Here is a 64,393-nt window from a genome sequence, read left to right on the forward strand (position 1 = left end):
CCTTGTGAGTTTAAAAACCTGATTGCTTGAGGAATAAAGCTGTTGCAGAGTCTTGTAGTGGTGGCACGGATGCTCCGGTACCTTCTGCCAGACGGCAGCAGTGAAAAAAGTCAGTGTGAGAGATGGACGGGGTCGTCCACAATGTTAGTGGCTTTCTGAATACAACGTGTGGTGTAAATGATCATGATGGAGGGGGGAGACCCCGATGATCTTCTCAGCTGTCCTCACTATACGCTGTAGGGTATTGCGGTCTGAGGCAGTGCAATTCCCAAACCAGGCGGTGATGCAGCAGCTCAGCATGCTCTCCTCAGTCCCCCTGTAGAACATGGTGAGGATGGGGGGGGGTGAGCCTTCTTCAGTCTCCACAGGAAGAAAAGGCGCTGCTGGGCTCTCTTGGCTATGGAGTTGGTGTTGAGGGACCAGGTGAGGTTATCTGTGATGTGGACACCCTAATGATTTCCACAGCAAAGCCAGTGATGTTCAGAGGGGGTGGTTACCTAGCACTCTTCAGAAGTCAACAACCATCTCCTCAGTTTTGTCTACATTCAGAGACAGGTACATTCTGAACATCTCCCAGTCAGTGTGCTAAAAACAGTCCTGAAGAGAAGAGATAGCTCCTGGCGGCCAGGTTTTCACTTGCACATCTGATGAGAGGTCTGTATGCTGGAATGAGCATCACACAGATGAGGTCTGAGTAGCCGTGGTTGGGGGGGTTGGGGGGGTGGGTCTCTGCCCTGTACGCACCAGGTATGAATGTGTAAACAAGATCCAGCTCGTTAGCCCCACGGGTTGCAAATTTCCTATACTGATGAAATTTGGGGAGTAGTGACTTCAGATTGGCTTGGTTGAAATCACCGACAACAATAAACAGTCAGTAGATCTGGAGATCGCTGATAGTGCTGTACAGATGGTTCAGTGCAGCGTTAGCATTAGCACTGGGAGCTATATACACCGCTATTATATACAGCTCCAAACACTTTGGCTTTCTCTTCCTCCACCACCCGCTTGACTTTGCTTCCTGGGATCTGAGTTTTTATCATCTAAATCTGTGTCAGTAAAACTTTTTTTTTCTTTTTTTTAGTTTTTTAGACTAGTTCTTTGGTGAGCAGAGCTGGCAGCCTGCCAGCTAGGTTAATACTAACCAGATGCTCTCTTCTAGTGAGCAGCACTGTTTAAAATGGTTTAAATTGGTGTTAGATTGAAACATTGATTTTTTTTTTGCAATTTTTACCCGATTTTCTCCTCGATTTAGTCGTTTCCAATTCCATAGGCTTCCTCCGAAACCTGTGAAAGACAGCCACCGCATCTTTTCAAACTGCTGCTCATGCAAAGTCACGGGACAGCCAATCGTGCTTGGAGGAAAGTGACAACTGCCAGATCTGGTACGTCAGCTAACAGACGCCTGCACTGATTAGCATCGCGTTGAGTGATGGGAGGAGAAGGAAGGCCATCCTACCCACCCGGAGAGAGCAAGGCCAATTGTGCTCCCTTGGACTGCCCTCAAATTCCTGCTCTAAAATGCAGGGGTGTGGCTAAAATAAGGTTGCACCAATGGAATAAAACTGCAAGTTTAAATATTCCTTGTAAATGTCTAAGGTCTGAATACTTATTTGTTCTTTTGAATACAACCCCAATTCCAGTGAAGTTGGGACGTTGTGTAAAACATGAATAAAAACAGAATACGATGATTTGCAAATCCTTTTCAACCTATATTCAATTGAATACACTACAAAGACAAGATATTTAATGTTCAAACAGATAAACTTTATTGTTTTTTGCAAATATTCACTCATTTTGAATTTGATGCCTGCAACACGTTTCAAAGAAGTTGGGACAGGAGCAACAAAAGACTGGGAAAGCTGAGGAATGCTCAATAAACACCTGTTCGGAACATTCCACAGGTGAATAGGTTAATTGGAAACAGGTGAGTGTCATGATTGGGTATAAAGGGAGCATCCCTGAAAGGCTTGTTCACAAGCAAGGATGGGGCGAGGTTTACCACTCTGTGAACAACTGCGTGAGCAAATAGTCCAACAGTTTAAGAACAACATTTCTCAACATGCAATTGCAAGGAATTTAGGGATTTCATCATCTACAGTCCATAATATCATCAAAAGATTCAGAGAATCTGGAGAAATCTCTGCAACTAAGCGGCAAGGCAGAAAACCAACATTGAATGCTCGTGACCTTCGATCCCTCAGGCGGCACTGCATTAAAAACCCACATCATTCTGTAACGGATATTCCCACATGGGCTCAGGTACACTTCAGAAAACCACTGTCAGTGAACTCAGTTCGTCACTCCATCTACAAGAGCCAGTTAAAACTCTGCCATGCAAAGTGAAAGCCAGATATCAACAACACCCAGAAACGCCGCCGGCTTCTCTGGGCCCGAGCTCATCTGAGATGGACTGACGCAAAGTGGAAAAGTGTCCTGTGGTCTGACGAGTCCACAATTCAAATTGTTTTTGGAAATCATGGACGTCGTGTCCTCCGGGCCAAAGAGGAAAAGGACTGTCTGGATTGTTATCAGCTCAAAGTTCAAAAGCCAGCATCTCTGATGGTCTGGGGGTGTGTTAGTGCCCATGGCAGGGGTAACTTGCACATCTGTGAAGGCCCCATTAATGCTGAAAGGTACATACAGGTTTTGGAGCAACATCTGCTGCCATCCAAGCAGCGTCTTTTTCAGGGACGTCCTGCTTATTTCAGCAAGACAACACCAAGCCACATTCTGCATGTCTTACAACAGCGTGGCTTCGTAGTAAAAGAGTGCGGGTACTAGACTGGCCTGCCTGCAGTCCAGACCGTCTCCCATTGAAAATGTGTGGCGCATTATGAAGCGCAAAATTCGACAACAGAGAACCCGGACTGCTGAGCAACTGAAGCTGTACATCAAGCAAGAATGGGAAAGAATTCCAGCTACAAAGCTTCAACAATCAGTGTCCTCAGTTCCCAAAAGCTTATTGAGTGTTGTTAAAAGGAAAGGTGATGTAACACAGTGGTAAACATGCCCCTGTCCCAACTTCTTTGGAATGTGTTACAGGCATCAAATTCAAAATGAGTGAATATTTGCAAAAAACAATAAGGTTTATCCGTTTGAACATTAAATATCTTGTCTTTGTAGTGTATTCAATTGAATATAGGTTGAAAAGGATTTGCAAATCATCGTATTCTGTTTTTATTCATGTTTTACACAACGTCCCAACTTCACTGGAATTGGGGTTGTAGATCTTCTACTGTGGGACTAGAGCTTGAGCTAATTTGACAGAATGATCTATGGAGCTATTTATGGAATACATACTATCAGACTACATGATTACTCATTTTTAAAAAGGAATGTCTGTGGTCTATTGTTTCAGTTCATCATGGTTTCAGTTCTTAAAGCTGAAAAAAATTCAAGCGGCTGCCTTCCAAACATAGAGTTTGGTCATTCAGTGTTCAATGAGTCTAACAAAGCACATTAAATTCATCTTTTCCATCATATTTCCCACATGACATACAGTTTAAGACTGAATAAAAAGAAAATGAAAGATCCTGGCAGACATTTCAAGGTACTACCACACTTTTCTGAGAATGGGTTTTCAGCACCCTGTGCATGCAGACCAAACAGGTTGACGCTCAATCACTCCCTACACTCCCCCACACCAACCGTGCACTGCAGAAATAGTAAATTTGTCAGTGTGGGTGTGTTTGCTGTGAAATGATGCACCACAAAAGAGGAAACAACAAGTGTTCTCACGACTCAGAGTCCACCATGTCACCATGTGGTTTTGCGATTCTGAAGAAGCTGCTGATGCAACCTCTAAAAGACAGACAAGTTCTGGGAAAGTAGATTCTCTCACAGCTCCTGTGAGCTGCATGGACATTAGAGTTATACTCAGTGTGTTATACAGGGCTAGTGTAGTGCTGGGTGTGGAGCGGTCAGTGTGCTGTGGACTCCATGTTGTTTTACTAGTGAGGATGTTCCTGACTTTCTGTCTTCTCTTCATTGGGCTTCATGTCTCTGACGGTGGGTGTGACATTCTTTTAATGTTCGTAGCATTGTATGTGTGTCTTTCTATCATAATATTTATGTGTCAAACAAATTTTGTGTTAGATTTCCTGTAATATAATCCTGCTGTGTATACAAGCAATCAAGTTAAAGACATTTACTTACAGGGTACTCAAGTGATTCAGGTCAGTTTAAGGACATATACACCTCTCTCTCTCTCTCTCTCTCTCTCTCTCTCTCTCTCTCTCTCTCAATCTCTCTATCTCTCTCTCTCTCCCTCTCTCCCTCTCTCTCTCTTTATCTCTCTCTCTCTCTCTCTCTCTCTCTTTATCTCTCTCTCTCTCTCTCTCTCTCTCTCTCTCTCTCTCTCTCTCTACCAATTAATATTTGCAGCATTGAAAAAACAGCATATATGAATGAAAATATAAAGTACCCAAATATTGTTATACATATCATACTTCTTTAACATACCTACACATTTCTCCTACTGTTTCTGACCAAATACATTTAGAATTCTTTCTCAAGACACTCAGAACGAACATGCTTTAGGAACACTTTCAAACACTTTCAGTGCAACTTGAGTGTAGAAAACTAGTATGGCTCTTAGTTGCTACACAGCAGGAAGCACATAGATACAGAGAATACTCACCTAGCAGGAGAATCAGTGAACAGGATTAAGGCTAGGAAGGGACCTAGGGCCGTCAGAGTGTATGGTCTGGCTCATATATTTCTGTAGCAACTGTCTGTTTTGGTACAACATATGCTCCCATCCAGACAGTGTCTCTTTCAGGGAAGGCCTTGCATATTTCAGCAAGACAATGATAAACCACATACTGCATCCATCACAACAACATAGCTTCACAGAAGAAGAGTCCAGGTGCTGAACGGGCGGCCTGGAGTCCAATTGTTTTTCCAATAGTAAACATTTGGCACATAAGGAAGCAAAAAAAAAATCTGACAAGGAGACCCAGGACTGAGTCCTACATCAGACAAGAATGGAACAATATTCCTCCCCCAAAACTCCAGCAATTGCTCTCCTCACTTCCCAGACATTTACAGGCTGTTGTTAAAAGAAGAAGTGATGCTACACAGTAGTAGAGATGGCTCTGTCCCAACTTTTTTGAGATGTGTTGCTGCCGTCAAGATGGAAATGAGTTAATGTTTTTCATGAAATGGTAAAATGTCTCATTTTTAATATCTGATATGTGTTCTATGTTCAATTGTTCAATATATATATATATATATATATATACACACACACACACACACACACACACACACACACACACACACACACACACACACACACACACACACACACACGCCACTTTATTAGGTACACTTGCTAGTAAAAGGTTGGACCTCCTTTTGCCTTCAGAACGGCCTTAATTCTTCATGGCAGACTTTCAACAAGGTGTTGGAAACGTTCTTCAGAGATGTTGGTTGGTTATTTGAGTTCCTGTTGCCTTTCTATCATCTGGAACCAGTCTGCCCATTCTCCTCTGACCTCTCACATCAACAAGGCATTTTCGTCCACACAACTGACCGCTCACTGGATATTTCCTCTTTTTCGGACCGTTCTCTGTAAACCCTAGAGATGGTTGTGCGTGAAAATCCCAGCAGATCAGCAGTTTCTGAAATACTCAGACCAGCCCGTCTGGCACCAACAACCACACCACGTTCAAAGTCCCTTAAATCCCCTTTCTTCCCCGTTCTGATGCTCGGTCTGCACTTCAGCAAGTTGTGTTGACATTTACATTTACATGTACAGCATTTAGCAGACGCTCTTATCCAGAGCGACTTACAAGAAGTGCTTTGTCAATCTAGAGAAAGTATCTTTGCTAGTTACCAACAGTTTAGAGAAAAAGACAGTCCTGAGCTCAGATACTGCTAGAAACAAATATGTCACGGCAGACACCAAGAGAAAAAGAAACAGAGTTGAACGCAGAACTCCTCTACATGCCTAAAGGCATTAAGTTGCAGCCGTGTGCTTGGCTGATTTGTTCAAGCAGTTGAACAGGTGTACCTAATATAGTGGCCAGTGAGTGTATATATACCCCATGCATGTAGTCATGCATGTATTCACTAATCCATCCAAATCACTTAATTCAGGTGTTCCAATCACTTCCATGCTGACAGTTGTGTAAAACCAAGCGCCTAAGCCTGCAGACTGCTTCTACAGACATTAGTGAAAGAATGGGTCGCTCTCAGGAGCTCAGTGAATTCCAGCGTGGTGCCGTGATCGGACGCCACCTGTGCAACAAGTCCAGTCGTGAAATTTCCTCGCTACTAAATTCCACAGTCAACTGTCATCCAAGCCTTACATCACCAAGCACCATGGAAAGCGTCGAATGCAGTGGTGTAACGTGCCACCACTGGACTCTAGAGCAGTGGAGCCGTGTTCTCTGGAGTGATGAATCATGCTTCTCCATCTGGCAATCCAATGGATGATTCTAGGTTTGGTGGTTGCCAGGAGAACAGTACTTGTCTGACTGCATTGTGCCAAGTGTAAAGTTTGGTGGAGGGGGGATTATTGTGTGGAATTGTTTTTCAGGAACTGGGTTTGGACCCTTAGTTTCAGTGAAAGGAACTTTTAATGCTTCAGCTCCAAGAGATTTTGGACAATTTTATGCTCCCAACTTTGTGGGAAGAGTCCGGGAACGACCCCTTTCTGTTCCAACATGACTGCACACCATAAAGACATGGATGAGTGAGTTTGATATGGAAGTACTTGAGTGGCCTGCACAGAGTACTGACCTCAACCCGGTAGAACACCTTTGGGATGCATTAGAGCGCAGACTGTGAGCCAGGCCTTCTCATCCAATATCAGTGTCTAACCTCTGTGATGGGGAGTGAGGAGGCGGACGCATATGCAGAGATAAGCGAGATTTATTAAGGGCAAATCCAAAATCAGGGTCGAGACTGTCCAGGATCATAGAGCCAACACGGATTGAACGGGGGGCAGACATGACCGACAAACAATAAGCAATAAGCGGGTTCAAACAACACACAGTAACTAGAACAACCAACACAGCAGATAACACCAACACATCAAACAAAGAGCTGCAAAAACAAAGGGCAAACACAGGGCTTAAATATGACACTGGAAAGATGAGGGACAGGTGAAAACAATCAGGGGTGGAGTCACAAAACAAGGGACATGAACCAAAACAAACGCACATGGAAGACCAAAACACAACACGAGCACATGGACAGGACTGGGAGGGGCCAATCGTGACAACCTCACAAATATGCTTCTGGAAGAACGGTCAAAAATTCCAATGAACACACTCCTGATCCTTGTGGAAAGCCTTCCCAGAAGAGTTGAAGCTGTTATAGCTGCAAAGTGTGGGCTGACATCATATTAAACCCTATGGATTAAGAATGGGATTGCACTCATATTTCATATGCATGTGAAGGCAGACGAGCAAGTACTTTTGGAAATATAATGTGTTATATATATATGACACACACAAACCAATTTCCAAAAAAGTTTGGATGTAAAATTATATACCATTATACCATTTACATACCATTGTGCTGAATTTGTGGGTGATGAGGGTGATCTTGAGGGTGATGGTGAAGATCTGGATGATGTTTGAAATTTCTGTTACACCTTAAATACTGCAGCAGTTACACATGTGCCTGTGCATGCATCGAAATGTAACTGCTGCATGCAAAGAGTAATCTGGACAACTTGTTTGGGGCTGAGATCAAAATATTCAGGACTGGCCATTTAAAAGGTTCATTTATTTTAAACTTTAACTGGAAACTGGCTCTTGCCTTGGACAGCAGTGACAATACCACAACATTAAAATCATGTGTGAGCTAATCTTTCTTTCTGATTATTAAAGTTATAGTGAGAGCTTATTATTATTTCTGCCCTGTCATCAGTTTGCTCAACATAGAGAGTGAAGAGGAGGGGTTATGAAACAAGGCACTGAGGGGGTCGTTTACATTTGCATAATCATAAATGTTCACAGGTCTTCACATTATCACATTATCACAATCACATAATCACATTATCAGTTTTGAGGTTTTTGGACACTTCTTAGCATTTTTTGTGGTTTCTTAGGAATTCATTATAGCAGAAAACTATGTCAATGGAGGTTTTTTATGACTCATTTCATGACTTTATGAGAGCTTTGAGCTTCATTACTTTATTTCCTGAATTCATTTATTTAAATAAAAGTTCTCTCTAATATGAGACAATGAGACTGTGAACTTTATCTTACTGATGTGTGTTTCTACAGGCTGCATTCTGGTAAACAGGAGTGAATCATTACGTATTACAGCATACACAGGAGGATCTGTCCTGCTGCCCTGCTACTGCACTGACCTACACACCAAACCTCAGACAGGATTCACCTGGAAATACAACACAAAGGGAGATGAATGGGAAAAGATATCCAGTGAGAGTGGTCAGTACAGAGACAGAGTTCAGCTGGTTAATGGTCAGTCTCAAGGAAATCTCTCTCTACTCATATCACACCTGACTGAAGAGGATGGAGGACAGTACCAGTGTTATGTTCAAGCGGTTGGAAATGTCTACATTACTCTCACTGTTAAAGGTAAGTAGCATATTTGGATGTTTTCATTGTGAAAGTAAATCTCATTAACACCTGTAAAGATGTAGAGAATCAGCTCTATGAGGGTTTCTTAGCTGTACATTAGAAATGCTCTGAGCTCATTAGTGTGTGATGGGCTTCAGTGAAGCCCTGCTGAGAGAGCTCTGTAGTGAAGGTGTGTAGAGTAGGTGTGTGTGGACACCTGTTTTACTTTTGTTTTACTTTTTCTCCTGGTTGTGTTTCATGCCAAAGAAGGTACATGTAGAATTCTTTGTTTTTGGTTGTTTATTTATGCAAATATTATTGTTTTCCATATTACACCATAACATACCAAAAATAGCACACATATTTTGATTAGCTGTTTTTGTTGTTATGTGCTTAGGCTTATCTTTTTGATGTATTTCTGCAGGCTGCACTCTGATAAACCTAAAATCACAGACTATCACAGCTCATATAGGAGGGTCAGTACTGCTGCCCTGCTCCTGCCCTGACCTACAGACCACACCTAAGGGATTCACCTGGGAGAAACGTAATGTATTCAAAAGCAGATGGGAAGTGATATCCAGTGAGAGTGGTCAGTACAGAGACAGAGTTCAGCTGTTTAATGGTCACTCTCCAGGAAACCTCTCTCTACTCATATCACACCTGACTGAAGAGGATGGAGGAGAGTACAGGTGTGGTGTTAAACAGAGTGAACACATATATGTCAGAATCAATTTCGAAGGTAAAACACTGTTTTGATCTGTATCCATTCACTCAATTCAACGTCTCCACTCTTTAGCTTTGATTGTCGATGATGACACGGCATTTAGTTCTTAACACAACCTTCACACAATACATGCTGAAAATTATATCTTTTTAAAATTAAAAGTAAGCGATAATTTTACGTCTACAGCTGTTTACAAAACCTGTTTATCAAATCTTCTCTCTGTACAGAGGACCCAAGTAAATCTACTGCAGTGGTCAATGTACAGACCAGACCAACCACTTCAATCCCTGCTAGTTCAAGTTCCTCTCAAACCCCTGAAGGTAAACACATCACAGTGACTCTTGAAAGTAAGATATCGACAGCTGCTTTTTTGAATGGTCAGTTTAATGGTCAGAACTTACAGCACTGCACACAGAGGAACAGTAGAAATCTGCCTAGCTTTTATGTCTGAATTTAATATATATTAATGCTGTATTTAAACATACATTGTTTGGGATCTTTATTTATTTTCCCAGTTTAACCTGAACTAACTGTGTGCAGGTTTGTATGATACATATTTCAAATATCTCTACAGCTCTGTTCACATTTTGTAGTGATGCTGCATTTTGTAATGAACATGTAATGACATTTTAGATAATTCATCATAATGCATAGTAATTTATATTAAATGTTACTAAAGCGATACTCTTGCTGCAATGAAAATTGTTACAATTGCCACATTTTGTACTGCAAAAAGCTGAATATGTATCACGATTGGCCCCTCCCAGTCCTCCACGTGCTTGTGTTTACCTTTGGGTCTTGTCCATGCGCTTTCTTGTTTTGATTCTTCCCTGTTCTGCCCCCTTGTTTCTAGACTCCACCCTTGATCGTTTTCACCTGTGTCCTGTAAACCCTCTTGTTAACCAGCTGTGTATGGTATCCTGTATTTAAGCCCTGTGTTTTCCCCTTTTAGGTTACTGGTCTTTACATCGTGTTGTATGGTGTCATATCTTCTGGCTTCCGTTAAATTTCTTAGTCTCTGTTTTTGTGTTTAGTCTGTGTTCCTTTACATTATGTCTGTCTCTCCAGTTCTCAGTGTTGGCTCTTTGAGCCTGGACTGTCTAGACCCTGATTATGGATTTGCCCCTAACAAATCTTGCTTCTCTCAGCGTATGCATCCGCCTCATCTTCGCTCCCGGCGTTACAATATGTTATTGTGGCAAATTTATCCTGGGGAAAAAAAGCTCGTTGTCTTTACTTCACAAATGCCTCTATGTGTATAAAATATATGAAATCAATTTGATTCTTTCCTACAGTGAGTGAACGCAAAGAAAAACATTGTGTTGGTCCTACATATTTCATTAAGTGAAACTTGTGTACAGTCTTGAATCAAATAAAGTCAGTACATGTTTCTTCAGTCTACTATAGTAACCTTCTTCAAATCATCATCACAACAGACAGAACAAAACTTTAATGACATAATTCAGCTTAGACCAACATTTCAGGCTTAATTAAGCCTTTTTTTACATCCTGCATGCTGGGTGTTGTGATGAGAGAACAATGATGAACGAAGACATGAATATGATATACATTTTTTATAAAAGTGATGAGGCTTAGAAATATTATGTTGCACTACACAGTATAATGTAATGGGAAGAATGTTTCTGTGTATGGACAGTGAGCTACATGCTTCAATAATGACCATAAAACCCTACTTTCTCTATAGAAGACCCAATTAAAACTACTAAAACTACTGTAGAGGTCAGTAGACTAACCAGTCCAAGCATTCTAGGAACAGCATTCACTCCAGTGACCAATGGTAAACACAGCAGTATCACACATGCAGCAAACAGTTAATACGGCTGTGGTGTATTTTAATTGAGAGCCTATAACATGTTCTCCAGACTGTAAGCAAGCAAGCAAGCAAAATTTATTTATATAGCGCTTTTTACAACAGGTGTTGTCACAAAGCAGCTTTACAGAACAATCAGTATTACAGAGAGAAGAGAAAAGAAGAAAGAAAATCCGGGTCCGAGCCCCCATGAGCACGCCAGCGGCGACGGTGGCAAGGAAAAACTCCCTAAAAGAGGAAGAAACCTTGAGAGGAACCAAGACTCAGAAGGGGAACCCACCCTCCTTTATTAGTTATTAAACATTATTAGTATGAAGTATTATAGTAAAGTGGGGAAAGAAAAGATCTGAGGGTGAGGACTGAACAGCGCTGTACAGCAAGAAGCTCAGTGGTGGTCAAACCGGTCCAGAAGGCTGGTGAGCAGCAGCACCAATCAAGGCAATAGAGGCAACAGCATCTGACACACAGGATGGGCAGCTGATCAGCTCGGCAGAGAAAGGACAGGAAAAAAACAGAGTTAGTACTGTAAAGAGTGGCTGACCACAGATTACAGTAAAACAGAGCAGCAAAGACTCCAGCAGGTCTAGACCTGACAGGGAAGACTAGTCACCAAATGCTTGACTGTACAAATAAGTTTTTAGCCTTAAAGATTGACTGTAACCCTTCTCCCTTCAGCCCCTCCACAGTCTCTGCCCTTCGTCCCCTTCGCCTTGGTGACTGTGATCTTTCTCCACATTATAGTAGCTGTGGTTTATCACACCAAGAGGAACAAAGGTACAAACTATATAATCAAGCTGTATTAATTATACACATTTTCTTTGTGTGATTTTACATTTTTCTTGGAAATATTTGTAACAGATCCTGCCAGAGTTCCTTACAGCACTGCTGATGGAGATGGAGTGGTCAGTCTGGAGTAGTACAGTTCTGCAACATTGGCCTGATTCTGCACTTTTCATCATCTTAAATGTTTATTTAGCACCATTTTTAAAGAGACTAGCATTATAAAATGTTTATGAATGGGTTAAAACTTGTTTAGCACTGGATGTCCATAAAATCATAAACAACTTATAATCATAAACAACTTAACATCTATTACACTTATATAAAAATGGCAAGAGTGGCCTGTTGCTCACCAAATAGTGAGCACACATTCATCTATACTGTTAAAGCTCAAACCTTATTTGTTATCCATCAGTCCGAATTAAACCTCTCAGCTTTGTATATTAATATCCGTAAAACATTGCAGTTCACAGTGTTATGGTTTCCCATTTATTCATGTGTTATAACTGCTTTTCTTGAATTGATCTTTAATATGAAGCCCTGTCAGTCGCAAGCTAAGTGGTCATTTACTTTCACTCATGCTGCAGGATATATTGTGTTCTACAATATGACAAAGTGAGTTTAGAGTGTACCTTGTAGCCCTGCCTAGTGCTAATTAACATATATTTGCATGTTGGTCAGTTAGAAAAAGAAATACAAAACTGGAAATGAAAAGTTCATCTCCAGCAGGTGGCGCTGATGTTCGTTTTCATTTTCCTTTTCAGTCTGACAGTTAAAGTGCGTCAGCACTGAAAACGGAATCAGAGACGGTCGCTTTGCTGTTGATTTATTCATTTTGCATTTTAATTTTAATTTTGTCAGACTTGCAGCCGATCGCTTTGAAAACGAAATAAGAAAGTAAACTTTGCGTTTTGATTTTAGTTTTGACACGTGTTCTGTGTTTCATCAAGAAAAGCCAAAGCCAAAGTGAAGTTTGTGTTTTCTTTTGTCTGTTAGTTTTTCATTTTAGATTTGGTCGTGAAAAACTGGAGTAACGACTAAAATGAAATTAAAAATAGGCGTTTTCAATTTATATTTATTTTTGTCACAAACGGCTCGTGCTCATGTGAAGGCATTTCATTTTATTTTCAATTTTGGCAGGATATTTGTGCAGATGTTGTGTAGAGTTTCGATGATTCGCACATCATTGACTGTTAAAAAAAAAAAAACTAGAAAAATAAAAATGATTTACCTTTGGTCAAATGTAAGTGATATTACTTTGTCTATTTACCAACAATAATCAGTTTTTGGTACACGAAGCTGAACTGGAGTGTCTTTCAGATTTAGATTGATAAACATATTTTGCTCAAGTAAATGATCATTTTACTTTGCATTTTTCAAAGTACTGAGTTTATTAAAACTAGCATTGTACCTCCCATGTAATTCTGTACTGAGGGCATTCTATAGTCCTATGCTCCTTCTATTAGACCAATCCCATTGTAATGTAACCTTGATTTGTGTTTTTACCATTTCATTGTGCCATTTCATTCATTTTTTAGATGAATTTGTGATTATGTAAAATTGCTTACTGTGCAATAAACACAAATAATTTCAACTGCACTACTAGGTGGTTTCTGCTTTGTGCAGATGAGTGTTTATGTCCCTTTCCCTCTCGCTTTCCTCAGTCATACTCAAACACATTGGATCTTAAAAGCATTGGTAATTCTGGTAATTCACAACCTGCACTCATATTCCTTTGCTGGAGAGCGTTTAAAGGCTAAATAAATAAATAAATAAATATATAAACGTAATGAAACTATTGGAATGACATCACTGTGTCCCTCCGAGGATCTGGAATGTCCCAGAGCTGCTGGTCGCTGTCCAAGGTGTTGAAAACCCTTCCTACATGCAAGATCAGGACTAGACTAAAGAAGGCTGATACTTGAGCTTTCAGAGTTCACAAGACTAGAGAGAGAAAATGAGCAGCTCCTTTATCCATTCAGCAACACACACTGCTGTAGAGAAATGTTGCACCACAGAGGACGAAACAGCAAGCATTTTCACAACTACGAAGGAACTGTGTCACTGAGTGTGGTTCAGAGTGTCACGAAGCTGCAGTGTATCAGGCACAGCGGTACAGTGGTGATACTGAGTACACTCTCTGGCCACTTTATTAGAAACCCTTCCCTTTAATTGCCATCATGCTGGAGAAGAAACTGTGGTCCATATCTTTATGCAGGATTTGTTTTCTAAGGGCTCCCAAATGATGCAACTGTCCAAGTGTTGGCCCTGTAGTAGCTTATCATCAGGAGATTCAATCCCTGGCGATGATACAGTCGAGGGCTGGGAGTCCAAAAGATGCCCCCCTCACCCAGACGGATACATGACGGTTAGGATTTGGAAGAGACGCCTCCCAAAAGAAGGTGTTCTATAAATGTTGATTTTGTATAATTTTAGCCTATTATTATCTTGGTTAAAACCTTGGATTTAAATGGATCATAATATACACCCTAATGTCTGAATTCAGTAGAAATGGTCCATATATGGAACACAGACTATATCAGGCTACTGGATTACTCTTTTTGAAAAGGAAGTCTCATCATGCTTTCAGTTCACAAAGCTTAAAAAAAGTCCAAACACAGAGTTTGGTTATTCAGTGTTCAATGAGTCATTAAAATTCCATATTAAACTCATCATACTTGCAACATGCTGTACAATTTAAGACCGAACAGAAGGGAAATGAAAGATCCAGGCAGACATTTCAAAGTACGCCCCCAACCCCCCCCCCCCCCCCCCCACACACACACACACACACACACAGAGGACCGTGGTCAGTGTGTGTGCTATGAAAAGCTGCACCACAAAAGAGGAAACGATAAGTCTTCTCACGGCTCAGAGACCAGCATGTCTTTGTGTGTGGTTTTGACGAGCTCCACCCAAACAGACAGGCTGAGCTGCACGGACATTAGTGTGGGTTAGACTCCAGTGAAGAGCTGCTGAGAAAGCTGTGGACTCAGTGTGGTATACAGGGCTAGTGTAGTGCTGGGTGTGGAGCGGTCAGTGTTCTGTGAACTCAGTGTGGTATACAGGGCTAGTGTAGTGCTGGATGTGGAGCGGTCAGTGTGCTGTGTACTCAGTGTGGTATACAGGGCTAGTGTAGTGCTGGGTGTGGAGCGGTCAGTGTGCTGTGTACTCAGTGTGGTATACAGGGCTAGTGTAGTGCTGGGTGAGGAGCGGTCAGTGTGCTGTGTACTCAGTGTGGTATACAGGGCTAGTGTAGTGCTGGGTGTGGAGCGGTCAGTGTGCTGTGTACTCAGTGTGGTATACAGGGCTAGTGTAGTGCTGGGTGTGGAGCGGTCAGTGTGCTGTGTACTCAGTGTGGTATACAGGGCTAGTGTAGTGCTGCGTGTGGAGCGGTCAGTGTGCTGTGAGCTCAGTGTTTTACTAGTGAGGATGTTGCTGACTTTCTATCTTCTCTTCTTTGGGCTTCATGTCTCTGAAGGTGAGTGTGGAATTTTCTCTTAATGTCCATAACATTGTGTATGTGTCTTTCTATTATAATATTTATGTGTCAAATATAAGTTAGTTAAAGACACTTACTGTGTACTTAAGTGATTCAGGTCAGTTTAAGAACAGATATGCCTCTGCCTCTCTCTCTCTCTCTCTCTCTCTCTCTCTACTACCATGAACTTACTCAATATTTGGGCTTATTTTCAGCATTTAAAAATCATTGCATACATGAATGCATTTAATATTTTTCCTCAAGACACTCAAAATTTCACACTAAAACTTTCAGTATTCATCAGCCAACTCATCACAGCAGGCAGAAAAGAATGAACATGCCTTTGTATTACTTTTAAACACATTCAGTGCAAATTTAATGTGTGTGGGGTCACTAGGGTGTACGGGGCAGGGGGGCTCCTGCCTTGGACAGCAGTGACAAAACCACAGCATTAAAACTCATCTGTGCACTAATCTTTCTTTCTGAATATTGAAGTTATGGTTAAGGAGCTTAACAGCATAATCATAAATGTTCACAGGTCAATCACATTCTTACTGAGTGTTGAGGTTTATGGATGCAGTTTAGCATGACAGCAGGTGATTTTCTATTTTATGATTCAATTGACTTTAAGAAAGCTTTGAGCTTCATTACTTTATTTCCTGAATATATTTATTCAAAAAAGTATTATCTCTGATATGAGACAGACAGTGAGAACTTTATCTTACTGATGTGTGTTTCTACAGGCTGCCTTCTGGTAAACAGCAGTAAAACATTACGTATTACAGCAGACACAGGAGGATCTGTCCTGCTGCCCTGCTACTGCGCTGACCTACACACCAAACTTCAGACAGGACTCACCTGGAAATACAAAACAAAGGGAGATGAATGGGAAGTGATATCCAGTGAGAGTGGTCAGTACAGAGACAGAGTTCAGCTGGTTAATGGTCAGTCTCCAGGAAATCTCTCTCTACTCATATCACACCTGACTGAAGAGGATGGAGGAGTGTACCAGTGTTATGTTCTAGGGGTTGGACACGTCTACCTTACTCTCACTGTTAAAGGTAAGTAGCATATTTGGATGTTTTCTTTGTGAAAGTAAATCTCATTAAAACCTATAAAGATGCAGAGAATCAGCTCTATGAGGTTTTCCTAGCTGTACCTTAGAAATGCTCTGAGCTGAAAGTGAGACATTTTACCATGTCATGAAAAGTATTAACACATTTCCAATAAATTGTTGGAAAATAAGTGGTACTAAAAAAAACAGCTGGAGGAGGAGTTTGCAACTAATGCACATGACTGGATATAAAAAGAGCATTTTAGAGAGGCAGAGTCTCTCAGAATTGAAGATAGTCAGAGGTTCACCAATGAGTGAAAAACTGTCTAATAATTTTGGAACAATTTCAGAAAAATGTTCAACATAAAAGTTTGAAGACTTTGGATATCCTACTATCGACAATACATAATATCATCAACAGATTCAGAGAGTCTGGAGAAATACCTGTACGCAAGAGACAAGGCCGATGGTCAATATTGGATAGTTGTAATCTTCAGGCCCTCAGGCAGCACTGCATTGAAAACAGGCATGATTCTGTACTGGAAATCACTGCATGGGCTCAGGAACACTTCCAGAAGTCATTGCTTGTGAACACAACGCCATGGAATCAACAAATCCAAGTTAAAGCTGTATCAGGCAAAGAAGAAGCCATATGTCAACAAAATTCAGAAACACTGCAAACTTCTGTGGGCCAAAGCTCATTCAAAATGGACTGAGGCAAAATGGACAACTGTTTTTTGGTCAAATGGATCAAAATTTGAAAAATCTTTTTGGAAACCATGGATGCTGTGTCCTGCAGACTCAAGAGGAGAGGGACCATCCAGCTTGTTATCAACGCACAGTTAAAAAGCCTGCATCTCTGATGGTATAAGGTAACCTATGGCGTGGGCAGCTTACACATCTGGAAAGGGCCTTATTAATGCTGAACATACTGTACAGAGGTTTTAGAACAACATATGCTCCCATCCAGACAGTGTCTCTTTCAGGGAAGGCCTTGCATATTTCAGCAAGACAATGATAAACCACATACTGCATCCATCACAACAACATAGCTTCACAGAAGAAGAGTCCAGGTGCTGAACGGGCGGCCTGGAGTCCAATTGTTTTTCCAATAGTAAACATTTGGCACAAAAGGAAGCAAAAAAAAATCTGACAAGGAGACCCAGGACTGAGTCCTACATCAGACAAGAATGGAACAATATTCCTCCCCCAAAACTCCAGCAATTGCTCTCCTCACTTCCCAGACATTTACAGGCTGTTGTTAAAAGAAGAAGTGATGCTACACAGTAGTAGAGATGGCTCTGTCCCAACTTCTTTGAGATGTGTTGTTGCCGTCAAGATGGAAATGAGCTAATGTTTTTCATGAAATGGTAAAATGTCTCATTTTTAATATCTGATATGTGTTCTATGTTCTATTGTGAATAAAATATGGGTCTATGAAATTTGCACATCATTGTATTCTGTGTTAATTTATATTTATTTATATTTATATATTTTATTCACAATGCAACATAGAATACATGTCAGATGTTGAAAGTGAGTTAATTTATATTTATATATTATATTTATATTTATATTATACACAATATCCAAACTTTTTTGGAAGTAGGTTTGTGTGTGTTTATATACTATAGACATACATATATACAAAAATGTATGTTTGTGTATATATATATATATACACACACACACACACACACACACACACACACACACACACACACACACACACACACACTCACTGGCCACTTTATTAGGTACACCTTGCTAGTAAAAGGTTGGACCCCCTTTTGCCTTCAGAACTGCTTTAATTCTTCATGGCAGACTTTCAACAAGGTGTAGGAAACGTTCCTCAGAGATTTTGGTTGGTTATTTGAGTTCCTGTTGCCTTTCTATCATCTGGAACCAGTCTGCCCATTCTCCTCTGACCTCTCACATCAACAAGGCATTTTCATCCACACAACTGACCGCACACTGGATATTTCCTCTTTTTTGGACCGTTCTCTGTAAACACTAGAGATGGTTTGTGTGAAAATCCCAGTAGATCAGCAGTTTCTGAAATACTCAGACCAGCCCGTCTGGCACCAACAACCACACCAAGCTACTTAAATCCCCTTTCTTCCCCATTCTGATGCTCGGTCTGCACTTCAGCAAGTTGTCTTGACCACCTCTACATGCCTAAAGGCATTAAGTTGCGGCCATGTGATTTGTTCAAGCAGTTGAACAGGTGTACCTAATATAGTGGCCAGTGAGTGTATATATACCCCATGCATGTAGTCATGCATGTATTCACTAATCCATCCAAATCACTTAATCCAGATGTTCCAGTCACTTCCATGGCCACAGGTGTATAAAACCAAGCGCCTAAGCCTGCAGACTGCTTCTACAGACATTAGTGAAAGAATGGGTCGCTCTCAGTAGCTCAGTGAATTCCAGCGTGGTACCGTGATCGGACGCCACCTGTGCAACAAGTCCAGTCGTGAAATTTCGCTACTAAATATTCCACAGTCAACTGTCATCTAAGCCTTACATCACCAAGCACCATGGAAAGCGTCGAATGCAGTGGTGTAACGTGCCACCACTGGACTCTAGAGCAGTGGAGCCGTGTTCTCTGGAGTGATGAATCATGCTTCTCCGTCTGGCAATCTCATGGATGATTCTAGGTTTGGTGGTTGCCAGGAGAACAGTACTTGTCTGACTGCATTGTGCCAAGTGTAAAGTTTGGTGGAGGGGGGATTATTGTGTGGAATTGTTTTTCAGGAACTGGGTTTGGACCCTTAGTTTCAGTGAAAGGAACTTTTAATGCTTCAGCTCCAAGAGATTTTGGACAATTTTATGCTCCCAACTTTGTAGGAAGAGTCCGGGAATGACCCCTTTCTGTTCCAACATGACTGCGTACCAGTGCACAAAGTAAGGTCCATAAAGACACGGATGAGCGATTTTGATATGGAAGTACTTGACTGGCCTGCACAGAGTCCTGACCTCAACCTGCATAGTCTTTCTGATTATTAAAGTTATAGTGAGAGCTTATTATTATTTCTGCTCTGTCTCATCAGTTTACTCAACATAGAGAGTGAAGAGGAGGGGTTATGAAACAAAGCACTGAGGGGGTCGTTTACATTTGCATAGTCATAAATGTTCACAGGTCTTCACATTATCACATTATCACATAATCACATAATCACATTATCAGTTTTGAGGTTTTTGGACACTTCTTAGCATTTTTTGTGGTTTCTTAGGAATTCATTATAGCAGAAAACTATGTCAATGGAGGTTTTTTATGACTCATTTCATGAATTTATGAGAGCTTTGAGCTTCATTACTTTATTTCCTGAATACATTTATTTAAAAAAAGGTTCTCTCTAATATGAGACAAAGACAGTGTGAACTTTATCTTACTGACGTGTGTTTCTGCAGGCTGCCTTCTGGTAAACAGGAGTGAATCATTACGTATTACAGCCTACACAGGAGGATCTGTCCTGCTGCCCTGCTACTGCACTGACCTACACACCAAACCTCAGACATTCACCTGGAAATACAAAACAAAGGGAGATGAATGGGAAGAGATATCCAGTGGGAGTGGTCAGTACAGAGACAGAGTTCAGCTGGTTAATGGTCACTCTCCAGGAAATCTCTCTCTACTCATATCACACCTGACTGAAGAGGATAGAGGACTGTACCAGTGTTATGTTCTAGGGGTTGGACACGTCTACATTACTCTCACTGTTAAAGGTAAGTAGCATATTTGGATGTTTTCTTTGTGAAAGTAAATCTCATTAACACCTCTAAAGATGCAGAGAATCAGGTCTATGAGGTTTTGTTAGCTGTACATTAGAAATGCTCTGAGCTCATTAGTGTGTGATGGGCTTCAGTGAAGCCCTGCTGAGAGAGCTCTGTAGTGAAGGTGTGTAGAGTAGACATATGTGGACACCTGTTTTACTTTTGTATATAATATGCATTTTTTATAAAAGTGATGAGGCTTAGAAATATTATGTTGCACTACACAGTATAATGTAATGGGAAGAATGTTTCTGTGTATGGACAGTGAGCTACATGCTTCAATAATGACCATAAAACCCTTCTTTCTCTATAGAAGACCCAACTAAAGCTACTGTAGAGGTCAGTAGACTAACCAGTCCGAGCATTCTAGGGACAGCATTCACTCCAGTGACCAATGGTAAACACAGCAGTATCACACATGCAGCAAACAGTTAATACGGCTGTGGTGTATTTTAATTGAGAGCCTATAACATGTTCTCCAGACTGTAACCCTTCTCGTTTCAGTCCCTCCACAGTCTCTGCCCTTCGTCCCCTTCGCCTTGGTGACTGTGATCTTTCTCCACATTATAGTAGCTGTGGTTTATCACACCAAGAGGAACAAAGGTACAAACTATATAATCAAGCTGTATTAATTATACAAATTTTCTTTGTGTGATTTTACATTTTTCTTGGAAATATTTGTAACAGATCCTGCCAGAGTTCCTTACAGCACTGCTGATGGAGATGGAGTGGTCAGTCTGGAGTAGTACAGTTCTGCAACATTGGCCTGATTCTGCACTTTTCATCATCTTAAATGTTTATTTAGCACCATTTTTAAAGAGACTAGCTTTATAAAATGTTTATGAATGGGTTAAAACTTGTTTAGCACTGGATGTCCATAAAATCATAAACAACTTATAATCATAAACAACTTAACATCTATTAAACTTATATAAAAATGGCAAGAGTGGCCTGTTGCTCACCAAATAGTGAGCACACATTCATCAATACTGTTAAAGCTCAAACCTTATTTGTTATCCATCAGTCCGAATTAAACCTCTCAGCTTTGTATATTAATATCCGTAAAACATTGCAGTTCACAGTGTTATGGTTTCCCATTTATTCATGTGTTATAACTGCTTTTCTTGAATTGATCTTTAATATGAAGCCCTGTCAGTCGCAAGCTAAGTGGTCATTTACTTTCACTCATGCTGCAGGATATATTGTGTTCTACAATATGACAAAGTGAGTTTAGAGTGTACCTTGTAGCCCTGCCTAGTGCTAATTAACATATATTTGCATGTTGGTCAGTTAGAAAAAGAAATACAAAACTGGAAATGAAAAGTTCATCTCCAGCAGGTGGCGCTGATGTTCGTTTTCATTTTCCTTTTCAGTCTGACAGTTAAAGTGCGTCAGCACTGAAAACGGAATCAGAGACGGTCGCTTTGCTGTTGATTTATTCATTTTGCATTTTAATTTTAATTTTGTCAGACTTGCAGCCGATCACTTTGAAAACGAAATAAGAAAGTAAACTTTGCGTTTTGATTTTAGTTTTGACACGTGTTCTGTGTTTCATCAAGAAAAGCCAAAGCCAAAGTGAAGTTTGTGTTTTCTTTTGTCTGTTAGTTTTTCATTTTAGATTTGGTCGTGAAAAACTGGAGTAACGACTAAAATGAAATTAAAAATAGGCGTTTTCAATTTATATTTATTTTTGTCACAAACGGCTCGTGCTCATGTGAAGGCATTTCATTTTATTTTCAATTTTGGCAGGATATTTGTGCAGATGTTGTGTAGAGTTTCGATGATTCGCACATCATTGACTGTTAAAAAAAAAAAAACTAGAAAAATAAAAATGATTTACCTTTGGTCAAATGTAAGTGATATTACTTTGTCTATTTACCAACAATAATCAGTTTTTGGTACACGAAGCTGAACTGGAGTGTCTTTCAGATTTAGATTGATAAACATATTTTGCTCAAGTAAATGATCATTTTACTTTGCATTTTTCAAAGTACTGAGTTTATTAAAACTAGCATTGTACCTCCCATGTAATTCTGTACTGAGGGCATTCTATAGTCCTATGCTCCTTCTATTAGACCAATCCCATTGTAATGTAACCTTGATTTGTGTTTTTACCATTTCATTGTGCCATTTCATTCATTTTTTAGATGAATTTGTGATTATGTAAAATTGCTTACTGTGCAATAAACACAAATAATTTCAACTGCACTTCTAGGTGGTTTCTGCTTTGTGCAGATGAGTGTTTATGTCCCTTTCCCTCTCGCTTTCCTCAGTCATACTCAAACACATTGGATCTTAAAAGCATTGGTAATTCTGGTAATTCACAACCTGCACTCATATTCCTTTGCTGGAGAGCGTTTAAAGGCTAAATAAATAAATAAATAAATATATAAACGTAATGAAACTATTGGAATGACATCACTGTGTCCCTCCGAGGATCTGGAATGTCCCAGAGCTGCTGGTCGCTGTCCAAGGTGTTGAAAACCCTTCCTACATGCAAGATCAGGACTAGACTAAAGAAGGCTGATACTTGAGCTTTCAGAGTTCACAAGACTAGAGAGAGAAAATGAGCAGCTCCTTTATCCATTCAGCAACACACACTGCTGTAGAGACCACTCATGTTAGGAAACGCATCTGGTTTCATACATTAAGGCTTTTTCCAAATGTGCTACTAGCCCTGCTGTCCTCCTCCAACTCCAGGTGGACATTTTCAGAGTAATGCCATCTGTAAGCTCTCAGCACCCTAAAAATCATTTAAACAAAAAAACAAAACAAAACAAAACAAAAAAAACAATATGCAAATAATACAGTAGTGAGGTTGCTACTACATGCACACCACATTCAACTTCTCCCTCTAAATCCCAAATAACCCACTGCAGATGGAGTAACATGGTCAGTGTGGTTGTGTTTTCTATGAAATGTTGCACCACAGAGGACGAAACAGCAAGCATTTTCACAACTACGAAGGAACTGTGTCACTGAGTGTGGTTCAGAGTGTCACGAAGCTGCAGTGTATCAGGCACAGCGGTACAGTGGTGATACTGAGTACACTCTCTGGCCACTTTATTAGAAACCCTTCCCTTTAATTGCCATCATGCTGGAGAAGAAACTGTGGTCCATATCTTTATGCAGGATTTGTTTTCTAAGGGCTCCCAAATGGTGCAACTGTCCAAGTGTTGGCCCTGTAGTAGCTTATCATCAGGAGATTCAATCCCTGGCGATGATACAGTCGAGGGCTGGGAGTCCAAAAGACGCCCCCCTCACCCAGACGGATACATGACGGTTAGGATTTGGAAGAGACGCCAATTTTGTTGATTTTGTATAATTTTAGCCTATTATTATCTTGGTTAAAACCTTGGATTTAAATGGATCATAATATACACCCTAATGTCTGAATTCAGTAGAAATGGTCCATATATGGAACACAGACTATATCAGGCTACTGGATTACTCTTTTTGAAAAGGAAGTCTCATCATGCTTTCAGTTCACAAAGCTTAAAAAAAGTCCAAACACAGAGTTTGGTTATTCAGTGTTCAATGAGTCATTAAAATTCCATATTAAACTCATCATACTTGGAACATGCTGTACAGTTTAAGACCGAACAGAAGGGAAATGAAAGATCCAGGCAGACATTTAAAAGTACGGCCACATTTTTCTGTGCACACAAACCACACATGGTGACACCCCCCCCCCCCCCCCCCCCCCACACACACACACACACACAGAGGACCGTGGTCAGTGTGTGTGCTATGAAAAGCTGCACCACAAAAGAGGAAACGGTAAGTCTTCTCACGGCTCAGAGACCAGCATGTCTTTGTGTGTGGTTTTGACAAGCTCCACCCAAACAGACAGTCTGAGCTGCACGGACATTAGTGTGGGTTAGACTCCAGTGAAGAGCTGCTGAGAGAGCTGTGAACTCAGTGTGGTATACAGGGCTAGTGTAGTGCTGGGTGTGGAGCGGTCAGTGTGCTGTGTACTCAGTGTGGTATACAGGGCTAGTGTAGTGCTGGGTGTGGAGCGGTCAGTGTGCTGTGTACTCAGTGTGGTATACAGGGCTAGTGTAGTGCTGGGTGTGGAGCGGTCAGTGTGCTGTGGACTCAGTGTGGTATACAGGGCTAGTGTAGTGCTGGGTGTGGAGCGGTCAGTGTGCTGTGTACTCAGTGTGGTATACAGGGCTAGTGTAGTGCTGGGTGTGGAGCGGCCAGTGTGCTGTGGACTCAGTGTGGTATACAGGGCTAGTGTAGTGCTGGGTGTGGAGCGGTCAGTGTGCTGTGTACTCAGTGTGGTATACGGGGCTAGTGTAGTGCTGGGTGTGGAGCGGTCAGTGTGCTGTGTACTCAGTGTGGTATACAGGGCTAGTGTAGTGCTGGGTGTGGAGCGGTCAGTGTGCTGTGTACTCAGTGTGGTATACAGGGCTAGTGTAGTGCTGGGTTTGGAGCGGTCAGTGTGCTGTGAACTCAGTGTTTTACTAGTGAGGATGTTGCTGACTTTCTATCTTCTCTTCATTGGGCTTCATGTCTCTGAAGGTGAGTGTGGAATTTTCTCTTAATGTCCATAACATTGTGTATGTGTCTTTCTATTATAATATTTATGTGTCAAATATAAGTTAGTTAAAGACACTTACTGTGTACTTAAGTGATTCAGGTCAGTTTAAGAACAGATATGCCTCTGTCTCTCTCTCTCTCTCTCTCTCTCTCTCTCTACTACCATGAACTTACTCAATATTTGGGCTTATTTTCAGCATTTAAAAATCATTGCATACATGAATGCATTTAATATTTTTCCTCAAGACACTCAAAATTTCACACTAAAACTTTCAGTATTCATCAGCCAACTCATCACAGCAGGCAGAAAAGAATGAACATGCCTTTGTATTAGGGAAATGAAAGATCCAGGCAGACATTTAAAAGTACGGCCACATTTTTCTGTGCACACAAACCGCACATGGTGACACACCCCCCGCCCCCGCCCCCCCCCCACACGCACACACACACACACACACACACACAGAGGACCGTGGTCAGTGTGTGTGCTATGAAAAGCTGCACCACAAAAGAGGAAACGGTAAGTCTTCTCACGGCTCAGAGACCAGCATGTCTTTGTGTGTGGTTTTGACGAGCTCCACCCAAACAGACAGTCTGAGCTGCACTGACATTAGTGTGGGTTAGACTCCAGAGAAGAGCTGCTGAGAGAGCTGTGAACTCAGTGTGGTATACAGGGCTAGTGTAGTGCTGGGTGTGGAGCGGTCAGTGTGCTGTGAACTCAGTGTGGTATACAGGGCTAGTGTAGTGCTGGGTGAGGAGCGGTCAGTGTGCTGTGGACTCAGTGTGGTATACAGGGCTAGTGTAGTGCTGGGTGTGGAGCGGTCAGTGTGCTGTGGACTCAGTGTGGTATACAGGGCTAGTGTAGTGCTGGGTGTGGAGCGGTCAGTGTGCTGTGAACTCAGTGTGGTATACAGGGCTAGTGTAGTGCTGGGTGTGGAGCGGTCAGTGTGCTGTGAACTCAGTGTGGTATACAGGGCTAGTGTAGTGCTGGGTGTGGAGCGGTCAGTGTGCTGTGAACTCAGTGTGGTATACAGGGCTAGTGTAGTGCTGGGTGTGGAGCGGTCAGTGTGCTGTGGACTCAGTGTGGTATACAGGGCTAGTGTAGTGCTGGGTGTGGAGCGGTCAGTTTGCTGTGTACTCAGTGTTGTTTTACTAGTGAGGATGTTGCTGACTTTCTATCTTCTCTTCATTGGGCTTCATGTCTCTGAAGGTGAGTGTGGAATTTTCTCTTAATAGATAGATAGATAGATAGATTCAACTTTATTGTCATTACTCAGTACAAGTACATGGCAACGAAATGCAGTTAGCATCTACCAGAAATGCAAATAGTAGCAAATAGTGCAAAAAGAGACTGTGCAAGTGTGCAATAAATAGGTATAGTGCAACATTACAGTATATAGAATAAATTACTTATAGATATGCAAAAAAATAGATTATAGGTGTGTAGATATTCTACACTGTATAGAATAACTGTTGCGATGTGTTGTTTACATGGCAGTAGAATGATACATTTGTGCAGTGGTAATAGTGATGAATAAAATAAAACAACAGCTCTGATTGGTGAGTGTAGTATGAGAGGCAGTGTTCATAGTCCGCTGTCTGCAGTATGAGTAATAGTGTTATCAGCGAGGTGTGGAGTTCAGCAGAGTGATTGTGGAGGGAAAGAAGCTGGACCTGAGCCGACTGGTTCTGGCCCGGATGCTCTTGTATCTCCTCCCGGATGGAAGTAGGTTGAACAGTTTGTGGTTGGGGTGGGAGGGGTCCTTAATGATGCTGTGTGCTCTGCGCACACAGCGCTGGTAGTGAATGTCTTTGATGGCAGGGAGCTGCATGCCTGTGATGCGCTGAGCAGTCCTTACTACCCTCTGCAGGGATTTCCTCTCCGTCACAGTGGAGCTACTGTACCACACGGTCACACAGTTGGTCAGTATGCTCTCGATGGTGCATCTGTAAAAATTTGTGAGGATCTGAGGAGACAGCCGGTCTTGTTTTAGTCTCCTCAGGAAGTAAAGACGCTGCTGTGCCTTCTTGATGAGATGGGAGGTGTTGAAGGACCATGAAAGGTCTGCCGAGATGTGGATTCCCAGGAACCTAAAGCTGGACACACGTTCTACCTCTGCTCCGTTGATGTAGACAGGAGAGTGTGTGCAGCCCTTGGTTTTCCGATAGTCCACGATGAGTTCTTTGGTTTTGCCTGTGTTCAGGATGAGGTTGTTGGTGGTGCACCAGGAAGTCAGGTGCTGGATCTCCTCCCTGTAGGCCGATTCATCGTTGTTCCTGATGTGGCCAACCACTGTGGTGTCGTCTGCAAACTTGATGAAGATGTTAGATGTGTGCAGAGGAACACAATCGTGGGTGAACAGGGAGAAGAGCAGAGGGCTCAGCACACAGCCTTGCGGCACACCAGTGTTCAGGGTGATAGTGGTAGACATATGACTGCCCAATCTCACAGACTGGGGTCGGTCTGTCAGGAATTCCAAAACCCAGTTACACATGGGGGTGCTGATTCCCAGGTCGCTGAGCTTGGTGACCAGCCTAGTCGGGATGACCGTGTTAAAAGCAGAGCTGAGGTCGATGAACAGCATGCGGATGTAGGTGTTCCTTTCATCCAGATGGGTGAGGGCAGAGTGAAGAGCAGTGGAAATTGCATCCTCAGTCGACCTGTTTGCACGGTATGCAAACTGGTGGGAGTCCAGGGATGGTGGGAGCACTGTCTTTAGGTGGCTGAGGACCAGTTTCTCAAAGCACTTCATCACAATGGGGGTGAGTGCGACTGGGCGGAAGTCATTAGGACATGCAGCAGATGAGCACTTTGGCACCGGTATGATGGTGGATGTCTTCCAGCATGCCGGAACAGCAGCCTGGGCCAGTGATAGGTTGAAGATATCTTGGCTAACTGTCCAGCGCACGCTCTGAGGACACGTCCAGGAACGCCATCTGGACCAGCAGCTTTGCGTGCATGCACTCTGCTCAGTACAGACTGTACATTATCAGTGGAAAGTGTGAGGGGGCTTTCATTGTGGGGAAGACCACTCCATGTGCTGTGTTGGTCATTCCTCTGGTCGAAACGAGCGTAGAACTGATTAAGCTCATCTGGGAGAGAGGCACTGCTGGCTGAGGGGGTCAGGGATGGAGGCCTGTAGCCAGTGATTGCCTGAATGCCCTTCCACATGCGGCGGGGGTCAGAGTTGTGGAAGTTCTCCTCAACAGACAGTTTGTAGGTGTACTTGGCTTTCCTAATCCCTTTTTTCAGGTTTGCCCTGGCTGAGCTGTAAGCGTCGGCATCACCAGATCTGAAAGCAGCATCGCGTGCTTTCAGCAGTAGGCGAACCTCTGCATTCATCCAGGGTTTCTGATTAGGAAAGATTTTCAGTTGTTTAACAGAAGTGACGTTGTCTATGCATGAGTTGATGTAACTCATGACTGCTGAAGTGTATGTGTCCAAATCTGTGTGTGATTCTGAGGTGGCTTGAGAAGAGAACACACTCCAGTCAGTGTTTTCAAACTGACGCTGTAGTGTAGAGATGGCCCCCTCTGGCCATACCTTAACAGTCTTTGTTGATGTTTTCACACGTTTGATGAGTGGCACATACTTCGGGAGCAGGAACAATGAGAGGTGATCAGACTGCCCCAGGTGGGGGAGGGGTACAGCCCTGTATGCCTCTGTGATATTTGTGTAGACATGATCCAGGGTTTTGTCTCCTCTTGTTGGGCAGGAGACATTCTGATGAAATTTTGGCAATACAGATTTCAGGTTGGAATGATTGAAGTCCCCCGCAACAATAAAAAGTCCGTCTGGATGCGCAGTTTGTTGTTTACTGATTGCCAAGCTCAGCTCCTCCATAGCTAGTTTAGCATTGGCCTCAGGAGGGACGTAGGCAGCAGTAATAATAGCGGCTGAATGCTCTCTAGCCATATGAAAGGGGCGACACTTTATCATCAGGTATTCCAAGTTAGAAGAACACCGACGTTCAGTTTCTGTGGAGTCAGTGCACCACAGTTTGTTTACATAGATGCACAGACCCCCCCCCCCCCACCCCCCCTCTGCTCTTGCCGGAGTCCTCAGCCACTCTGTCCGCTCTGAACATGTTGCGCCCCTCAAGCTCCACCGCGGTGTCGGGAATGTCGCTGTTCAGCCACGATTCCGTCACAATCATGACGTTACACTCCCTGATCCATCTCTGTGTAGTGGTCCATAGTCGCAGCTCGTCCATTTTGCCCGCTAGAGCCCGGACATTGGCAAGAAACAAGCTGGGAACCGCCGATCGGTGGGGGCTTAGCCTTAGCTTAGCACGTAGCCCCCCTCGCTTCCCCCGCTTTTGTTTGCGTTCTGCGCGCCGGCGCCGGCTGCGCTCCGTTGGGGGAGCAGGCTGCGTTGCCCACGGTACTGCTGAGATTTCCCGAGGGAGTTCTAGATGGTAATGTCCATAACATTGTGTATGTGTCTTTCTATTATAATATTTATGTGTCAAATATAAGTTAGTTAAAGACACTTACTGTGTCCTTAAGTGGTTCAGGTCAGTTTAAGAACAGATATGCCTCTGTCTCTCTTACTTTGAAACACATTCAGTGCAAATTTAATGTGTGTGGGGTCACTAGGGTGTACGGGGCAGGGGGGCTCCTGCCTTGGACAGCAGTGACAAAACCACAGCATTAAAACTCATCTGTGCACTAATCTTTCTTTCTGAATATTGAAGTTATGGTTAAGGAGCTTAACAGCATAATCATAAATGTTCACAGGTCAATCACATTCTTACTGAGTGTTGAGGTTTATGGATGCAGTTTAGCATGACAGCAGGTGATTTTCTATTTAATGATTCAATTGACTTTAAGAAAGCTTTGAGCTTCATTACTTTATTTCCTGAATATATTTATTCAAAAAAGTATTATCTCTGATATGAGACAGACAGTGAGAACTTTATCTTACTGATGTGTGTTTCTACAGGCTGCATTCTGGTAAACAGGAGTAAAACATTACATATTACAGCATACACAGGAGGGTCAGTACTGCTGCCCTGCTACTGCGCTGACCTACACACCAAACCTCAGACATTCACCTGGAAATACAAAACAAAGGGAGATGAATGGGAAAAGATATCCAGTGAGAGTGGCAGTGACAGAGACAGAGTTCAGCTGTTTAATGGTCACTCTCCAGGAAATCTCTCTCTACTCATATCACACCTGACTGAAGAGGATAGAGGACTGTACCAGTGTCTTGTTCAAGGGGGTGGACACGTCTACAATACTCTCACTGTTAAAGGTAAGTAGCATATTTGCATGTTTTCATTGTGAAAGCAAATCTCAACACAGGGTGAGTCAAAAGCCACAGGACAAGTTTTATATTATTTTATTTTTTACTTAATTATCGACTTTTATCTCTGGGGTCATCTCAAACAAATTGTGTATGCTGAGAAAATCCGCAGCAAACACCACCTTCAGGACCGCACCGTGGAGGCTTGTGACAGCATAAAAAACAAAATAAGATAAAAAGGTGTCCTGTGACTAGAAATGCTCTGAGCTCATTAGTGTGTGATGGGCTTCAGTGAAGCCCTGCTGAGAGAGCTCTGTAGTGAAGGTGTGTAGAGTAGATGTGTGTGGACAGTGGTTGGAGTGTGTTGTGAAGTCAATGTTGTTTTAATTGTGACTACAGAACTGGTTGTGTTTCATGCCAAAGAAGGTACATGTAGAATTCTTTGTTTTTGGTTGTTTATTTATGCAAATATTATTGTTTTCCATAATCCACCATAAAATACCATAACATAGTACACATATTTTGATTAGCTGTTTTTGTTGTTATGTGCTTAGGCTTATCTTTTTGATGTGTTTCTCCAGGCTGCACTCTGATAAACCTAAAATCACAGACTATCACAGCTCATATAGGAGGGTCAGTACTGCTGCCCTGCTCCTGCCCTGACCTACACACCACACCTGAGGAATTCACCTGGGAGAAACGTAACATATTCAAAAGCAGATGGGAAGAGATATCCAGTGAGAGTGATCAGTACAGAGACAGAGTTCAGCTGGTTAATGGTCACTCTCCAGGAAATCTCTCTCTACTCATATCACACCTGACTGAAGAGGATGGAGGAGATTACAGGTGTGGTGTTAAACAGAGTGAACACATATATGTCAGAATCAATTTCGAAGGTAAAACACTGTTTTGATCTGTATCCATTCACTCAATTCAACGTCTCCACTCTTTAGCTTTGATTGTCGACGATGACACGGCATTTAATTCGTAACATAACCTTCACACAATACATGCTGAAAATTATATCTTTTTAAAATTGAAAGTAAGCGATAATTTTACGTCTACAGCTGTTTACAAAACCTGTTTATCAAATCTTCTCTCTGTACAGAGGACCCAAGTAAATCTACTGCAGTGGTCAATGTACAGACCAGACCAACCACTTCAATCCCTTCTAGTTCAAGTTCCTCTCAAACCCCTGAAGGTAAACACATCACAGTGACTCTTGAAAGTAAGATATCGACAGCTGCTTTTTTGAATGGTCAGTTTAATGCAGAACTTACAGCACTGCACACAGAGGAACAGTGGAAATCTGCCTAGTTTTTATGTTATATATTAATGCTGTATTTAATCATATCATTTCTCACTCACTCACTCACTCACTCACTCACTCACTCACTCACTCACTCACTCACTCACTCACACATTTCTATTTTCGCAGGTACTGCTTTTTCCCAAACTGCCAGCCTGGAATTCTTCATCTTTATTCCTGTCCTTCTCTTGCTGGCAGTTGGAGGAGTCTTCTATTGGAGATACAGAGGTACACACACACACACACACACGCACTCACATACACACACACACGTGCACACACACGCGCACACACACTGTACAGTATCTTTGCCTCATTCTTTATGCCTTCATTCAGCCGGTCAGAGACGAGTACAGATGGAGAGCGGAGAACAAAGAGGAAGAAAAGAACAGGGTACACAGGTCAGTTCACACATCTCTTCTGTCAGCTACATTAGAAAATGTCAATAATAGTTGCTTCACTAAAATATGTAATATACTGGTATGTTGTCACTCCAGAGCTTAGAGAACTGCTCTAGAGAAGTGCTTTGAAATGGCATAATGTTACTTGTGTGTTTTCTGCAGGATGAAGTGATGTACTCTACTGTAGTCCACAGTAACACAGCCAGGACACCCACAGCAACTGATGCTGGAGATAAGACTGAATACGCCACCATCAGAGTGAACTAACAACATCCTCTCATCTCCACCCCCACCAAATATTTTAATCTTTGGCTTTAGGCATTTCAGTTGTAAGAAACATACTTACAATTTAAATGCATAAAGCATTTACAGTTAACTAAAACATCAGCTTAGAAATTCACTGATTCATGGTTTTTATGACATTTTTATGGAAATATTTTATAGTACAAATGAGTGAAAGGAAGCAAAATATTATAAAGAGAACAAATAAAAACACAAGGAAACTCATTCTAGCCCACAAATTCCTTTAATGGTTCTTTAGTAAAGAAAATGGTTCTATATATAGAACCATGAACACTCAAAGAACCCTTTGCATGATTAAAATGTTCTTTGCATCCTGAAAGAGTTCTTCGTATTGATGGAGAATCTGCTGTATGGCTTTATATAGAATCTTTTTTTTTTTAAAGGGGGATCTTTATAGCACCAAAAATGGTTCTGCTATTGTACAAAGCTTGACATCATAACAATAGAAGAACACTTAGTACTGTATAAAACCCTCAATAAAAGAAATCGTGGGGCCATGTGATCTGTGGTCTGGCCACTTAGTTTTATAATATGGGATCAGTTTTAAGGCAAAGGGCTACTTTACAAATGTAGTAAGTGTAACAGGTCATTTATTTTCTAACTTCATATAAATCTGCATCAGTTCACATAGTTCAAAATATATGATACACAGTATAAAACCTAGCTTGTTAAAGAGGCACTTTTGTTTGCATGTTATGCTGTATTTTAATTCTAAATTTCTATGTTCTGGTGCACAAACCATCTGGATATTACTGCTGTAAACTGTATGATTATGATAAAACATGTTTGTGGCTTCTTTTCTTTAACATTTTCTACTTCATTGTTAATATTTTGTATATTACCTAAATCCCAGCTGGTCTACCAGGGTCCTTTCTTTATAGTGTCTGAATGGGTTTCCTCCCACAGTCCAAAGGCAGTCAAGCCAACTGGACACAATAAGGCTATGTTTACACAGCAGGTAAAAGTGGCTCAAGTCTGATTTTCTCACCAAATCTGATTTTTTTTTATTTGGCTGTTCACACTATGTTTTTTATGTGATCTGTATGCGACGTAGGTCTGAACAGATCAACTCCTAAACTGACCCACAATGCGCAAAAGACCAACGCGTCCTCAGATTGTTTAAACTGTTCTCTGAGGCTGCGGCCTCGGGCTCCTCCGACCACGCTAGGCCATTTAATTCAAAACGTCTTCAAACTCAGAGCAGCTGTGATACATCTCTTCTAATTTTTTGGTACAGAAACATCAGCCTAAATATTTGAGTCTCAGTAGCGCGAAATTAAGACGAATGTCGAGTTGGGTTGACGTAAAAGTCGCATGATTTCCGATCTGGCCGTTCAGGCGAGTCATATCGCCGCAGATCGGATACGGATCGGATTTCAGTCCCACATGTGAAAACGTCTCTAATCAGAATTGAAAATGTCAGATTCAATGTGCTGTTCACACTGACGCACAGACACACATCTGTGTCACATATCAGGAGAAAGATCAGATTTGGGCCACTTTTATCTGCTGTGTAAATGTAGCCTAAATTGCCCCTATGTCTGACTGTCTGCCCTGCAATGGACTGGAAAAGTGGCTTTGAAAATGTATGTGTGTGTGTGTGTGTGTGTGTGTGTGTGTGTGTGTGTGTGTGCGCGTTGCATAGCATTTCTTTATTCAAATTGATTCAGTCTGCAAAGAGAGCTGAAAGCAGAGGGGTTTCTATGTTGTGCTTTCTCTTTGACATCAAACTGTTTTATCTTTTACAACACAGAGCATTAAATGAACGAGGCGACAGTTCCGACTCCTGTGCAGTTTTTCTTACACAACATCAACATAAGGTGGTAGCCAGGGCTCCCAGTCCAGTGGTTCAAGCAGGTTTACACCAGTTACACAAACATGAGGACAAATCTATTAACTTACATCTAACTTGACTGCTATACAGCATCCACTGACTGAAAAATAAATCTCCCTAGGTCAACAGTTAGGCCATTACCCTGGCCATCTCTCTCGCCCCCACCACCCCATGACCACTGCAGACATGGTAGCTTGGTCAGTGTGGGTGTGTGTACTGCGAAACGATGCACCAAAAAAGAAGAAACTGTAACGGTTCTCACAACTCAGAGGGCACCATGTGACTGTGTGTGGTTCACCAGTTCTTAAGAAACTGATGATGAAATCTTTACTGTACAAACGAGTTCTCGGAAAATCGGTTGTCACACAGCTTCTGCGTGCTGCTTGGACATTAGTTGCACTGGATCTCGAGCCCCTGCCCTTTTGTGTAAATTTTACTAGCACTGTTTTAGATTAGCTCTAAATGCATAACATGATACCTATGTGTAGTGGCCCAGCTAGGTAGCCAGTGGATAGGTGGTTATTTAAATGATTTAATATAGCCGGGGCCCTGTAACTTCTGGATTTGGTTAGGAATAAGTGATTGATGAATATATCTGAATATATCTGACAGAACATTAAGTTACCAATATACACTCAATATGAACAAGAAATACAAGTACAGTACTAGCAATTAACTTCTGAATACACAACAAATAGAACTCATCCAACACTGTAGATAAAGGGCCCAGACACACTCACACGCACAGCTCGCTCTGAGTCTCTACTAGTTAAAGTCACCAGTTCTCCACTCGCTTCGTTACAGGCTTGATACGTGGCTCAAGTGCGTAGTGGCCGAGAAAAAAACACAGGGCAGTGAACTCCAATGTAGCCAGTGGAACCTGGGGCTTTGCCGGTCACCCCAGTCATTAACTGGAAAGTCTGTACACTGATAGACTTGGGCCGGTGTCGATAATACACACACTACAGGGAAACTACGCTTACTGAGCGAGTTAACGTAATAACACACAGAGTATAGAGCTAAGGTGCACTTTAGCTGAGTTAGCCTACTACAGCTTGACTTATGGGCGATACTTTGAGCAGCAGAGTTAGCCTATTGAGCTGAGCTCTTACTTCAACATTCGATGAACTGTGTGCAAAAGTCCTACACGGACTCTCTATTCGCCAACCCTGCACTCACAGAATGTTCTGACAGTTGTTCACTTTAGGTGGCACATAAGGGCTATGAACACCATATAGTTCACTCCGTCTCCCTGCTCTTTTTCCAGCTCCTACTCATGTCTGTCCTTTCCTTTTTTCTCTTTCTCACTTCTACGGTCGTTCCTCCCACTCACCCTGCTGATTGGCTGATTAAAACCATTCCGTTAGCTGTTATAGGCTCAGAAAGAGGAAGAAGTAAGAATTAATTCAGAAACATATGCAAACAAATTACAATTCTTCTAGATTCCCGTGAATATACATTTGAACTGCTAATTCATAGAACTAAAACATAGAAGAAATAAATTAAACTAAAAGTTTAAACGGGGCTACATATGCAAAATGTGTAAAATGTTAGTTGTGTCAGTTAAGTGGTCGCATTTTACAGTGCAACTGTTTCAGTGTCCGAGCCTTTCTTTGGCCTACTGCCTTCAGTTTATGTCATACGACAGTGCTAGTCCTGTGTGACTCTGTCTCAAAGTGAATGCAGCAGCCGAGGTAGGAGAGACCTTCATAACAGTGGTATGAAAAGGCTCCTCTTCAGTGCCCACTCATGCACATTCTTACATTGTTTTATACATTGTTTTATGATGTAAGCAATGTGACCCATTTAAAAACAATTCAGTTTTCTATTTCATTAAAATGTCTGGCACCAAAGCATCTCACCATTCTCAGGCGTGTTTCAAACGGTTCCACACTGCATCTCTGTCCTTTCACGTTAAATAGATTATTATTTTTACTTTTTTTTTTACTTGAGAACTGTGACATAATATCCACATGTCACGATTGGCCCCTCCCAGTCCTCCATGTGCTTGTGTTTACCTTTTGGTCTTGACCCTATGCTTCCTTGTTTTGATTCTTCCCTGTTCTGCCCCCTTGTTTCTAGACTCCGCCCTTGAGCGTTTTCACCTGTGTCTTGTAAACCCTCTTGTTAACCAGCTGTGTCTTGTTACCTGATCCTGTATTTAAGCCCTGTGTCTTCCCCTGTTAGGCTGCTGGTTTTTGTATGGTGTTTGCTCTTCTGACCTCAGTTGCGTGTTTAGTCTGTTTTCCTTTTTGTTATGTCTGTCCCTCCATCTCTCCCTGTTGGCTTTTTGACCCTGGACTGTTTAGACCCTGATTCTGGATTTGCCCCTAATAAAATTTCACTTCTCTCAGCATATGCGTCCGCCCCATTCACCGCTCCCCTACGTTACACTACGTAATAGGATTCACTTCGTGTTGCAGTCTCTTCAACATCTCTTTCTTTTCATCCCTTCATCACTTGATGCCTGTAATCATTCTCTGCAATAAAGAGACAAAACAAAAGAAACAGTACAAAGTACACAATTAAGGTATTGTATTCATGCTAATTTCCTATGATGTTTACATTTTTAAGTTTTCAGTTTTAACTGCTCTTAAATTAGCACAAAAAACATTTTTCACCTCCATATTTTTATTTTAAGTTGTAAATCAGTCAGATTTGACCCGAACACTACAGGAAGGTTAAATGTGTACATTTGGGACAGACCAGTGCAGGCTTATGCCTGGTCACTGCATTTGTTCAATATGCAGGTCTGACATAACTGACATCCCAGTTGTTTCTTATTGCATATGTATGGACCAAGTAAAGTACAGCTATGTCAGTTCTTCCATCTGTTTGTCCAGTGTTCTCAGTCTTATTTGTTACCAATGTTCACCTCTGCCATTACTCATGATCACAAGTCTTAACCCCCAAAACCCCAGGCTTATACATGGTAAGGCTTATTGTTCAATAACTATAAGGACGTCAGTGCAACCTGGCTGAGATATTCTTAGGTTATAGAAGTGTGTAATAAAACTTGGTGGTGGGCTAAGGGGTTAATTTGAAATGACCAGATTTTGCTTATGCTTTGATTCTTAATCTCAGTCATGTATTGTAGTGTGTAGTTTATCTGTGTTGCACAGTTTACTCTTTTCCAGCTCTTTTATACCTGTTTGGAGTCGAGTTCATCATGTGACATGATGAGACATTAGGCTCTTCTATGAAATGGCTATTTATTGCATGTGAACTCTATTTGACTGCTTGTTTAAAAAGAAGTGTCTGTGTTCTGAGGTCATCATGGTTTCAGTTCCCAAAGCTTAAAAAAAGCTTGTGTCCAAACTTAGAGTTTCCTTAGTCAATGCTCAATGAGACATTACAGCGAATTTTTAACTCCTTAAATGGCCAAGGCCCAGCGGCGGGTCCACAGGTTTACTACACACTTCAGTAACCTAAAAATAGCTCAGCTTGTTCGTATTGTAGACCTTGTAGTTACTGAATAATAAACCTTGGTATGTCATAAGCCTGGGATTTGAAGGGGTCAAGTCATTGTATGTTCCATAGGATATACAGCTTAAGATGATTAGAAAGAAAATTATAGCTGGACGCAGACATGTTCAAGGTGCTGCTATGGTTATGTGAGGACAACCAGAGATATAACTCAATATATATTTCTAATGCAGTAGTAGGGTCACTGGAGTCACAATCTTTGTTTTGTTCCAGGACTGGCTTCTTAAATGAATGATCTCCTCCCATGCTCTACATATTCAGGAGTGGCTGCTTGAGGAGATTTGCTCAAACACATAGCAAATTGGCCAGACCCCCAGGAACAGTTTTGGTGGTTCAAATCTCCAACAAAATCTTTCAACCCTCCTGTCCTCTTCACCTCCCGGCCTTTACTTTAGTGTTGTTGACCGGTCTGTTTTAACTGCTCTTAAATTAGCACAAAAGCCATTTTTCACCTCCATATTTTTACTCAAAATTCTTTAGCTGTGAAAAACGTCTCAAAGTAGTGTTTAACCTGAATTTATAGAATTAGACATAAAATAACTGCAGTGAAAATACAAATAGAGTGAGTGAGTTGGGGGGGTGTGTATGAGGATGTTCTCTGTCTGATGGATGAATATAGTCTGGATACCCATTCATTTCCTATGGCAGTCACTTGTGACCGGGAACACCACAGGTGTAACGATTGATTGATTAAACACTCAAAATTCAATGAAAGAGGTGATCATCACTTTATATGTTGAAGTGCACAGTGTGGAGGGTATCATAAGGCCTTGAGGCAATCAGATGTAAAACACAATATTTAGGAGTGTTTTAAGCTGTGAATCGGTCAGACTTGACCCGAACACTACAGGAAGGTTAAATGAGACAGTCACCCAAGTCCACTGCAGACACTAGTCAGTGTGGTTTTAAGTGTGGCATAACAATGCAGCAAGTTTTGTCATCTCCTGGAATATACCATGTGACTGTGTGTGGTTTGGTGATACTCAAAAAGCTGATGATGAAAACTGTAAAAACAGAAGAGTAAGCCAGGCGTACACTGTGCCACTTAAGAAATCTTGTTCTTTGGTGACTCACACTATGTTTGAATCGCCCATCGTGTTCGGCTAAAGCCTCCGATTTATGTGCTTGCATTGCATGAAAACGCCTGGTCTGACTGCATGAAACCTGAGACATTCACCTGGAAGAAACTCAACACAAACAGAAATCGATGGGAAGAGGTATCCAGTGAGAGTGGTCAGTACAGAAACAGAGCTCAGCTGGTTAATGGTCACTCTCCAGGAAATCTCTCTCTACTCATATCACACCTGACTGAAGAGGATGGAGGAGTGTACAGGTGTGATATTAGGGGAAGCAGTTACATTGACATCACACTCACTGTTGAAATCTCAAGATGCACACTCTCAAATCTCAAGATGTATTCCGTAATCCTCATTCCTGTTCTTCTGCTCCTGCTGGGATTTGGAGCAGTTATGTATTGGAGACTCAGAGGTGAACACACACACACACACACACACACAGTCTTTTAAGATAACTCTGTATGATTTCATTCTGCAGAAGAGAAACAACGGCAGATGGAGAGCATAGACTTCTGAGGGAGGAGGAGACAACAGGAGACACAGGTGGGTTCACACTAGAGATGTTTACAAGCTACTTCTTAGGAGTTCAAGTCAAGTCTGAAGTCTTTAAGGTGCAAATCTGAGTCAAGTCTCGAGTCTCTGAAGTGCAAGTCCAACTTAAGTCTCTACACTGTAAGTCTGAGTATTTTGAGTACCTGAGGTGTAAGTCTGATTCAACTCTCAGGTCTCTGAAGTGTGAGTTTAGGTCTGAAGTCTCTAAGGTGCGAGTCTAAATCCAGTTTTGAGTCCCTGAGGTGCAAGTCTGAGGTCAAGTCTCAAGTCTCCGAAGTGCAAGTTTGAGTCTGAAGTCTGTTGGGTGCAAGTCTGAGTCAAGTTTGTTGTCTCTGAAATGTGATTCATGTCTCAAATCTCTGAAATACAAGTTCGATTCAAGTCTTGAGTCTCTGAGGTGAGTGTTCAAGTGAAGTCTTAAATTTGTGATGTGCAAATCTTGGGTCTCTAAGTTCTGAGTCTTGAGTCATTTGTCATTAAGTTGATTTTAGTTTAAATTCTTATTAGCAATCAAGTTAAACCTGTTCTATTATTTATGTTGAATGCACTGCAGCACACACTGGACAGTGACAGGATACCTTCATTTTACATTTACATTTATGGCATTTGGCTGACAATTTGGTCATTTTACATAGGTAGGCCAAGGTGGTGTTAGGAGTCTTGCCCAAGGACTCTTATTGGTATAGTGTAGGGTGTTTGCCCAGGTGGGGATTGAACCCTGGTCTACAGTGTAGAAGGCAGAGGTGTTAAGCACTACACTATCCAACCACATCATAGCATTCAGTCATAGCTTTCTCTCTGGGATGGTCTGGCTCTATGTTTGTACACTCGACATGGCCAAAACGAGTCAGTCTTTCACCAATACCTTTACTTTCACTTTCACAACTCATCCGCATATTTTTTCAAAACCCAAAACAAGTGAAATTTCTGCTTTTAGGAAGATTACAATTGAGTATTCAGACAGGTTCCACATGTCACGTATGAATCAAAACTATACATTTAATGTTTGTGTTTCCTTTGCAGGACCAAGTGATGTACTCTACTGTAATCTACAGTAACACAACCACAACACCCACAGTGACTGACTCTGGAGATAAAACTGAATATGCCACCATCAGAGTCAACTAATAACATAGCCATCACTCCAAAATGTACCTGTTATCTTGATATACATATATATATATATATATATATATATATATATATATATATATATATATATATGTGTGTGTGTGTGTGTGTGTGTGTGTGTGTGTGTGTGTGTGTGTGTGTGTGTGTAAGAAATAAATGAATAAATAATGCCTTAATTTAAAATTCACTGATTTCACACTGTCCACATAATCTTCTTGAACACATTCAGTTTCACAATACTAAGCTGTTTATCCCTGCTGTCGGAACAAAACCTCGTATCTCCATTTTTGTCGTTTTTCAGTTTTTAACATAATTTGAAAGTACGTATGGTCCTATATTTTGTGTGTAAATTTCATGATGATTGGACCAAAAGAAATGACCTAAAATTACATGGAAATAATTCTGGTTCCATTGACTTACATTAAAAGTAGAGTAGTTTTTTTTTATTATTATTTTTTTTTTTATCTTCATTCATCCTCTATATACACCCACACATATATGCACCACCACATCCACCTGTTCTCATATATACACCTACACATAGACCCACACACCTATATACACCTGCACCGAACCATTCCAGTCAAACAACAACAGACATCAATCAGACAAAAGACAAGCTGGCCTGAGTCAGGAACCCATTGCCCCCAGTCCACCCCACACACCCCCCAATGGTCAAAAGTAGAGTAGGTTTTCACCTTGTCCTGTAAAGTTACAATTTTGGAGATATGTGGTTTTGATCCGATAACAGTGCGATGTAAAATTAAATTAATGGAATAATAAAGCAAGGCCTAAAGATGTTCAAGTTATTGCAGCATAAGAGAGTGACAGAAAAAGCCTAGATCCCACGCTAAAATCTTGTATGGTTATTCTAAACCACTAAGCAAGTAGATTTTTCATCCTCCTAAGTGACCTCAGGCTCTATTGGAAATTATTTAAATGATGCCACCAATGAAAAGAGTGCAAACTAAAAGAGAAATATCACCTGAGGAAGGTATGTTAGTATTGGTAGCATCCCCAAGACTTGACACTTTCATGCAAATTCAAGACAGGATTGATGGTCAACTGAACGAAATCAAAAGGTCAGTACAGAAAGTTCTGACCAACTGCCAAGAAATGGATGAGTTTGAAAAACAGCAGAGTGATTACAAGAATGCTAGCATCTGTGTAACTTATCCAGCAAAGTATAACATAAAGAAAACAATGACTTTTTATCTTTATTCAACACCAAATGGTCATGTTTTATCCTTTCAGCCAGGGAAATTAAGGTAAAATACTTAGATAGCCTGCCCTGCAATGGACTGGCGACCTGTCCAGGGTGTATCCTGCCTTCCGCCCAATGACCGCTGCGATAGACACCAGATAGACTCTTTGGTTTTAGTATATTGTCCTCCTCATCTGATGAGTCGTTTCTGTTGCTTGAGTAATCCATTCTCTCTTTTGTAATAATGATGTGTAATAATGATTTGAAGACAGCGATTACAGTTACATGGTTGCATTAAGCAGTAATATCATCTATCAGGCTGCTTTCTAAAAGAATATTGTTAATAAGAACAAATATTAAGTCACAAAATCACTTACACTCCGTCCAAAATGCAAAGAATGATATGTATATTCTGACATTAGGTGATCTGAGCCGCTACACAGTTTTCATTCTCTTGCAACATATCAGCATAGCACTTCTGGGCAATTGCAACATATAGAAAACAGCCTGTTTCAAGTTTTAGAAACGTGTGGTTTGTGGTCTGTGACTGTCCTCATTTCAGTTAAAGTCAGAAGCTTTCTTGCTTGCTTGCTTTCTTGCTTTCTTTCTTTCATTTCACTTTTCAAACTCCACCTTATTTTCTCAGCCCAGCAGTCATGGCTTAGCTGCTGTTGGTCTCCATCATTGCCTTAAGCCTGTGAGAGAGCTGTCGTCTCTGACTTTACATCTACACAGTGGACCGACAAGGTAGGAGTGTCTAATAGAGCGGACAGTGAGTGGACACAGTGTTTAAAAACTCTAGCAGCACTGCTGTGTCTGATCCACTCGTACCAGCACAACACCACCATCATGTCAGTGCTACTGCAGATCGACTACGTTCTGTAATTGTGGAAATACAGAGTGCACCTATACAGTAAATACAGCTGATCAAATGGACGAGTGTAGAAACAAGGAGGCGGTCATAATGATATGCCTGATCAGTGTAATTAAGAAATCAGCAGGCATATCAGGCTGTATTATGTCTGATTAACTGAGTACCTTGTCCTTCTCCATAGATGAGGTTTGGTAGACACAGGCTTTTAGAATGTATTTTTTAGTCTAGATATACCACGAAACAGGAAACAGCAACAAGTGACCCCAATAGGGAGAGGAAACCATGTCACTGTGTGTGGTTCGGCCATTCTCACAAAGCTGCTGATGAAAACATTAAAAGACAGTGAAGTGCTGGATGTGGAGCGGTCAGTGTGCTGTGGACTCAGTGTGGTATACAGGGCTAGTGTAGTGCTGGGTGTGGAGCGGTCAGTGTGCTGTGATGTGGATGTTGCTGACTTTCTATCTTCTCTTCATTGGGCTTCATGTCTCTAAAGGTGAGTGTGAACGTTTGTCCTGATTACTGATGACAGGAAACACGTTCATTGGCGTGTAAGTCAAAGTTTCAGAGTTGCTTTTTTTTTTTTTTTTTATTAATCACAAACTAAAATGATATCTTGCATCTCCTTTGACACATAAATTTGCATTGTTGACAAACAGTACTAATACTTTGGCTGTGTTGACCTTCTGTCCTTCATGTAGCAGCACTGAATATCTAACAAAGGAAACCCGGATTTAACCAGTATGTAATCATGAACTTCTAACATTTCATCCCCGATAGCTGTAAACACACAGAACAGAAACCACAAACACAAAGTCAATCAAGAGACAGTGTTATTACCCTTACTGTGGACACTATTGCTATTGTAGATGAATTAGCCTGCCTGCTAACTGCAGTGCTCTTTGGCTAACCACTGCTGCATATAAATTGCCTTACTGGAGCCAAACACACCCGTTATTGACACTCTCTTGCTATTGATCAGCATGTGGTGCGCAAAGTTTTTACTGTTTATGGTAGGTGAGTTAGCCAGCTTGCTAACTGCTGTGTTAGCTCCTTGGTAGCCACAGCTGAATGCAAATTGTCCCTATAACACACCAGAAAGAAAGAGTGAGACGCTCACAGATAAAAAGGTCAAATAAGGCTTTACTGATGAAATCAAAGTCCAAGTCTGTGGTTGCACCACAGGAGTGGGTTAACTCCAGGAAACACAGCAAGTACAAAAAGACAAACATAACAATAGGCGCCCAAAAGGGTCAGGCAAAAAGGCAGAGTTGAGAAAACAGGAAACAACGGGCGTAAACAGAAAAGTGATCAAACAAACAATAGAACGCTTAATAGATCAAAGAGTGATACTATACCTCAAAACTATACTACAGGCCAGGCTTATAGACTAAACTAAGAGGATCATATGATCTACAACACAGGTGAACAGAATCAGTAGTTTGGTGAGGGACAGCGCTGACTGGTGTGTGAGGGATGGTCAGGAGTCAGGTGATCTCCCAGAGGATTCTGGGAGATGGAGTCCGAGTGTGGTTCAGAGCCAATGGATTTGTAACAATCCCTCTTTTGACAACCACACTGGCTGTCCATGTATATATATATATATATATATATATATATATGTGTGTGTGTGTGTGTGTGTGTGTGTGTGTGTGTGTATGTATGTATGTATGTATATATACACACATATACACACACAGTTTGCAACACTATACAGTTGCATAATTGCTGTAATTTTTTTTTTCTTCATCAGCTGCAATACAGGTCACTTGTTGATTCCTTTGCATGAGAATTTCAGCTCAGCCCATTTAGTTCAAAATTTAAGATATTTTAAAGTTTGTGAGTAAAATATCATTTAGAGCACAGTTCTGATCTTTTCTCTACTTGCATAATTTAAATAGAACTCTTCGTCTTGATTATTTTAATAAAAATCGATGATGTATGATGTCAAGTTTGCATGAAATAAACTTGTGTGATTCTGCAGGCTGCACTCTTGTCAACAGTGGAAGAACACTGGACATCACAGCATATACAGGAGGGTCAGTACTGCTGCCCTGCTACTGCACTGACAGCACTGCACCTGAACATTTTATTTGGAAATACATGACCATGGGGAAAGTGATCAATATTGATAGTGATCAACACAGAGTTCAGCTCTATAATGGTCACTCTCCAGGAAATCTCTCTCTACTCCTATCAAACCTGACTGAAGAGGATGGAGGATGGTATAGATGTGATGCCAAAATGAGCGGATACATTGACATCATGCTCACTGTTAAAGGTAGGACACCACTTAGATCTGTCTTCCCAATTTAATGCAAATATTATAACCAAATTAAGCCATGTAGTGAACCAACTGCAATCAATGTTGTTAAGCATGCACTGCGGATTCTTCATAGTTTGAATCTTTTCTTTAGTTTTTGTTGTTTACATTTCCTCTGTAAACTATACATAATGCAGCTGTGAAACAATTTCATAAATATTCAGTGACAGAATGACACAGATGCTCACAGTTAAAGGGTGAATAAAAGGCAGAAAAGACAATATACACAAAAACACAAACATAACCAGGCAAAAAGTCCAAAAGGGATCAGGCAAAAGGAAAACAAAACAGTCCGGAACAAAACAGCCCGGAACAAAACAAACAGCCCGGAAACAAAACAAACAGCCCGGAAACAAAACAAACAGCCCGGAGCAAAACAAACAGCCCGGAAACAAAACAAACAGCCCGGAAACAAAACAAACAGCCCGGAACAAAACAAACAGCCCGGAAACAAAACAAACAGCCCGGAAACAAAACAAACAGCCCGGGAGCAAAACAAACAGCCCGGAAACAAAACAAAAAGCCCGGAAACAAAACAAACAGCCCGGAAACAAAACAAACAGCCCGGAGCAAAACAAACAGCCCGGAACTCTGCAGAAAGAAGGAATACCTCACAACGAGACTATCTACAAGCCTGGGCTTTAAACCAAACTAATCAGAGAACAGGTGTAACTGATCAGCACTCTGGAGAACTGGAGCACTGATTGGAGCATGAGAGTGAGGCTTGAGTCACATGATGTCCCAGGGGATTCTGGGAGATTGAGTCCAAAAAAAGTTTACAGTTATGTTTTTACAAACATTTGTGTATATTGATCTACTTTGGTCACTAAGTATTTCTAAAAGGTGTAGTCACAATTTCAAACAAAATGTTATTAACAACTCAAAATCCAAGCCTTATTACATCCTAAGGCTTATCATTCAGTACAGGGACTTGGTCATAGAAATGTGCAATAAAACTATCTGCCTTGGCCATTTAAGGGGCTAACAGACTGAAAATCCAGCTTTATTACAGTCTATAGGTCATTATTCCGTAATTAAATGGGCTACAGTGCAAGCAAGATATAATAAAGTAATAGAAATCAGCAATAAACGTTTGAAATTCTGACAGTTTATGGTTAATCTTACCTCACTGATATGTTTCTGCAGGCTGTCCTTTGTTAAACAATGGAACCATAATGGAGATCACAGTACATACAGGAGGGTCAGTTCTGCTGCCCTGCTACTGCACTGACCCACACACCACACCTGAGACATTCAGCTGGAATAAACACAACCAAATCAGAAGCAGATGGGAAGTGATATCCAGTGAGAGTGGTCAGTACAGAGACAGAGTTCAGCTGTTTAATGGTCACTCTCCAGGAAATCTCTCTCTACTCATATCACACCTGACTGAAGAGGATGGAGGAGATTACAGGTGTGATATTAAAGGGAGTGGATACACAGACATCAGACTCACTGTTACAGGTAAAACATTATTTGGACCTGCACTAAAAAAATACCACTCTTCTTTTTAATAATCTGTTTATTGAAGAATATGCAATGACCTTCACCACCTGCACTTAATAGCCAAATGCTGGTCAAGCAATAGATTTGTTCCAGAAATGCACATGTAGTGTTGATACTGCTATAAGCTGTACGCCCAGAGAGATTTCACCCTCTTTGTTCTGGAGAGAAAACACATGAATACTTCAATCCACTTCTTGTTTCAGTCGTTCCACAGTCTCGGCCCTTCGTCCCCTTCGCCTTGATCACTGTGATCCTCCTCCACATTATAGTAGCTGTGGTTTATCACAAAAAGAGAAACCAAGGTACAAACTACACAATCAAGCTGTTGTAGTCAAATTTGCTTTCTTATCTGTATCAATTAACATCTTTCTGGAAACATCTTTCAGATCCTGTCAGAGGTCACTACAGCACAGCTGATGGAGACGGAGTGGTCAGTCTGGAGTAGTGCAGCTGTTTTACTGCTTCTTTTTATTGTATTTTCTTACTATTCGTTATTACTATTTACTATTACAGGGCGAAGGTGACAGAATGAACTGCTTTAATCTCATTTATTGTGTAGTAAAATCTGAAGATGTATGTTTAGATTTTAGTTGTTTTACAGATTTAAGGCTTTACATTTTATGACTAGCATGCATGGTTTACTTAGGAAATAATTTGAAAAATTATTATTATTATTAGTAGTAGTAGTAGTAGCAGTAGTAGTACTTATACTAATAACTATGCAAATGTTTCAATTTTACTTGTGCAGTTTATATATAACAAAGAATAATAATATAAAAAAAAAAAGAAAAAAATCCATTGTGATTTTATGAGTCACGCCTCGGACTAACTCATAGACGAAACGGACTGCATTACCCAGACTCCCAGAGATCATGTGACTACGCAGCTTCCTTTTGACTCGGAGTCCGAGTCGGACTACACAGCCCACAATCCCAATGGGGCTCACATGACTTCTGACATTGTTATGCCGACCTATCAGCGCTCTCAATCATCCGATTACTGATATGCCTCACCTGTGTATGTGTATCACATGTTCCTGCTAGACAGTTTATATGCCCGGGCTTTAGTATTAGTCATTATGAAGTATTGATTCATGGTGAATGTACTGAGTGGTTTCTCTGTCTTGATTTTGCCTGTTACTTGACCTCTGCCTGTTTCCTCTTTCTCTGATTTTGCTTGCCCCTTTTGTACCTTTGCTTTAGACTGTTGCTGTGTGTTTTTGGAACCCTTCTCCTTTCCGGCCCCTTTTGTTTTGGCTGCCTGTTGTTATGATCACCCTTGTGATCCTGATTCACCTTTTGGCCTCGGCCCATGCTTGTACTCTGACCTCGCTTCCGTCTGGTGAGAATAAAACCAATCTTATTCTTCTTTTCCGCACACGTCTGAATTCTGTTGACTGGTTAAATCATGTTTGTGAGTCTATTATTTTAGCCGTTTCCAAAGCCCTCCTTGAAGACCACCGTTAACACTGACCATGCAATGCCTAGTTGTCACGGTTGGCCCCTCCCAGTCCTGTCCATGTGTTCCTTTTTTTGGTTTTGTAACTCCACCCCTGATTGTTTTCACCTGTCTCTCATTGTCCCATGTATTTAAGCCCTGTGTTTGCCCCTTGTTTGCCAGTCTTTGTATCATTGTATTGGTCTTTGTTTGATGTCTGTTTGCTGGTTACGCTGGTTTTTGTCATGTCTGTTCCCCATTCCGTCCGTGTCGGCTATATGAACCTGGACTGTTTTGACCACGACCCTGGATTTGCCCATAATAAATCTCGCTTATCTCAGCGTGTGCGTCCGCCTCCTCGCTCCCCCTTACACTAGTTTGTCTAATCAAATGATCTAATCATTTAACAAATCCATATGATGGATGGAGCCAAGCCTGTGTTCTAGAAATTGTATATATTAACAACTTTGACAACTATTTGCATTGGTTACAGGTGTTTATGGACATAACTGTTGGGACCCCTACGGTAGCTTTAATGTTATCCCATTCTAACTCCATAGGTATTGAGTCACGAGGAGCAGTCTGGATTACACAGGGAGTGCTTGCAATCTGTCCTTCAAGATTATGGTGAGGGTGCATACACTTGTTTAGGAGACAAGGAGGAGGACTGGCAGTGACTCTTCGATCTTATCAGCCACCCAGACAATGCAGCAACTCAACGGTGGTGTGTGGCCTGGTCCTAGGCTCTCCTTATGACATGCTCACAACCACCACACATTTGTCGGGCCCTGTGGCCCTTGTATACATGCTCAGTTGGTCACTAAGGGACTGGAAGTCAACCAGCAGGCCTTTAGCCTCTTTAACCACAGAGATCACACGTGTCATGGTGTCAGTTTGCAGTTACATTTAAAATTTTTCTGTTTAGTTGTCTGATATTCCAGGTTTTATTTATTATTAATCCCCACCACCATCAATGGTTTCAGTGTTCAAAGCTTTAAAAATATGTCTAAAAGAACTGTTGTTCTACTTCCAACACTGTATATACTTTGATAAATAAAAGGAAAATTATAGCCACAGTTAGATCTGTTCAGGGTATCACTATTGTTTCTTCAGGAGGATTTCAGCAACCTCACAAATACCATAATATGCATGTAATACAGCAGGGAGTTCACTGCTGCTATGCAGTAGCCTTTAGCACTGCAGCACTGGCTTTCCAAATGAAGTGACCTTCTCAGACCGAGTGGTGCAACTGTCTGAATGTTGGTTCTATCATGAGGAGATCGTGAGTTCGATCCCTGGTGATGCTACAGCCATCCGTCGCCGGGAGTCCAAGAGAGCACAGCTGGCCTTGCTCTCTCTGGGTGGGGAGGATGGCCCCCCTTCACCCCCATCACTCAACACGATGCTAGTCAGTGCAGGCGTGCTGACGTAGCAGATCTGGCGGTTGTCACTTTCCTCCGAGTGTGTTCGGCTGTCCCGTGACATTGCTTGAGGGGCAGTTTGAAATGAAGCGGTGGCTGGTTTCACAGGTCTTGGAGGAAGCCTGTGCTGGCCTTCATCCTCCTAGTGTTGGTAGCATTGTGTGATTGGGGGAGTCCTAAACGTGTGTTTCACACAATCTCAGCTCTGAAAAGAGAGAGGGAGAGTTTAAGAGGGATGAGTGTATGTAACTTTACTTTGGTAAATGGTTTCTTCTGTTTTTCATGTCCTTCTCTCTTCTGAAACACTCTTTAAACTCTTCTGCTAAACCCCACCCCTCCCACTGTAGATGGAGTAACTTGGATGTGTGTATGAAATAACTTGGTCAGCGTGGTTGTGTGTACTGTGAAAAGATGCACCACAAAAGAGGAATCTGTAAGGGTTCTCGTGTCTCAGTAGACGCACTGTCACTGTGTTGCAAAGTTCAACTTTGAAAGACAGACCCAGGAAAGCACACGCAAAAAAAATGTGGCAGATTAAAAATAAAAAAATCAAGGTAACATTTTGCACTGAGGTTTTTAAGCAGATTAAGAAAATCCACCATGTCCATCTAGAGGCTTGTCCTGCATTAATGACTACTGACCCCTAGCAGTCATGGAGTGCCTTGAGCACTCGGTAATGAAATGTCTAAAGGACAGTTCTCCTACCACACTGGATCCATTTCAGTTTGTGTATTGCCCCAACTGGTCTATAGAGGGTGCCATACCCTCTGCCATTCATCTCTCATTGACCCACCAGGACATACATGAATATGGAAGAATGAATTTCATACATTTCAGTTCAGCATTGAATACAATCAAACCACAGCAACCTTTTGGAAAGCTGAGCTTGCTGTGCCTGCGCAGAGCTTTTGGGTGTTTAGTCACTAGTGTGTTTTTGTGGTGTTTGAAAGTCTCATTGGCATGAGGTGTTGAAGCTAAATAAACAGTGAAATAAAAATAAATTCCAGACAGGATTATACAATTGGACATTATATAACCAATCCTGACCTGTCCAGGGTGTACCCCCCCCCCCCCTCGCAGCCCTGACAGAGAAGCAGCTTAGAAGATGGATGGATGGATGGATGGATAACCAACCCTTTTTCCCAAAAAGTTGGGATGATGTAAGGGGTTAGGCCACAACGCTGGCTGCCAGTAGGGGGGGCTGAGCATCGTGTCAGGAGATCTGCTAGGCACAGCTCCAACTCCCAGAAGCCCTAGTGCTAATCATTCAAACCTGGGCAACGCTGCATAAAAGGTGTCATCTTTGCTTTTTCAAAGGTGTTATCTTTTCTTTTTGATATCTGTTCAACTTTTTGGACCTGCACCTAGGGGGGCTGACATGATGCTCAGCCCCCCTACTGGCAGCTGGCATCCTTGTCTGACTCCTTACATCATCCCAATTTTTTTGGAACGCAGGGTTGAATATCACTGTTGTCAGAAGGAAACCTTTTATCTCCTAAATGGTAACTTTACAGGAGAAGGAAAAACATACTCTAGTCTTAATGTAAGTCAGTGGAACCAGAATTTTTTCCAAGTAATTTTTGGGTTGTTTCTTTGGTCCATTCATCGTGAAATTTGCACAGAATGTAAATAGCAATATGTATTTTCAAAAATGTCAAAAATTGAAAAACAGAAAAAATGGAGATACAAGGTTTTCTTCCGACAAGAGCGATATATGATGTCCAGTTGTATTATCCTCTCTGGTATTTATTGTCTGACATTTATTATATATACTGCACTCACTTCACACTGTCATCTATATTCACTGTGTAATGTACTGCTGATGTGTGTTGCATCATGTGGCCTGAAGAACAAAATCTTGCTCCAGTGTAAACAATAATATCGAGAAATCACAATAAAGGCATCACTTGATTTGATACAGGACTCCTTAAGGTGCACTATGTCATGCAAATTGGCAGTTTTGCATGAATAAACTATTGATAGTATAATAGTATACATAGGCCCATGTCCCCAAGGGTCACAGAAACAGGTGTGCCGGCTACCACTGCATACACTTTAAATTAGCATATTTTAGAGTTCAAAACAAACTGAGTTGTCACATGACAACAGATTCCATTGGCACAGAAAAAGATTTCCAAGATTTACCTGGAACATTTCTCAGTTTTTGTTGTTGAGCTTTGTTGGGAACCATAGAAACAAAAGCACAAACTCAGTGAAAATTACATGAAGAATTCCATGGAATGTGTGAAAAAGAAACAAAATGAGCTCTTTGATCTAAAGCAGCATTTAAACCACAATATCCCACCTCCATCACACTTTTTCTTGGTCAGTGTGTGTGTGTGTGTGTGTGTGTGTATGTGTTGCCAAATAATGCTCTGGAAAAGAGGAACCAGCACCTTATTTCACAACTCACAGGATGCACTGAAACTGTGCTTAACATTCACGTGGCTTAGAGTGAAGAGCTGCTAAGAGAGCTGTGGACTCAGTGTGGTATACAGGGCTAGTGTAGTGCTGGGTGTGGAGCGGTCAGTGTGCTGTGTACTCAGTGTGGTATACAGGGCTAGTGTAGTGCTGGGTGTGGAGCGGTCAGTGTGCTGTGGACTCAGTGTGGTATACAGGGCTAGTGTAGTGCTGGGTGTGGAGCGGTCAGTGTGCTGTGTACTCAGTGTGGTATACAGGGCTAGTGTAGTGCTGGGTGTGGAGCGGTCAGTGTGCTGTGTACTCAGTGTGGTATACAGGCCTAGTGTAGTGCTGGGTGTGGAGCGGTCAGTGTACTGTGTACTCAGTGTGTTATACAGGGCTAGTGTAGTGCTGGGTGTGGAGCGGTCAGTGTGCTGTGGACTCAGTGTGGTATACAGGGCTAGTGTAGTGCTGGGTGTGGAGCGGTCAGTGTGCTGTGAACTCAGTGTGGTATACAGGGCTAGTGTAGTGCTGGGTGTGGAGCGGTCAGTGTGCTGTGTACTCAGTGTGGTATACAGGGCTAGTGTAGTGCTGGGTGTGGAGCGGTCAGTGTGCTGTGTACTCAGTGTCGTATACAGGGCTAGTGTAGTGCTGGGTGTGGAGCGGTCAGTGTGCTGTGGACTCAGTGTGGTATACAGGGCTAGTGTAGTGCTGGGTGTGGAGCGGTCAGTGTGCTGTGTACTCAGTGTGGTATACAGGGCTAGTGTAGTGCTGGGTGTGGAGTGGTCAGTGTGCTGTGTACTCAGTGTTGTTTTACTAGTGAGGATGTTGCTGACTTCCTATCTTCTCTTCATTGGGCTTCATGTCTCTGAAGGTGAGTGACTTTTTTTTATCATGATATGAAAATATTAAAACATAAATATGCATACCAGCCAAACTTTGCCACTAGTATGAGCTCCATTTATCTTGTAATATAACATATTCAAACACAGCACTATGTCACCATTGTGTTTACTTTTTTTATGAAGGCTTGGTTCTCTGGTTTATCCTAAGCTTCCAACTGACTTCATGTAACCTGTGATACCACAAGCTTTATCCTATGACAGTTCGCATATGTTCTTCTACAGGCTGCATTCTGGTAAAAAGCAGTCAAACATTGTTTATCACAGCAAATGCAGGAGGGTCAGTACTGCTGCCCTGCTACTGCACTGACCTACACACCAAACCTGAGACCTTCAGCTGGCAGAAAAACAGCGGAAATAAATGGGAAGAGATATCCAGTGAGAGTGGTCAGTACAGAGACAGAGTTCAGCTGGTTAACGGTCACTCTCCAGGAAATCTCTCTCTACTCATATCACACCTGACGGAAGAGGATGGAGGAGATTACCATTGTTATGCAGACAAAAGTGGATACTTATTTGTCAGCCTTGATGTTAAAGGTAAACCATTCTTCTCATCTTTGTTGCTAATGCAAACTATGACAGTATTATTGTTCATTTGGACTAAACTCTGTAGTCACATGACAAAGGAGTGCCTTAGATCTCATTGAAGAACCAGAGAAGCAGTCACTGAAGCACTTTTGCTTATATTTTAAGCACAATTGCTTAAAATATAATTGTATATGTTACACCCCCATGGTGTGCAGGATGGGACATAACAGTTATGCGACCCTGGGGTTAGCAGGGCCTAGATAGAATCTGGCTAACAGGATACAGAAGACACCATGAGACCGTGTGTTCAGCTTGAGCTCTCAGATTCACCTGAGAACATTCTCCTGTTGCCCACTTAAGCCACAGTCTAGCGCCCGCCCCTGGCACAGCTCCCTCTGCAGGACTGGAGGCATCACATTACAGTACAACAACCCATACAAAAACCCAAAAGAACATACGTATAAAATATATGTAAAATAAATAATTACTTAAATGTGACCACACTTTAAGGGTGTCACACGCTCCTGGACAAAATAAAAAAGAAGAAAACATCTCTTTTTCTTTTTATTCAACAACATACAAAACTAAATCATCTCTTCTCAACAATCAGGGCCGCGGAAGCTAATGCTAACGGCAGGCTAATAGCACCCAATAGCGTCGGCCAGACGCGAGGTTAGCGGGCCGCGGTAGCTAATGCTAACGGCAGGCTAATAGCACCCAATAGCGTCGGCCAGACGCGAGGTTAGCGGGCCGCGGTAGCTAATGCTAACGGCAGGCTAATAGCACCCCATAGCGTCGGCCAGGCGCGAGGTTAGCGGGCCGCGGTAGCTAATGCTAACGGCAGGCTAATAGCACCCAATAGCGTAAGCTAGATGCGAGGTTAGCGGGCCGCGGTAGCTAATGCTAACGGCAGGCTAATAGCACCCGATAGCGTCGGCCTGGCGCGAGGTTAGCGGGCCGCGGTAGCTAATGCTAGCCGGCGCAGAACACACTGCCAACACAGTTCAACCTTCAATAGCACACACACCCTCATCAACCTTCGCTATAGTGCTTTGTGAACATTTATACTGGCAAATGATGAGACAGTGTGTTCAGTTTGAGCTCTCAGATTCATCTGAGAACATTCTCATGTTGCCCACCTAAGCCACAGTCTAGCGCCCGCCCCCTGGCACAGCTCCCTCTACAGGACTGGAGGCATCACATTACAGTACAACAACCCATACAAAAACCCAAAAGAACATACGTATAAAATATATGTAAAATAAATAATTACTTAAATGTGACCACACTTTAAGGGTGTCACATATACTGTAACAGAAGCACTACCCTTCACTGAGCCAAAACCCTGAAAAATATTAGTTAATTAAGTGACCCATCCGTGAAGTGAAACACCACATACACACTAGTGATCACACACACTAGGGGGCAGTGTGCACACTTGCCCGGAGCGGTGGGCAGCCTAATCCACAGCGCCCAGGGAGCAGTTGGGGGTTAGGTGTCTTGCTCAAGGACACCTCAGTCATGTGCTGTCGGCTCTGGGGATCGAACCGGCAACCTTCCGGTTGCGAGGCTGGAACCCTAACCTCCAGCCCACGACTGCCCTAATCATATAGCCCACTATAATTATCCCTCCTCTACCAAACTTTACTGTTGGCACTATATTTCGTGAGTTTGCTGCTCTGTGAGCTGGTCGAGAACTTCATGGCTAAGATGGTGTTGATCCTAGATGCTTCAATTTCACAATAATAGCATTTGCAGTTGACAAGGGCAGACTTAGCAGGGTAAAATACAGTGTATATGTTGATGTGACCACAGCCCCTCCTCAAGGTATCACTCTTAACAGACTTTAACAATTTGTAACAACACTGTGAAAAGATGAGCTACAAAATAGGAACAGCAAGTGTTGTGACAGACTAGAACATGATGCTGGGTGTGGTTTTGCGGCTGATGCAAAGCTGCTGGTGAAAACTTTAAAGAGGAACTCCAGTGTCAGCTTCCATTGGTTGTAATGTCATTCTGTCTAAATATAAATTTTAAAACCACTTAAGAGTCTAAAGACTAAAAAGCATGCAGTTGCTAGTACACAATCAAAATGCATTGGGTCCTTTTGTTCTTCTCAAAGTTTTGAGGATACTACCAGAATAAACATGAACAGACCTCAGCTGGTTAATGATCACTTTGCCTTTGCTCGTATCAAACCTGTGTGAAGAGGATGGAGGACTGTACAGGTGTAATACTGAGAAGAGGGGATACAGAGACATATGGATATGAAGAATATCACCCCTGCCACATGTAGGTTGTCGGTGATGCCACTAACTGTTGTTTTGAGGTTTTTCGTCACAGCTATCACAATGTTTCTGTCATCAACTGCTGTTGTTGTCCTTGGAAAACTTGTCAAATGTCTGGTTGTTAGTAAACCAAAGTGATTGCTCTGGTTGCTATTTGCTCTTTTCTGAGCTTCAAAATGGTCTTCTTTTCTCACATGGACAGTTTTTTGGTTTACACTGTTGCTGAGCCCCCCATTTTTGCTTAAAAGATTAGCATTTAACCCATCCATGAAGTGAAACACCACATACACACTAGCGAGCACGCACACACTAGGGGGCAGTGAGTACACTTGCCCAGAGTGGTGGGCAGCTCTATCCACGCTGCCCAGGGACCAGTTTTGGAGTTAGGTGTCTTGCTCAAGGACACATCAGTCACAGACTGTCAGTGCTGGGAATCAAACCAGCAACCTTCTGGTCACATGGCCAGTTCCCTAACCTCCAGCCCACAACTGCCCCAGGTTCACACATCGGTTAGCTCCGTCTGTCCTACATTTTCAAGCCTCTGCAACTCATCCAGGATGTGGCAGCATGGCTCATCTTCACTCTCGCCGAGTTCACCCCTCTGCTGCGCTACCTTCACTGGCTTCCTGTAGCTGCACACATCCGATTTAAATCCCTAATGCTTGCCTACAAAGCCAAAAATGGACCAGCCCCTACCGACTTGATGGCAATGGTGAAATCTCAGACTGTACCAAGAGCACTTCAAGCTTCCAGTACAGCTCAGCTTGACACGCCATCCATGGAAGACAATGTTTTCAACTGAGTTCATGCATTTCAAAAGTGTTGCATTAAAAATATACATGACAAAGCTTCTGTATCATATTCTTCTACAGCCTGTTCTCTGGAAAACAGTGGAATACCACTGAGTATATCAGCTCATACAGGAGGGTCAGTACTGCTGCCCTGCTACTGCACTGACCCACACAGCAAACCTGAGAGATTCACCTGGAACAAACTCAAGAAAACCAGAAACACATGGGAAGAGATATCCAGCGAGAGTGGTCAGTACAGAGACAGAGTTCAGCTGGTTAATGGTCACTCTCCAGGAAATCTCTCTCTACTCATGTCCCACCTGACTGAAGAGGATGGAGGATGGTATAAGTGTGATCTTGGAGGATGTGAACACATAGTCATCAAATTCACTGTTACAGGTAAAATTCTCTTATTACTTAAAACGTACAGTGTTTCATAATATTGATTACGCTCTCTTTCATAATAGGATGGTTTTTCAGTCTCTCCACAGTCTCTGCCCTTCGTCCCCTTCGCCTTGGTCACTGTGATCTTTCTCCACATTATAGTAGCTGTGGTTTATCACACCAAGAGAACCAAAGGTACAAACTACACAAACAAACTGTTGTAACCATGCTAATGTTCTTCTGTGCATGAATTAACATCTTTCTTGAAAATATTTCTATCAGATCCTGCCAGAGTTCACTACAGCACTGCTGATGGAGATGCAGTGGTCTGTCTGGGGTAGTGCAGATCCTCTTCAGTGACAATGTAAAAGAATTTGTCCCAGGTGCTGTTGGCATAAAGGCAACACATATATCACAACACAACCCATTGCTTTTTTACTGTTTTTATTTTTACTATATTTTGAAAGGATTTACACATATATACACACACATTATATATATATATATATATATATATATATAATGTGTGTGTATATATGTATGTATATATGTATATATGTATATATATGCACTTTACTAAATTTTGTCTAATTTTTATTTACAATATAGTTTTTACTTTTAATGTAAGTCAATGGAACCAGACGTCATTTTGGGCAGTTTTGGTCCATTCATCATGAAATTTACACACAATGTAAATGACAAGAGGCTTTTTCAAATTATATAAAGACCTGAAAAATGACCAAAATGGAGATTTTCTCTTTTCTTCCAACAATATCTATTGTACATTGTTTTTGAATAACATATTGATTGAATTTAAGTTTTAAGCTATTCTTAATATATATATATATATATATTAAACATAATATTACTTAAAATATATATTAAGTAAACATGTAAAACTTACAAAAAGAATGACTGCTGACAAAAATAATCCGTGTTAATATAATCCATTTGGTCTTTTTCTTTCATATGTTATTTCTCCTTAAAGTATCACACACCTCTAGGCTAGTGTTACCCCTCATCCACACACTGGGCCTTATTCATCAAAGTTGCATAAGGTTAAATCTGAATATAAAGGGAGTTATTTCTCCTTCAGCTTTTTCAGTGTTATTCCATATTCGCCAATTTATAGTGATGCTTTATCTGTATGATGAAACTCCCTTCTGGCCAGCTTGTGTGAATACATACACAGAATGTTTTACCAACTTGAAAACGCTTAATTTCATTACTAATCATTAATAATAATAATAATAAGAAAGAAAGTTCATCGTATGCCAGTTTCAAGCGTTTTTTGTGCTGCAACAGTTTTGAGAGGTGACCCCTGTTTTGTTGTTATCTCTATAATGAAGTGTAACAGCTTGATCTATTAAAATGTGTCAGTCTTATGTTTTTGTTGATGAGTAATTGTCACAGTAATCAACTAATATTAATTTTCATTATTTATAAAAATCAATGGCCGGTGTCGGGGGGTGGGGGGGTGGTTGGGGGGTATTGTTGCTCTCCGTAAAAACACTGTAGTCACTAAATATGCTCAATTATCTTCTTTTGATCCTTGGACAAATTGTCATGTATGAAGGGGGCTGAACTGTTCCTCCTGTGTCTGCACTGTTAAACCAGCCTAGGATAAAGGAGCACTAGCTGTGGTGTTGGAGACTTCACCTCTGCCACTTCAGCACCTTTTGTTGTGGAGAGCTCACACTGCATAACAGGCCACTAAGCAGCTTTCACAACTGTCATTCACTGGTTTAACATCAGCTGCACTCTCTCCGAATGCTGAGTGCTTTCTCACTCCACACACTGGAATGACTGGACAAGAAAACCGACAAGCTGTCCCTTGACCCTGCTGCAGCAGAGAGAGCCACTCCATTGCCAAATATACCTTTTAGGATCTCCACCACCTTAAATCCTTTGACATAGCATAGATGGCAAATGAGGCTGTAGTTGACTATGAGCAAAAGGTTGGCATATACCATGACCATGCAATCCCTGCAGCTAACAGAATGTGATGCTCTATCCTCATATAATAACCTATTGCAGCAAAAACAACTTAGAGGCATTTCCCAGGTAGCAGGCACATTTGGGCCTAATCTGTGCCACTTTTGGCTCCTACGGCTCCGTTTCAGTACTGGCCAGTGTTGTGTGGGCCAAACACGGGCCGAATATCGTGAGCCGGGCTAGACCTGGGTTACGGCATGTGTTGCATCGGCTAGACTTGGACCAAATGTCAAGATCCGGGCTAGACTTGGGTTATGGGACATGTTGTGTGAGCCAGACATGGGCCAACTATCATGATCATGGTCACTACCTTGAGACTACATCTCATTACCTTAAAAGGGTCAGAGAGAAGAACCGGTTAGTCCACAGAATAGAGGGATGGCAGCACGTAAAAAAGAAAAAAGAGAAGTGCATGTGGTCAGAGTTTCGGTTCGGTTTCAGTTCTCACACTTTACACAAATTACATTACGGAGTCTCAGGCAATACGGAGGACAGCTAGAGATCAGAGGAGACACCAGTGGAAGATACTTGGAATACCTGTAGGACTGGACACTATAAAGGAAACATCAGTGACAACCGAATATAATGAACAAGGCCAACTACATAAAGAGATCAAATGAAAGTCTCTAGACAGCTGTGATGATTCTTGGTTCTAGAACAGGAAGAAAGAGGTACAGATGAGATGCAGGTCTGAATATGTATCTTTGCCCTGGGCAGAACTTATTTAATCCCTAAAATCCCAGGCTTATTACATCCTAAGGCTTATTTTTCACCAACTACAGGGACATCAGTGCAAACTGGCTGAGGAATTTTTAAGTTATATAAGTGTGTAATAAAATGTTGGGCCTGCTTGTGGGCCTTGGGCATTAAGATCAGGTCAGCGTGCACAGACTGACCTTAGAGTCATTGTTGGGGGTATTTACGTTGTTGGGAACTTGAACAAAAATGTACCTGTAGAGCACCTTGTTTACTGACAAAGTAGTTTAGCAGACCGTGTTCTGTTTCATATGTCCGCTCTCTCCACTGACGCTTCCCCCACCATGAAACTAACCCCACCTCCACTGCAGACGCAATATCGTGGTCAGAGTGGGTGTGTGTACTATGAAATGATGGACCACAAAAGAGGAAATAAGTCTTCGCACAGCTCAGAGACCAGCATGTCTTTGAGTGTGGTTTTGAGATTGTCATGAAGCTGACGATGAAAACTTTAAAAGGCAGACGAGCTCCACTCAAGCAGACAGTCTGAGCCGCACGGACATTAGTGTTGGTTAGACTCCAGTGAAGAGCTGCTGAGAAAGCTGTGTACTCAGTGTGGTATACAGGGCTAGTGTAGTGCTGGGTGTGGAGCGGTCAGTGTGCTGTGTACTCAGTGTGGTATACAGGGCTAGTGTAGTGCTGGGTGTGCAGCGGTCAGTGTGCTGTGGACTCAGTGTGGTATACAGGGCTAGTGTAGTGCTGGGTGTGGAGCGGTCAGTGTGCTGTGGACTCAGTGTGGTATACAGGGCTAGTGTAGTGCTGGGTGTGGAGCGGTCAGTGTGCTGTGGACTCAGTGTGGTATACAGGGCTAGTGTAGTGCTGGGTGTGGAGCGGTCAGTGTGCTGTGTACTCAGTGTGGTATACAGGGCTAGTGTAGTGCTGGGTGTGGAGCGGTCAGTGTGCTGTGTACTCAGTGTGGTATACAGGGCTAGTGTAGTGCTGGGTGTGGAGCGGTCAGTGTTCTGTGTACTCAGTGTGGTATACAGGGCTAGTGTAGTGCTGGGTGTGGAGCGGTCAGTGTGCTGTGTACTCAGTGTGGTATACAGGGCTAGTGTAGTGCTGGGTGTGCAGCGGTCAGTGTGCTGTGGACTCAGTGTGGTATACAGGGCTAGTGTAGTGCTGGGTGTGGAGCGGTCAGTGTGCTGTGGACTCAGTGTGGTATACAGGGCTAGTGTAGTGCTGGGTGTGGAGCGGTCAGTGTGCTGTGTACTCAGTGTGGTATACAGGGCTAGTGTAGTGCTGGGTGTGCAGCGGTCAGTGTGCTGTGGACTCAGTGTGGTATACAGGGCTAGTGTAGTGCTGGGTGTGCAGCGGTCAGTGTGCTGTGGACTCAGTGTGGTATACAGGGCTAGTGTAGTGCTGGGTGTGGAGCGGTCAGTGTGCTGTGTACTCAGTGTGGTATACAGGGCTAGTGTAGTGCTAGGTGTGGAGCGGTCAGTGTGCTGTGTACTCAGTGTGGTATACAGGGCTAGTGTAGTGCTGGGTGTGGAGCGGTCAGTGTGCTGTGGACTCAGTGTGGTATACAGGGCTAGTGTAGTGCTGGGTGTGGAGCGGTCAGTGTGCTGTGTACTCAGTGTGGTATACAGGGCTAGTGTAGTGCTGGGTGTGGAGCGGTCAGTGTACTGTGTACTCAGTGTGGTATACAGGGCTAGTGTAGTGCTGGGTGTGGAGCGGTCAGTGTGCTGTGGACTCAGTGTGGTATACAGGGCTAGTGTAGTGCTGGGTGTGGAGCGGTCAGTGTACTGTGAACTCAGTGTGGTATACAGGGCTAGTGTAGTGCTGGGTGTGGAGCGGTCAGTGTGCTGTGAACTCAGTGTGGTATACAGGGCTAGTGTAGTGCTGGGTGTGGAGCGATCAGTGTGCTGTGGACTCAGTTTGTTCTTTTGAATATAACCCCAATTCCAGTGAAGTTGGGATGTTGTGTAAGACATAAATAAAAACAGAATACGATGACTGCGTATAAAGGGAGCATCCCTGAAAGGCTCAGTCGTTCACGATTCTCAACATTTTTATTTATGTTTTACACAACGTCCCAACTTCATTGGAATTGGGGTTGTATATATATATATATATATATATATATATATATATATATACAACATCTTATCACAAGTTAGGAAATCTAATTCTGGTCATTGGGCGGAAGGCAGGATACATCCTGGACAGGTCCCAATGAAATACATAATTATGTTTATATTACTCATTTTCTGCTTCATATATTAATATAATTGCTTCTGTACAGTTCCACTCTCTCCTGTTCCATAATCGATGATCTACAGACTGTAACTTTACTACTAATCTATCCCAAACTAACTGTCCAGAATAAAAATCACTCCTTCTGTTTACATACAGAAGATCTTCGTAATGCTTTTGTTTGGCTGTGTGCTGTACTGGTTCTCATATGTATCCGGCTGTGTGGGTCTGGAATGTTGAAGCTAAGGGGGCTTAAACCAGACAGATAAGATCATTTAATAAGTGCCATATGTTGTGTCTTACTTTACAAAAACAACTGGTATATAAAAGCAGGCAGTCAGAGCTGCTATTCAGAGGTGCTTTTATATTGGCATCGAACCCTCTCTCAGGAAATCCATGGAACCTAATTTTTGATGCTGATACATTTTCTGTTCTGCTAGATCTGCCCATGTCAACTGTAAGTTCTATTATTGTGAAATAGAAGCAGCAGATGAACAGGAGTCAAAAAGCGTCAGACCACTGTTACGTGTCTGGCCTGGAAAAGGGGGCTTTCTGGCCGGTGTTTTTTTTTTCTCTCTCTATTTCTCTCTCTCTCTCTCTCTTTCTTGCTGGCTTGCTCCCGTATGTCTCCTCCCTCGTTTGCTCCCTATCTCCACTACAGGTTGATTGCGGTGTCGGTTGTCATTAGAGGACGCGTACCGCACAACGGCCAAACACCAAGCAGAGTTCCAGCCCTGGAGGAGAGACTTGAACTTTAAAAGAACATCGGCAAAGCTTGTGAGGAGGCTGGCGTTACCCCTGTGCTCCAAGCTGTTTTCACATATTTCTGGTTGCTGTCACAGACACACAAGCTTGATGTTGCTTTTGTGTGTGTCTGTGTTAGTCTGTTTTCATCAAGTGGCCCGGTTTAGGTTAGCTTATGTTCAAGTGGCTCGCACTGTTAGTCCTGCTGGCCTTGCTGTGTTACGGCTGTCTATACTCTCTCTCTCTCTCTCTCTCTCTCTCTCTCTCTCTCTCTCTCTCTCTCTCTCTCTCTCTCTCTCTCTTTGCTGTGATTTCTTGGGGTTCAGGACAGTGTAGAGGGGCACGCTCATACATTTCACATCATGTAGCAGCCCAACGTATAGACACCTTAGGTAAGGGGCGGGCGCCAACCCGTGTATTTATGTTATGTGATAGGAAGACTAGTGTTGTCAAAGAGCTAGGGGAGTTTTGTTTGTTTGTTTTGATTATTTCTTTCCTTTGGCGCCATCCGGGTCCAGAGGGTCCAGAGGGTCTCACTCAAGTCACCGTCTGAGTGGAGTATAATAAATGAGACAAAAGACGTTAAACTATTTGTGTCTTGTTTCTTCCTGGTTTGCTCCTGAAACATTGTCCACACAGTAATGACTATGTGGGGATGTGATGTGCTCAAGGAATACGTTGCTGCAGAACGTGGCTAAAAGCTGAAACACAGCTCACATGATCAAAATCTGATATGCTGACATGCATCGCATGCTAATTCATAGAGCTTGACTTTAGATCCAGCATTTTCAGCTCCCTGCTCCTCTGAACTGAAACCAGACTTTTAGCTCTATGAGCACCGGAGTAAATGCCAGATGTACTTTCTGGAATACTTTACCCAAGAAACCATGATGAGCACAGGAAATTGGGCAGTGTGTCCTGGGAACCAATGTACCACAAAATAGGAAATAATTTGGGTTATCATGACTCAGAGGAAACTACATGTCTGGGTGTGTTTTGATCAAACTGCTGATATAATCAGACGACTTTCAGTTTAGCTTTAAACAAAGGTCCTGTGAGCTGCACGGACATTAGAGTGGGTTAGACCCCAGTGAAGAGCTGCTGAGAGAGCTGTGAACTCAGTGTGGTATACAGGGCTAGTGTAGTGCTGGGTGTGGAGCGGTCAGTGTGCTGTGTACTCAGTGTGGTATACAGGGCTAGTGTAGTTCTGGATGTGGAGCGGTCAGTGTGCTGTGGACTCTTCACACCATCATATCAGTCATGGGCTACTGAACAGAGCTTGCATTTGCTACATAGATGTTAGAGTGTAGTTCAGTAAAGTACTGCTAGTTATGAAGTGGTAAATGTGCTTGGTTTGTCATATACACACACACACACACACACACACACACACACACACACACACACACACACACACACACACATTTTCTAAGCCGCTTCTCCCTCAGGGTCGCGGTGGGATGCTGTAGCCTATTCCAGTGGTCATTGGGCGGAAGGCAGGATACATCCTGGACAGGTCCCAATGAAATACATAATTATGTTTATATTACTCATTTTCTGCTTCATATATTAATATAATTGCTTCTGTACAGTTCCACTCTCTCCTGTTCCATAATCGATGATCTACAGACTGTAACTTTACTACTAATCTATCCCAAACTAACTGTCCAGAATAAAAATCACTCCTTCCGTTTACATACAGAAGATCTTCGTAATGCTTTTGTTTGGCTGTGTGCTGTACTGGTTCTCATATGTATCCGGCTGTGTGGGTCTGGAATGTTGAAGCTAAGGGGGCTTCATATATGATATTTAACTTCATATGTATGGTATGTTTAAGTAAAGGGGGTCCCTCTCCCTTTCGCTCTCCATCTCTCTCAGTTCCAGACAGATAAGATCATTTAATAATTGCCATATGTTGTGGCTTATTTTGGAAAACAACCAGCATACAAAAGCAGGCAGTCAGAGCTGCTATTCAGAGGTGCTTTTATATTGGCATCGAACCCTCTCTCAGGAAATCCATGGAACCTAATTTTTGATGCTGATCTTCTTTGTAATAAACCATTTTTTGTACACAAGAAGGACGGTGTCAGCGGAGATTCCTTCATCATCTTCACATCATCGCTATTTGATAAACAAAAGCTGTAAGTGCAGCTAAAAAAATAGGAAAAAATGAGAGGCAAATATAGAATTTGTGTAGCAAATGTATCTATTTATTTAACTGTTTGTTCACAGTTAACTAAATAAAATGATTTTTACTCTGGGTTTGTATTTTATAAGACTGTAAGTGATGCAGATGTGGCGATCCAAATTACCTGCCATAACTGCCGCCTTGTGATTGGACGAAATACAAAATGGACTATCTGTTTAGAGGTGGTCTAAGTACGTGTTGGTGGAGACTGCATGTGCAGTACATACTACTTTAAAAACTGAGCCCCCACGTTCTGTGTAGTCTTTCTTCTCCTTGTTGTGCCTTCCTGAAAGTATTTTTTGTCATTGTCTATGTTCTGCTGTGTCCTGTGTATTTGCTTGCCTTACTTTTAAAATAAAATGAACCTATCATGAGAAAAAT

General features: G+C 42.0%; 4 protein-coding genes across 5 annotated transcripts; all 4 read left to right on the plus strand.

Moving 5' to 3' along the window:
• The first annotated feature begins 3,895 nt into the window (after positions 1-3,895).
• On the plus strand, positions 3,896-12,743 carry LOC108411750 (polymeric immunoglobulin receptor-like). Its single transcript, XM_017683479.2, has 6 exons — positions 3,896-4,008; positions 8,244-8,561; positions 8,968-9,282; positions 9,495-9,587; positions 11,774-11,872; positions 11,957-12,743. Exons 1-6 carry the CDS (start codon positions 3,960-3,962, stop codon positions 12,013-12,015), a joined length of 933 nt encoding a protein of 310 aa, XP_017538968.2. The 5' UTR covers positions 3,896-3,959; the 3' UTR covers positions 12,016-12,743.
• Positions 12,744-15,212: 2,469 nt separating this feature from the next.
• On the plus strand, positions 15,213-33,504 carry LOC119263164 (polymeric immunoglobulin receptor-like). Of its 2 annotated transcripts, XM_037537439.1 has the most exons (8): positions 15,213-15,359; positions 16,103-16,420; positions 19,831-20,145; positions 30,571-30,885; positions 31,098-31,190; positions 31,428-31,526; positions 31,635-31,699; positions 31,862-33,504. In XM_037537439.1, the coding sequence occupies exons 1-8, from the start codon at positions 15,311-15,313 to the stop codon at positions 31,964-31,966; spliced, it is 1,359 nt and encodes a 452-aa protein (XP_037393336.1). In that variant the 5' UTR covers positions 15,213-15,310; the 3' UTR covers positions 31,967-33,504. The 2 variants fall into 2 exon arrangements, with proteins under 2 accessions (XP_037393336.1, XP_037393337.1); XM_037537440.1 differs by lacking the exons at positions 15,213-15,359; positions 16,103-16,420; positions 19,831-20,145 and adding exons at positions 25,831-25,948; positions 29,684-29,998.
• Positions 25,748-56,605, plus strand: LOC119263165 (polymeric immunoglobulin receptor-like). The gene is made up of 6 exons (XM_037537442.1): positions 25,748-25,883; positions 51,993-52,117; positions 52,371-52,682; positions 55,834-56,151; positions 56,233-56,331; positions 56,419-56,605. Exons 2-6 carry the CDS (start codon positions 52,069-52,071, stop codon positions 56,475-56,477), a joined length of 837 nt encoding a protein of 278 aa, XP_037393339.1. The 5' UTR covers positions 25,748-25,883; positions 51,993-52,068; the 3' UTR covers positions 56,478-56,605.
• LOC119263230 (carcinoembryonic antigen-related cell adhesion molecule 1-like) lies at positions 42,534-46,430 on the plus strand. Its single transcript, XM_037537833.1, has 5 exons — positions 42,534-42,652; positions 44,141-44,437; positions 45,626-45,943; positions 46,189-46,287; positions 46,372-46,430. The coding sequence occupies exons 1-5, from the start codon at positions 42,598-42,600 to the stop codon at positions 46,428-46,430; spliced, it is 828 nt and encodes a 275-aa protein (XP_037393730.1). The 5' UTR covers positions 42,534-42,597.
• Positions 56,606-64,393: the final 7,788 nt, after the last annotated feature.

The sequence above is a fragment of the Pygocentrus nattereri genome, chromosome 4 (assembly GCF_015220715.1).
Source record: "Pygocentrus nattereri isolate fPygNat1 chromosome 4, fPygNat1.pri, whole genome shotgun sequence".
Lineage (NCBI taxonomy): Eukaryota > Metazoa > Chordata > Actinopteri > Characiformes > Serrasalmidae > Pygocentrus > Pygocentrus nattereri.

Coding starts and splice junctions, on each gene's coding strand:
- LOC108411750 (XM_017683479.2), top strand. CDS start 3,960: ATGTTCCTGACTTTCTGTCTTCTCTTCATTGGGCTTCATGTCTCTGAC. Junction 4,009..8,243: donor TGGGCTTCATGTCTCTGACG/GTGGGTGTGACA, acceptor GTGTTTCTACAG/GCTGCATTCTGGTAAACAGG. Junction 9,588..11,773: donor TTCCTCTCAAACCCCTGAAG/GTAAACACATCA, acceptor TTCTCCCTTCAG/CCCCTCCACAGTCTCTGCCC.
- LOC119263164 (XM_037537439.1), top strand. CDS start 15,311: ATGTTGCTGACTTTCTATCTTCTCTTCTTTGGGCTTCATGTCTCTGAA. Junction 15,360..16,102: donor TGGGCTTCATGTCTCTGAAG/GTGAGTGTGGAA, acceptor GTGTTTCTACAG/GCTGCCTTCTGGTAAACAGC. Junction 31,191..31,427: donor TTCCTCTCAAACCCCTGAAG/GTAAACACATCA, acceptor CTATTTTCGCAG/GTACTGCTTTTTCCCAAACT.
- LOC119263165 (XM_037537442.1), top strand. CDS start 52,069: ATGTTGCTGACTTCCTATCTTCTCTTCATTGGGCTTCATGTCTCTGAA. Junction 56,152..56,232: donor CATCAAATTCACTGTTACAG/GTAAAATTCTCT, acceptor ATGGTTTTTCAG/TCTCTCCACAGTCTCTGCCC. Junction 56,332..56,418: donor TCACACCAAGAGAACCAAAG/GTACAAACTACA, acceptor TATTTCTATCAG/ATCCTGCCAGAGTTCACTAC.
- LOC119263230 (XM_037537833.1), top strand. CDS start 42,598: ATGTGGATGTTGCTGACTTTCTATCTTCTCTTCATTGGGCTTCATGTC. Junction 44,438..45,625: donor CATCATGCTCACTGTTAAAG/GTAGGACACCAC, acceptor ATGTTTCTGCAG/GCTGTCCTTTGTTAAACAAT. Junction 45,944..46,188: donor CATCAGACTCACTGTTACAG/GTAAAACATTAT, acceptor TTCTTGTTTCAG/TCGTTCCACAGTCTCGGCCC.